The sequence below is a fragment of the Lonchura striata genome, chromosome 3 (genome assembly GCF_050655825.1).
Source record: "Lonchura striata isolate lonStrDom1 chromosome 3, ASM5065582v1, whole genome shotgun sequence".
Classification (NCBI taxonomy): domain Eukaryota; kingdom Metazoa; phylum Chordata; class Aves; order Passeriformes; family Estrildidae; genus Lonchura; species Lonchura striata.
The window spans coordinates 87,051,390-87,121,610 of NC_140705.1; the positions used below are offsets into that span (position 1 = coordinate 87,051,390).

At 49.0% G+C, this 70,221-nt stretch overlaps 1 protein-coding gene and 2 long non-coding RNA genes across 4 annotated transcripts; 1 reads left to right on the forward strand and 2 right to left on the reverse strand.

Moving 5' to 3' along the window:
* The first annotated feature begins 31,760 nt into the window (after positions 1 to 31,760).
* Positions 31,761 to 47,374, forward strand: LOC146767985 (uncharacterized). Its single transcript, XR_014953888.1, has 2 exons — positions 31,761 to 32,998; positions 35,487 to 47,374. It is a non-coding gene; the product is annotated as an uncharacterized LOC146767985 (long non-coding RNA).
* LOC110474306 (uncharacterized) lies at positions 44,396 to 48,781 on the reverse strand. The gene is made up of 2 exons (XR_014953887.1): positions 48,469 to 48,781; positions 44,396 to 48,031 (listed from the first exon to the last, which is right to left on the reverse strand). It is a non-coding gene; the product is annotated as an uncharacterized LOC110474306 (long non-coding RNA).
* A 2,211-nt stretch (positions 48,782 to 50,992) lies between these two features.
* On the reverse strand, positions 50,993 to 54,272 carry FOXA2 (forkhead box A2). Of its 2 annotated transcripts, XM_021537629.4 has the most exons (3): positions 54,185 to 54,272; positions 53,431 to 53,500; positions 50,993 to 52,951 (listed from the first exon to the last, which is right to left on the reverse strand). In XM_021537629.4, the coding sequence occupies exons 2-3, from the start codon at positions 53,497 to 53,499 to the stop codon at positions 51,710 to 51,712; spliced, it is 1,311 nt and encodes a 436-aa protein (XP_021393304.1). In that variant the 5' UTR covers position 53,500; positions 54,185 to 54,272; the 3' UTR covers positions 50,993 to 51,709. The 2 variants fall into 2 exon arrangements, with proteins under 2 accessions (XP_021393304.1, XP_077637911.1); XM_077781785.2 differs by lacking the exon at positions 54,185 to 54,272 and having other exon boundaries at positions 53,431 to 53,598.
* Positions 54,273 to 70,221: the final 15,949 nt, after the last annotated feature.

Genomic DNA, 70,221 nt, shown 5'->3' on the forward strand with positions numbered 1-70,221 from the left:
GAGTTGTTGTTAATCACAACAATTTGGAAAACCCTTTCCCAGTTTCAGAAAGAGTCACACCTTTATTTTTTCTTTAATACCCCAAAGAAATGTCTCCCCAAAGCGCACACTAAGCAGTTCAAAAACATGCCGTGGTTTTGTTCACGAACATCCCACCACTGCCACCAATTTAAAATTTAAAAAAATGTCATCAGGCCAGCGCCGTTCTGAGGCCACTGATAAAAACTGAATCCAGATTTGGAAAACAATCAGGACTGACCCCCTCATAATGACTTCTTCATCCTTCTTTTCTGTCTTTTCCAGCCCTCTTTCTTCCTTTTTTCTTTTCCTTTCTGTTACCAATAAACGGTTTCAGGTGCAACTTTTGCCTTGTTTGGCTCAATTTCGCTCCTAACCATCCTTTCTACAAGGTCCTGGCTGTTTCCTGCAGTGGAATGTAACAGCTGGGAATGGCAATTCTCTTGGCAATTCTCCCGTAATTCTCCTGAGAAAACACCTTTGGAATGACTTCTGCCTCTTCCCAATTCCCCCCGCTCATTCCCGGGAATCTGAAGCTGGTTGTGAGGCTGTCGTAGGGAAAATCCCAATCCAGGGGGATTTTCTGGCCCTCAGCTTCCTCGGCATAGAACAGACACAGGAATATGGGAAAACAGAAGAGGAGAAAGATGAAAGAGGGGGAAAAGGTGAAAATCTTTTCTGGATTAAGAATTCCTGCAAAGACTGAGTTTTAGCTGGGAATAACCTGGAAGCACCCTGTGACATTGGGATTTTGGGGTCATCCTGGGATAACACAAATCCCAAGGGATTCCCAGCTGGTGGTTGGGGAATTACAGGAATGGGAAGCTCTGGAAGTCCTTAACTCAGATTTTCCAGATTTTATTTCATGCAAATCCCACAAAAACCCTTCTCTCCATTTCTTTTCCCATCAGATTTCCCTTTCCTGCAAGGCTAGGATAAAACCAATCCAAATTTCCTCAAATCCAGGAGATTTATAAATAGTTTAAACTGTTGCCCGGAAATTCCCAGTTTTGAAGGAAATTCCAGGAATTTCCTCATTCCTTAGGGGGAAGGAGATTACATGGAAAGGAGCAATTCCCAGATCACCAAATTATTAAAAACAAAGCTTTAAAATATGACATTATCAACAATTAATAAATTAATGAAATATTAAAAATAAATAAATCGTTATTAACAATGGAGATCTCTGGAATTCCCACTGGGATTTGTCCTAACAGACCCAGAAAGGGAATTTTAAGTCCTACCTAGATGCAAAATTTTAATAATGTAGGAACAATAGGAATTAAATTAAAAATTAGAAATAAATTATTAATACAGCTCTTGATCTACATTAAATTGGGGCTTATTCCTCTGACTAGTTGAAATAATTAATTTAATTAATTTAATTTAATACATTAAATTAATTAGATCAATTAACCATTATAGGATTTTTCCATTCTTTTATCTATATTATAAAATAATAAATATCCAATATTCTAATAAATATACCTAATTAATATTCAAATACAATAAAATGGGATTAAATAAAAATAAATTTAAAATGTAATTTAAATTTATTTTTACTTTAATCTAGATTTAATAGAATTTATTGAAAATTAATTTCAAAGGTAATTTAAATTTAATTTTAAAATATTTCAAATTAAATGCAAAGGTAATTTAATTTTAATTTATTCCAATTTAGAATCATCAATATTCTTTAAAATACAATTCCTTATTCATTATTTATTTTTAATTAATATTTCCTTACTTTATTCAATTTTGCCATGTTTTAAAGGAATTTCAATATTAAATCCCTAATGAATTATTTATAATTAATTTTCCTTTTCTTATTTCATTTTCCCCATGTTTTAAAGCAATTATAATTCAAATCCTGTATAAATTATTTTGTCAAATAAATATTTTCTTCTCCTGATTTTTAAGGGTTTTTGAGAGAAAATCCTTAAAATTCCAAATCTTTCCTAATTTTCCTTAGTATTTTCTCTCTCCCTGACCACCTTCCCAGTGATTCCAAACCTTGGAATTCCTCTTCTTCAGTGATTCCAAGCCTAGGGATCCCTCTCTCTTTTCCATTCTCCCAAAGAAATCTTTTCTCTGGACCTGCTGTATTCTAAAGAAAAAAAGAATGGAAAAATATAAATAAAATCCTCTGCACATTCCCCTTTTCCTGTCAAATAAAGGCAAAAATGATCTTGGAGTTGTGTACCAGAATTATTGGAATATTACTCCTTTTACAAGAGCCTTTAAAATCCATCTTGAGGGTCGGGAGATTGGAACCAGTGCTCAGGAATTGTTTTGAGGGGAATTATTGGAATTTTTATTACAAGAAATCAAATCCAGGTGGGTCCCTCATCAGCTGCACTCTGGATTTTAATAAAAAGAAAACGTTCTGGCACATCCTGGACTTTTTTGGGGGATTTTTTTTTCATTTCTAGCCTCTCTTTGGTCAAGGATAGGATGCAACTTTATGGGGTTGTGCCAGGAATAGGCTTGGGAGTGTACTTCCCTATGGATTTGGGAGTGTGGAGTTCATCATCCTGGGATTTGTGAGCTGGGTGTCCAAAGGTAGTTTTGGAATCACCTGAAATTTTGTAGGAAAAGGCTATTCCAGGCTGGGAAAAAAATATTCTCCTCAGGGAAAGAATATTACAGTCCTCCAAGGTATATTCTCCTTAGGGAATGACTATTCGAGTCCTGCAAGGAATATTCTCTTCAAGGAATGGATATTCCAGACTGGGAAAGAATATTCTTCTTGGGGAATGGGTATTTGAGCCCGACAAGGAATATTCTCCTTGGGGGATGGATTTTCCAGGCCTAGAAGGAGCTGCCCTTCCCACATCCCCTTTCAGGGAGCGGGGAGATCCTGCCTGACATCCACTGACATTGGGAACATCTGGAGGGAATCAAATCTCCACAAAATCCCTGCAAACAATGGGAAAATCTGGGCAAAAAAATATCCTCCCTTCCAATCCTGGCTGTTTTGTGGGATGCAAACCTGTAAGAAATTTCATGTTTCTGGGAAACACCCTTCCCTCTGGATAAAAATTCCTCTTAAAAAAAAACCAACCAAACAAATAAAATACAAAAACAAAAACCCACTAAAGGCAAAACTATTAATTCCCAATAAAGTGGCTACAAAATTCCACAACCTGCCCCAAATTCAGGAATCCCAGCGTTTTTTACCTCACCAACAGGACCAGTTCATTTCCCACCCTCAGCCACTGTTTTCCTCTTGGAAACCTCATAATTCCTGGGATTTGTGGCCACTGTCCACCTTTATTCCCGGGCACAAATCCTGTGATGAAGCAGATCCAGAGGCACCCTGCCCTCTGAGTCGTCGGTCTGTCAGAAATTCGGGATTTCAAGAAAGCAGGAGAGGCTGGAGAGGCGGGGGAGGCAGCTGCGGCATTCCCAACTTCCACCGCTTTTCCAAAGGCAAAGGATGCCTTAGGCCGCCATCTAGTGACTTTTAGGGAGAGAGTACTTCCAGAGGGAATTATGGATGAGTTTGCTCATCCCAGATGTTAGGATTCCCAAAAAACACATCACTCCAAGCCGCCGAGGAAGCAGCTCCCGATCCATGGCCTCCCTCTGTCCCGCTTGCTCCTCCTAAATCCCAGTTTCCCACCGAGTCTGGGCTGGGGATGAGCTCGGGAAGCCGAGGGTCTCCCGGCTTTCCAGAGCCCTTGGAATGCCCCTCGTGCCACCCATCCCTGTCCCCTCAGCCACGAATAAAAATTTGGGAAAGAGTTTTCTTTTGGGAATCTCTTCCTTTTTTTTTTTTTTTTTTTTTTTTTTTTTTTTTTTTTTTAAGATCCTGGAATTCCATGCCTCTGAGCACGACAGGCACCACTTCCATGATTTTTGGATGGGAATAACATGGAAAGGAGCAGAGTGGGGAACGCTGGGATTTTTTTCGGGAGACTCCTCTTGATCCCAAGTCAGCGACACTCATTTACTCCAAGGCGCCGCTGGATTCTGCCGCTCCATAAAGCTGCCTTTATTAAAATACCGGGATTTTCCTGGATTTACTGGGGACAGGGACGCGCGTCCCCGGCACCCCATAATTCCCGGCACCCTCCGCTCCCGGTGACAGAGCTGAGGGAAAGCGAATTCCTGAGTGGAATTCGCCTCATTCCAATGCTTTATGGGGCGCGGGTGACACGAGGGGTGACACGGGGGTGGCTGCGGCCGCGGGAATTTCCCTTCCCGGGATAATTAAATCCCGGGATCTGCTGTAATGAGGCTCATTAGGATGCCCCATTTAAAGCCCCATTTAAGCTAGACTTAAAAAAAAAAAATCCTTAAAAAAGCAGGATCGGCTCAGGAGCCCCAATTAGAGGTGGCTGCTGATGGCTCTTCCCAAAAAGTGCAGGAATGCGTCTCCAAAGGCATCGGGAAAGCGGTGCCAGGGAAAACAGCGGGAATGGGGAAAAAACAGGCAAAGCTCCCAAATACGGGAATGAGGAGCGGTGGGAATACGGCAAAAGGGCTGAAAGTTGATCAGGGACATTACGGGGGCGGGGGGGGGGTGTGTTCAATTCCAATTTGTCCCCAAAACACTGGGAATGGGCTTTGCTTCCCAGCAGGATCAGGAGGAGCGGTGGGAATGCAGGGAAGGAGAGTGGGGGAGGGAGGGGGGTGTTAATTCCCTGGATTCTGGTTGGAAACTGAGTGGATCCCAGCTGGAAACTCCGTGGATCCCGACAGGATCTATCACTCCAAAAAGTATCCCATGCATCATGCACCTCTCCCCCCGCAAAAATGCTGGAAAATAGAGGAGCCAAAATAATATTCCACGGCAAATAAAGCAGTGGATTATTCGCACCTCGTCCCCGCCATTATTAAATCCAAGCCTCTGGAATTTCCCTCCACTCCTGTTGTCCGCACAAGGATGCAGCAGGAGAATGATCCAAGTTTTTGCCAGATATCAAGGTGGGATTGAGGAGCACCTGCTTTCCACTGGTTAATAATTCCAAGCTCCCGATCCTCCGTTTACTCTCCCTCCAATGATTCCTTGTTCTCCGTTGACAAAGATAAATGGTGGGATTAAAATATATTGGAGAAGTCCTGGCAAACAAGCGGGAAAAGAGGATGGAAGGATGGATATTATTTCCCTCAGGTAGCGCAGCCCAGACAAACTGGATTAGCGGGAATTTGCTGTGGGAATTAGATGCGATCAGGAGCCATTAGCGGCGACGGCGTTTATGGAAATTGCTTTTTCCAAAGGAAAATTCCGTCGGCTTTGGATACCTGGCCAAGGAAGGGTTGGTGCTTTGGATACCTGGCCAAGTAAGGGTTGGTTTGGGAGAAGAACGGGAAAATTAGGGATCGTCAATTGTGGTGGGATAGGGAATGAGGTAGAGGGAAATATTAGGGGGGGGACAAGGAAAAGAAATCACGGAATTATTTAAGAGAAGATTCTAGGATCGAGTCCCAATCTCCACCAGAGATCTCAGTCCCACAGCCAGGCATTCCCTGGACACCTCCAGGGACAGGAATCCATCCCATTCCAATGCCGGCCTCCCTTTCCGTAAAGAAATTCCTCCTGATGTCCAATCCTGGCCCATCTTGAGGCCGTTCCCTCTCATCCCATCCGTTATTCCTTGGAAGCAGGTCCCGATCCCACGTGGCTGCTCCCTCCTGGCAGGGAGCTGTGGGAAGTGCGAATGTCGTTCTGGAGTCTCCTTTTCTCCAGTCTGACCCCCTTTCCCAGCTCCCTCTTGGTATTCCAGCCCCTTCCCAGCTCCATTCCCTTGCCTGCCCGAATAATCGGAGTGGAACTGCTTCCTTATCCCTCCGTATTCAGATTATTCCCACCCTTCATGGACCCTTTGGAGCTCAAAGACGGGGAGTTCCGCAGGCACCGGGATGCTCCTGCTTTAACGACAATCCTTATCCCAATAAATCCTGCCGAAGAAGGGAATGGGGGAATCACTGGGAATCACTCTCGGAATCTCCTCACGTCCAGATTTTTTTTTTTTTTTTTTTTACAACTTCCTGGGTTGTTGTTTCAGGAATGGTTTTGGGACACCGGGATGGAGAAATGTGGAGAATTCCGAGGCTCAACACGCGTTTTTTAAGGAATCGGTGGTGGATGCTCTCGAAGGGTTTTCCCAGGGAATTCCGTCCCCTCATAAAATGAGAAAACTGTGGCAGTCAGGGCAGTGTTTTCCCACTGGAGTGCTTGGAGCAGGAGCGATGCCGCGTCCCAGAAGGAGGAAAATTATGGATCTGCCTCAGAATTACCGTGGAAGCGGACAAGATTTGGGACAGAGCCTGCTGGAAATCCTTGGATCCAGCGGGATCGATCCCAGCGCGACTACACCACCCCCTACCTCCCCCCACCCCCCCCTTCCCCCCGCCCCAGCATCCAGGCACGCTCGGTATCAGCATCCCGCCTTCCCTGAGGGCTTGGAAAACAATCCTGGAAGTAATCCCTTTTGATCTGCTGCTAATCCCAGATAATTGCTTGCAGGCTTAATGGGAAAACGGCGTTTTCTCGGGAAGGGCGGGGAAGGTAAATCGGGAAGAAGCTTGGATTGCGCTCCTGCTGGAGGTGCTTGTTGGAGCAGAGGGAGATCCATTGTTCCCGGGCAGGCGATGCCAGCAGGAATGACAGAGGCCGTGGTCCCAAATTAAAGCCGTCTGGAGCAGCCATACCGCACATGGACACGGCGCTGTCGGGAAAAAAGCCTTCCTGAAGCGCTCCAAGCTGGGGGAAATTAGCTCTTTTAGGGGAAACTGGGATAAGGGCTGCGCGGAATGCTGAGGGTTAGAGGGAGATGGGATACATTCCTGGAGATAAAAACGCATGGATGGCATTCCCCACGCACTGCCTCAGGCTCGGCGTGTTCAAGAAATGTCCTCCACTTCCAGGATCCACGGATTTGGGATAGAGCCAACCTCCTCAGACACCGTGACCCCCCCTGTATGGCCGGAATGCTCTATAAATCCCAAATCCAGAGAGCATTCCAAGCAGACTTCACACGTTAATGGGAAAGCTGCCTTTGGATGGGTCACAGTGCTCTCCCGGTGTTCCTCCGGAATCCTGGAATGCTGCTGACCGTGGCCATTCTTCCCGCTCCGCTTCCCAAATCCCAAACAATACCTTTCCCATTGTTCATTAACCAAACATTCCCACTTGGCAGCCGCCGGCGTTGAAATTTATGAGGAACAACGGGAGTTGTGGCCATTCCAAGGTGGCAAATACAGGACATTTAGAGGAATATCGGCTCTGCTAGGAAGAATTAGTTTGGGGTGGATTCTTTAGGAAGCCAAATTCCCAGTTAAGACTTGGAGGGGATCACAGAATTCCCAGATGGATTGGGTTGGAAAAGATCTTAAAGGGAATCTTATTCCAACCCCAACACCTTCCAGTATCCCATATTGCTCCAAACCCATTCAGTCTGGCCTTGAACATTCCAGGGATGGGTCAGCCACACTTTCATAGGAATAGATAGATGAGAGATCCTAAAAGAGTGGATTTTTCACATGGAAAGTCACCTTTGGATGTCAATCCCAAAATGCTCCCAGCTCTTCTGGAAAATCGGAGCATTCCTGCTGTGCGATCTTTTGCCCACTGGAGGGAGCATCCGGCAAACCTTTGGATACTCGGGACGTGGGCTAGAAAAGCGTTAGAATTTAAGGAAGGCTGAGGAAAAGACCTCGCTGGATCAAAGGAATATTAAATCTATTTAAAATGGGAGAGAAATGCGATTTATTTAACGCCGGGATGGGATTTCTTCCCTTTCCAAGAGTTTTCCAACCGGGAAAATATTCAACAGGGAAAATCCATGGCATTTTTTCCTTAATTTATTTATAACTTGGTCATTAAGAGTCAATTATTAATAAATTAAGAGTTAATTTAGTGTAAAACTTATCAGTTTAAACAAATAAATTCCATGGAGAGAAAAGGAAATCCACTGAAATCCTGAAGTTGCTGAGTGGGAATGGGAAAAATTCCAATATTTTGCTGAACCACACCTTAAAATCTGCTCCAGTTTTACCCATTGGGAAGAGAAAAGAGGGACAAGAGGAGCAGCATTCCCTAATTCGCACCCTGTCACTTTCCAGGAATTCCTCTGCCGCTCCAGTAGTTCCCTAATTTATGGATCATCCCTAAACGTCAATGCTTGGGCACAGGGGAGAAAGAGCAAAGAGTTTGGGAATAGTGACCAGGAACTTCCATAAAGAAAGACCCTCAATCCCTCTTTTTTATCACTTCTGTTGAGAGAGGAATATGGAATATTGAATTCTAAGGAAGTAGCAGTGATCCCCATCCATCCAGCAGCATTCCATGATTTTAGAGATGGAATTCCAGTTGCCTTTGTCCATCCCCTTCTTTGGAATTTTGTTCCTGGTTGTGGCCAAGCCAAGGGATAAAATTCCCTTCCACCTGTTGCAGCTATTATTAGAATTCCAAGGATTTGCTGTTTTCCTGAATAGCTGTGTTGCAACTCCCATCATTCCCTGTCTCAGGAAAATGTTTGAGTTCTAGAGAGGTTTTTCATTGTTGAAATAGCTAAGTTTGGGTGTGGGATTTATTTATTTGGATTATTTAAAGCCATTTTCCTCTGGAGACAGTGCTGCCACAGGATCTAACTCCACTGACACCATTCCAGGGAATTCACGGCACGGGGATCATGATCCCCAGGGCCGTACTTCCCTTTGGAAAGCAGGCCTGATGCCCTCTAAGCAGGGCTGATGCCATCTCCTCAGACCATGGATTCGACGGGAATGTGCAGCCTGGTTTCTGACAGGTTGTCTCCAGAATCCAGCCAGATCCTCTGGAATTGTCTGCAGGAACAAAAGGCTCCCATTCCCAAGCTCTGGAATTCCAGAAGGCAATGATGACAGAGGTTCAGGTTTCCAATTGGGTTGGAATAGCCCTGATTCAAAATTATCTGGGAATAAGGCAGGAATTCTAACACAGCCTGGTTTTATTTAGGATGGAGGATCTTGCCACAATATCCCTCAGTCTCCAGAGGTGCCTCTTCCTTGGGATTCACTGAGGATGGAGCTAAGAGGGAACATGCTGGTGGATAATGTGCACTGCATGAAATCTGTCTGGGATTCCAGGATTCCCTTCCAAATCCTCTCCCACTCCAACCCCTCTCTGAGCTCAGAGTTTTGGAGGTTTCCAAGAGATTTCCAAGGGGATCTTTCAGCATCTGGTTATTCCTTGATGGAATCCCCCAGGAAATTTGACTGGTTTGGAGACAGACAAGTCTGATGATGGATAAAGTTCCATTTTCCAAGGATGTGCCAGGAATTTTAGAACCATTGGATAATCATTGGCTGGGGCTTGGAGCAACCTGGATTAATGGAAGTGTCCCTGTCTGTGGAAGAGGATTGGAATGAGAGGGGCTTTAAGGTCTTTCCAAACCAAACCATTCCAGGATTTCATAGGATATTTCAAACTGGAAGGGATCTATAAGGATCACTGAGTCAGCTTCAAGGACAATGGTTTCCATTGGATTTGCCTTTTCCATGACCAATCCCACTGGCTGGTATGAGGGAACCCTTCCCCACCACCCCCCCTTTTCCAAGGCTTTTCCCCATGCAAGCCCAGCCATGCCCAGTGTTCCCAGTGTTTTTCCAAGTTCCACGAATATTGAACTCCAGCAAAAGGGAGAAGTCCCAGATGGGCTGGGATGGCTGTGTTTGCCAAGAGGAGAGGCTGAAAGCCTCTGGAATGCTGTGTCTGGATTTCTTGGAAACTCCTTGGGAGCTGGGAGGGGATAATGGCTCAGCAAACACGAAGAGTACTTGGCCAAAGAGATTCCCGGCTTGTCCTGGGAAACTGAAAGGACAGGGAAAGGTGAGGACCTGGCTCCATTCTTGTCTGGAGGGAGTGGGAACATTCCTGACGGAATGAGCTGCTCCTGGCGAGATCTCTGGGGTGAATCCTGCCTGCGTCTGGGGAATTTTGGAGCTCCCATCCCACTTGTACTGAGGTTTTACTGAGATGCCCTGCTTGGTTCTCCTGAATGGAGACTGGAAAAGGCACAGCTGGGCCTGGCACTACCACGCTCCATGCCCACGGCCCAGGGTGACAATTCCAATTCCTGGACTACGGAAGTCCGTCCGGCCCAGGGAATCCCCAGGCACACCATGCTTTGCCTAAAGGCACAATTCCAAAGGGCTTTCCAACTTTTCCTTTTCCTTTTCCTTTTCCTTTTCCTTTTCCTTTTCCTTTTCCTTTCCCTTTCCCTTTCCCTTTCCCTTTCCCTTTCCCTTTCCCTTTTGTTTCCCTCTCCTTTCATAACAGTAATAATAACAATAATAACAGTAATAGTAATAATAATAATAATGAATTCTTCTTATTATTATTATCATCATCATCATCATCTTCTCAAATGTTTCCCTGCAATGTTTCAGCTCAGCTGCAAGCAGAGAAAAAGAGACTGTAACAGTAATAATATTAACAGAATATTATTTATTTCTAAATAATAATTAGAAAGAAGAATGATTATTCTTAACAAAAAATATTATCATAATAAGAAGAATAATAATGACAGTAACAATGATGTTTCAGGTTGCAGGCTGATTAAAAAAAAAATAATTAATTAATGCTTCCCTGTGACTTTTCAGCCCAGGTTGTATGCAAGAAAAAAAATCGAATGAAAAATTTTGATAATATGAATATCAATAAAATATTTAAAGGAATAATAATAATGATAATAAAGATATTATTATGATAATAATAGTTTTATTAACAATAATAGTAACATTACAATTATTAAATATTATTAGTGATCATTTCTGTCTGTAACAACAACAACAACAATAATTTCCCTGCAGTTTTCCCACTCTGCTTCTCAGTCTCTGGGCAAGGTTTCCACCTGGGGACTGGGATTCTGGGTGGTGAATTATGGGTATGTGGTGGCATCCATGGGATTACACTGAGTTCCTCTGGTTTTGGATCCAGCCCGGGGAGCCAATGGAAGAATGGAATAAGGCCAGAGTTGCCTTTGGAATGTTCAGTCAGCTGGGATACTCTGCTCTCCTCTTGGAGAGGAGCTGAGCGCCAGAGGGGCCTTGAAAGAGCTGCAGGATGAGGTTTGATGGGATTATCCCTAAGAATCTGTGGACCTTTGTGCGCCTGGCCCGCACTTCCTGAGGATGGGATTCATCTGTAATTTACACCCCAATTAATTCCAAGTGCCCCTGGCTTTTAGCACTGGGATCTGTGGCACTCAACCAGCTCTCCTTGGCTTTGTCCTGCTTCCAGAGGATCCTGGCTCCATGTCCTGCTTCCCAAAATCCCAATCTTCCCATCAGCCTTTTCCAAGGTAGTTATTATTTTTCCATTATCCTCTTTTCCTGTTTCTTCATTAAATTAATTAGCATCATCATAATCAACTTACAATTAATTTTCCCTGTTCTTTCTTCAGGATATGCCTTGGATATTCCCAAACTCACTCTTCCCAAGACCTCTGGTACCTCAGGGTTATGACAACATAACCCTGCTGTTATTCCCTCTTTTTTTAATCCTAATGGGATTATCCCAAAGCCAATTTTTATAATTGCATCCCAAAGAATGAGCGCATTCCCTGGAGAGACGTTCAGTGACGGGAAGTATGGCATGGATTGTGTCCTTTTCCAATCAAATTCCAACTCTTGGAATTCCAGCAGGAAGGTATCCCTCAAAAAACTGAGCTGCTTACACAAGAAGCAAAAATCAGGATTCTTTGGGGTGAAAATCAGGATTTTACCAGAGAAAATCTGGATTTTTTTTTTTGCTAAAATCCCATTTTATCCATGGAAATGCATCAGCCAATTCCACGGCACTTCATTGCAGGATCATGGAGTAAGGAGAGCCGTGTTGTTTGCATTTTGGAAAATGAACCTGGATGCAGTTATTTATCTTCTCCCTTTAATTGTTTGAGCTGTTCCTAATGTCAACTCCAGTAATTTTAAATCAATAGAGGAGGAAAAACTTTCCAAGGGATCGGAAATCCCGAGTAAATTTACTTTGCAAATAGGCTCAGATAGGTGGGACTACACCGAGGATCCCCAAATGACACTTCCAGGCAAAAATGCTGGGAATGCTGTGGTGGAGGCTCCGGCATTCGCATTCGGGGAGAACAGAGCACCTGGCTGGCTGGAGGATTGGATTGGAGCTAGAAGCTTTAGGATTGGAATTATAGAAGGAATTCTTCCCTGCAAGGATAGGGATGTCTTGGAATGGAATTCCCAGAGAAGCTGTGGCTGGTCCATCCCTGAAAGTGTCCAAGGCCAGGTTAGATGGGATTTGGAGCAACCTGGGATAGTGGAAGGCATCCATAGCAAGGGGGTTTGGAATGGGTTGAGCTTTAAACTCCCTTCCAATCCAAGCCACTCCAGGATTTAATGGAGGATACAGTGGAACCTAAGAAGTGCCAGATCCCGCAAACCGGGAATCCCATTCCCAAGGAGACCGACGCAAGTTCCTCAGATGGATGGATGCATCCCTGATGATCCCAGACCCTCTGGCTCTTGGTTCTACATCGCTCTCCTTCATTAACTGCCTAAAAATAGGATTATTCTGTCGGGACCTGTTTTCCCAATCCATATCCTGTGTGCTTTGGATGGTTGACAATGACGGATTCCAGGTCTTTCATCCCTGTTGCTCTGCAGCCAAACTTCAACGGGACAACGTGTCCCAGCGTGTCTTCCTGCTACCGCCAGAGATCGGAATGCGCAGCCATGGTTTTGGGACTCCCAGGAAAACCTTCATGGGACAACATGTCCCAGCATGCCTTCCCAATGCCACCAGAGATGGGAATGCAGAGCTGTGGCTTTGGGACTCCCAGGAAAACTTTTTCAATGGATTCTGTCATCATCCCATTTATCCGCAGTGGGAAAGGCTGGCTCCCGCTTTGGAGCTTTCTGTGGAGGTTTAGAGCTGGGCTTAGCTAAACCTGGTCTGTGGATTAAGGAGGTGAATGTGGTGTTGACTCAGCCCTGTGGGAAGATGTTCCTTTGTTTTTCCAGGATTTCCAGGCAAAGCTCCGACAAAGGGAACGCTCTTGGTGGAAAGGTAACTGCGGTGATTAATGACAGGGATGTGATGCCCTCATCCCAGGTGGCCTGATCCCTTTGGAGTTCAGCAGCCTGGGAAGAGAAGCTGGAAAAGGGAAAAGCTGGGCAAAATTCATTCTGTGCCCAAGGAATTCCTGCACCTGGAATTTGGTGGGAAGTCCCACCTTGCCAGAATTTTGTAGCAACTCCATAAATCCTGACTGTCCCTTTCATAGCATACATCCAGTCCAAAAAAAAAAAATGGAATCAAAATGCTGGGATTGGTTTGGGTTTGTTGGCTGTGTATGGTGAGAGGCTTTTCTGGAGTTCAGTGCCGCAGTTTACGACTGTGGTTCCCAGTGATTTTTCCAAATGCTCAAGTGCAGCTCCTGGGGCAGGATAGAGCTTGTCTACTTTGGATACGGCATTTCCAAACCTGATCCTAAATCCTGTGGGATCACACAGTTTGGCTTTGGGTGATGGCCCTGTTTTCCTTGGATTTGGGATCCTTGACATCCAACATTCCTTTGGATTTTCCACAGTGGAAAAAAGGAGCTTGGTGGGAAATATCTCTGGATGCCAGCTTTGTCAGGAATAAGCAAATTCCATGTAAATGAGGGCCCTCATTATCCCTAAGTGTGAAACGGTCCCACACTCATCTGAAATTCCCTTGGGAAGCAGAGGGAATGAATCCATGGATGCTGCTCTCCGTGTGCTCTGGTTCCTTTAGATGGCACCATCCTCCTGCGCTGGATTCTGATTCAATCAGAATTCCCTGAAAAAGAGGAAAATTCCTTCATTATGGAGCAAGAATTGAGGTGGTGCCAGCAACTCCACAGATTCCATGAGGGAAAAGGTCAGGACTTCTAATGCTGCCAGCCCAGAGTGGCCATATTCCTCCTTTCTCCAGGTATGGGATGGTGAGGTGGAACATTGCTGTGCAGCATTCCGGAACCAGGTCTGGCTTTGGGAGACTGGCAGGATGGGTGGGATTCTGTCAGCTCCAGAGCCAAGACAAGAACTAGGAATTCGTTTCCCAGGTGGAATGAAACGGAGGTTGCGCCAGGGTGGCCTCTACAGATCCAAGATTTTCCTCGAACTTTGGGAAAACCACCTGGGAGCAAGAAGATTAAAGAAGGTTTGGACCATCCTGGATGCTGTTGGTCCATAGGGATCATCCCCACCCCAGCTGATGGGAATTCTCTCATCTGGAACACCTGCATTCCAAAAAACTAGAGAAACCATAATGTAATTATGTCCTTTTGGATTCAAAATTCCAGGAAAATGTGGCAGGCAGAGAAGCTGGGAATTCTAGGTGTTTCTCTCAGGAATTTGTTTATTCCTCTCTGTAACTTTAAATATAAATGCTGCATCCCAATGGATAAGACGGGAATTTTTCCATCCATCTCACTGGATTCCCTCAGTGAGGGAGGATCCGTTCCTCCCTTTCCACCAGGAAAAGTCCCCCTCTTCCTTGGCTGCCCTGAGACAAAGGAGCAGAAGGGAATTCTGCCTTTTAGAAGTGCAAATATTCCCTAGAAAATATGGGAACAGATCAATGATGGGGCAGGAGCCTTTTTTTATCCACTTTGGTTTATTTTTCCTGGATTTTTTTTGGACAGGCTATTTTTGATCTCTCTTCCCAAACTCGGCCCTGCTCTGGCACCCTGCTTCTGGATTGGAACTATCCCACCAGGATTTTGGCATATGCAGCATTCCCTCAACAGTCAATGCTTATGGATTAATGAAGGATCCTAAATCCTGGGAAATTGTGATGCCAAAACATTCACCGACAGGTTTGGGATGTGGATAAGGCAGGAATTGATCCCAAATAGGTGCTGTGATTTCTGTCTTTCCCTCTGCCTGTTGTTCCCTTTTCAGCCTTTGTCTGTGTTGAACCCACAGGATCAGTGCTAGGAATTGCCCCTGGGATCCTTCCACCTTTTCCCATATCCACCCTGAATCCACCTGCTCACATCCTGTTGATTCTGTGCCACAGAGGAAACTCAAAATTTCAGGGATCATCATGATTTTCCATGGATTTATTTACCTGGGAAAATAGGTTTGGCTTCCTTGTGCTTTGGGATGCCAGATATCGTCATTCCTAATTTTTTCGGGAAGTCGTGGCTCCTTTCCTTGTTAAATACCCCAAATCATTCCTTAAAGCAACATCAGGGAAAAATCTTCCTTCTTTTCCACACTTCTTTTCCCTTTGGATGGAGCAGGGAATAAAAATACTCAGTCTAGTTGAAAGAGCCTGGAAAGATTTGTGGGTGGGGGAAGAATTCCCGTAATCTATTCCATTTTCCTTCAGTAACAAGTTGTCCCCATTATCCATTCAATTTTCCCTTGTTTATCCCCATTAAGTTGTCCCCATTATCCATTCTATTTTCCACCATTATCGATTGCATTTTCCCCATAATCCATTGAATTTTCCCCATCAATCACCGAATTTCCCCCCATTATCCATTGAATTTTCCAATATTATCCACTGGAGTTTCCTCATTAACCACTGAATTTTCTCTCCACTATCTATTAAATTTCCCCCATTATCCATTGAAGTTCCCACCTTTAATAACTGAATTTCCCCCAGTATTCCCCTATCAAATTATCCATTGATTTTTCTGCATTATCTATTGAATTTCTCCCCTTAACCACCGAATTTCCCTCCAATATCCATTGACTATTCACCCAATATCCACTGGCTTTTCCCCCCATTATTTATCAATTGAATTTTCCCCAATTATCCATTGAATATCCCCATTAACCACTAACTTCCCTCATTAACCATGACATTTTCTCCCACTGAAGTTCCATATTCCTTCCCCAAAATCCCAAACCTCATGGAAGCAGCAGTGTAGAAATTCCCTATACAATCTCCAATTCCATTATTTCCAGGTGCCAGCCTGGAAAGAGCAGGAATACACTTCAGGAAAGGGAAAAAGCTCCATCCATGAGATTAAAAAATCCCTAAAAATCCAAGTGTTATGTTGTGTTCAAACGTCATTTTCCCACTTAAATTTGCACTTCCCACCCGTAGTTCGGCATCTCCCTGCAATCTGGAGCTGTGATTTAGGGAGCCGACTCCAAAGGGTGGAGCCATTCCTCGGGGACAATTTTATCCCAGTTTTCCCGCAGCGACCCCGCTGTCTCACCCCGCTCCCTGAATTACGCCGGCTTTTCCGACGCCTCCTGCCGAAGTCAATTGTATGTGGCCACCTCCATATTTCATTCCCGCTTTTCCAATGTCTGCACAAGGTCAGGTTGATATTCTCCGGGAATCATCAAGTGACACTCGAGATAAACAGAATGTTTACTCTCTCCATGTGAGCTGGAGCTGATATGGAAATTTATCCGGCGGCGGGAATCGCATTTGCATTCCCGCTCTTGGGCAAACATTCCTGGCTCCAAATCAAACAGCTTTGGGGGCTCGGCCCCCTCTTCCCACTGCCAGACCAGGGAGCAGGGAGCAGGGATTTGGATTCAAATGGGAAGACGGACACTACGGAGCAAGCCTCAGCCATAATTGGATCAACTTTGCATCCCAATGCCCTGGCCTTGGATGCTTGGCTGCCCGGAACGGCGGTTCTGGGTGCTCCCGGTGTTTTTCCAGTGCCTTTATCTGCTCCGAGCAGGCCACGTTCACCTCTCAGTCATTTTCCCTGCTGAACAAATAAATCCCACTTTTCCCCATTTTTTCCCCTTGTATTTGCATGGAAGAAGGGGAATTGATTGATAGCCTCTTCCAGCTAGAAAGTTTGGCATGGCATGGCATGGCATGGCATGGCATGGCATGGCATGGCATGGCATGGCATGGCATGGCATGGCATGGCATGTGATAAAATCACCAGGGCAAGGTGAATTCCCAGCTTTGGGATGGAATAAACTGGCAGGACAAGGTGGATTCCCAGGTTTGGGATGAATGTTGAGCTGTAGGGAGGCTCATTCCCAGGAATCTCCCAGCAATAAAGGACCTTGTGGGCAAGAATTTCTGCCAGGGTCCACAGATGCAGGGAATAATGGGAATCTTCCTGAAAATCCCCAGAAAAGGGAAGCTACCCAGCACCTGAGGAAGAGGGAACATAAACTATGGTTGGATTTATGGATCAAAGAAGGAACACAAATAATCATGGGATTTATGGATCAAGGTGAACTGAGATCCCACAACTTGTTGCACTTGTGCCTTTGTCTCACAGTTCCAGAGAGGGGAAGGGGCACCACTTTTCCAGCCTGATTCCAAAGGAAAACCGGGATTTTTGGGATGCTTGCTCAGCAGGCAAAGCCAGGCTGAGATTCCCGGGAGCAGGACTGAGATTCTCGGGAACAGAGCTCAGATTCTCGGGAGCATCAGGCTTCCCGAGAGCAAAGCTGAGATTCCCGGGAGGAGGGCTGAGCTTCCTGGGGATCAAGGCGGGGATTTGCTGAGCAAAGAAATGAAGGGGGGAAAGAACCGCAGCTTTCCTGGGAAACGAGAGGTTTGGAGCCCGGAATGGTGGAGCCAGGAATGCTTCAAAAAAACCTGCAAAACCCAGAGCAAAAAGGACAGGAAAAAAACCCTAAAATAAATTAAAGACAAAAAAGACGGATAAAAGCGGGGGGAAAAGCCAATTTTCCTTTTGCAGAGGCTCCCTTGGAGCCCCAGCGCCGGTAGCGCGGAGGCGGGAAGTATTCCTGCCATTCCTTGGAGCGCCGGGATGCCACACACATGGTGTTTGTTCACGGCGAGCAAACAGATTGTAAACTGGCTGATAATTTCGGTGCTGACAATGTCATTTACAGCTGTCAGCCCTTTGTGCGCCGTGTTTGCTTTATTCAAATATGAACCCGCCGCCCCTCCCTCCCCGCGCTTCCTTCTGCATTAAAATCCCATCAATTCCCTGCCAGCCCGCCTTATCTAAAATTCATTGGAGGCCAATCACTTGCATGAATGCTTTGGGGTTGCCATGGAGGCAAGAAGTCTAGTGGCGACTTCGGGGGATTAGGAAGTTTCGCTTGGAAAAGCCTTGGATTGTTGGAGAGGGGAAAATTTAAAACAAAACAAAACAAACAAACAAACAAAAAAAAAAAAAACCCGCGGAAAAATCGGTGATTTCCGAGCTGATTTCAAGCCTCGCTTAGCCACGAATTCCCGGGAAAATCCCGGCGTCTCTCGCTGCTTCCCAGCCTGCTTCCATAATAAATTCAAGGCCGGCTCCCGGTAGATTGATTTGGATCCAGCTGCTTCCCAGGGCGCTTCCCGCAGGTCGGGAAGCATCTCCCATTGTTAATGGAGGTCATGGCACCGCTGTTAAATAATTCACAGCGGCTTCTCCCCGCCTGTCCAGGGCAGCTGCAGATGTTGCCACCTGTATCCCAAACCTTTGGACATTCTGGGAATATCCCAATGGTTTGTTGCTCCAGCCAGGGTGAAGCAGGAAGGATCCAGCGGGATGAATTTTGTGGGGATTTGGGTTTAGAGTGGAGCTTCCCGGTATTGTTGCAGTTGGATTTTTGGGGCTGCTTTTCTGGGATAATTTGGGAGCCAGAGCCCCAAACCCCAAATTGCAGCCAAATCTTGGATTTATGGATTGGAGCAGAGAGGGAAATGAGGTGTTTATCCAGGGAAAAGTGGGGATAAGACCCCTCCAAAGTGACCCACAGGTGACAATTTAAGTCAACTTCTCCCATCCTGTGTAATTCTCCTTTTCTCTCCTGACTCATCCTCCATTTTTCCCCACACAGGGATTAAATCCCTGGAGTCAAACCTCAAAGGGAAAAAGTCCCAGACTGGTTTAGTGAGTCTGGATTCTTCCCCCCCACCCTCACCCCCACCTCCCCCCCAAAAAAGGGGCCTTTATTTACCTTGCGGGTCCTGAAATTCCTGAAGTGCTCTTGGAGCTCCACAGCCTGGAGCTTCCAGCACCGAAGGACAGGCTGCAGCAGGGATAAAATCCCCAGAAGGGCTGAACTGCCCAGAAGGAGGGCTGAGATTCCTGGGAGCAGAGGTGACACAATCCCAGAGCCATCCCAGCCATTCCTATAGTGAATGGATTCATGGCATCAGGGACTTTGATGGAGGTGGGAATGACAAGGATTGTCCCAGGCATTAGGTATTCCCTATGATCCCATCCCCTTCTCCCATGGGATGAGATTCCTCCTTGCAACCTGGTGGTGGGTCCAGACAGATTTTTGGGAAGGGATTCGCTCTTCCTGTAGCTTCCTCCACAAATTATATCCCAGTCTGGACTAATACTAAAGAGAGAGTGGAAATGCTATATCCACAGATCCAGGAGCTCTGTCTCCTCCTGGAAACCTCCCATTATCCCACTTGTCCACAAGAACAAACAGCAAACACACCAACCAAAACTTGTCCAGACGTTCCTCCTGGATCCAGGAAGGGATGGAAAGACTGGGGGTGCATTTATAATTCCTGATCCCATTCCAGGCCATGAATGTGCCCCGGATAATGCCAAAGGTCCTGAATGGGATTTCTCCTGGATCCAGCACCCAGCCCAGTGCTGAAGTGACTCCAAAGATCATCCAAGTTTTCCTCACCACATCCTGGGGCAGTTCCTGCTATTCCAGGTTGCTCCAAGCCCTATCCAAGCTCTCCTTGGGATGGAAAATCCACTTCCATCTTGGGAGCAAGGCAGTCCAGCCTTCCTGGGAATGACCCTGAAGCTCCTTTTCCCCTTTAATATTCCATATTAAACTGCTATCATTCCCCATTTTTGCCCCTTTTCCTCAGCTCCTCCACCTCAGGAAGCTTTGGGAATGACAGAGGTTGTTCCCTCGCAACCCTGGTGCATTCCAGGATTTGGAAATCCCCGGCCACAGAGCCTCTGATGGGTTTTGTTCCCTTGCTGCTCGGGCTCATCTTCCTTTCAAGTCGGGCTCTTTTTTAACAAATTACAAAAGGGAAAAAAAAAAAAAGAAAAGAAAAAGAAAAAGAAAAAAGTGGGAAGGAGCTTTTCCCTGTCATTTGTCTTGCTGGATATAAAAGCAGGAATAAAAGAGGGAGAGGAGACGAAAGTTTTCCTTTGTTTCAGGAATGTCTCATTTCAATTTGAAACCAAAATCAACCTGTATGTGCTGCTTTATAAATTCCAGCTGGGAAAAGGCCTTGGAATGGTGTCAGGGCTGAGGTGTTTTTCAAGTGTGGATTGCTGTGTTTTACCCCAGAATGGTGAAGTCCAGGGAATCCTGGAATTCTGCTGTTCCAGTAAAATGTAATGCTCAAACACCACCTCTTCGGAAAACTGGGCATTAAAATATTCTACAATGGTTTGGGTTGGAATTGAGCTCATCTAAGTTTCATTCCCAGGAGCACCTCCCACTATCCCAGGTTGCTCCAAGCCCCCTCCAACCTGGGTTTAAAACTTCCAGGGACATGGCAGCTATAGTTTTTCTGGGAAAACTCAGTGCCTGCCCAGCCTGCCAGGGAAGGATCCCTTCCCAACATCCTTGTGGCAGTGTGAAGCCATTCCTGCTTATCCCAGCACTCCCTGCTCTTGTCAAAAGTCCCTCTCCAGCCTAATTGCTATCAATGGGATTCAGGATCACTGGGAGATGCCGTGTGGTGTGGTCCAACAAGTCCCATAACCAAAGCTCAAATCAACTCCCAATGGAGCTCCCTCTTTTTTTCCCCATTATTATTCCCCTTCCCTTTCACCCTTCCTGCTTTCTTTCCCAAACAAAACCACAGCCGCCGGCTCAACCGCATGCCGGACAATGCCCCCGCACAATCCCACCCCACAATTCCAGGCCTCTCCTCGGATATTTACAACACATCCCACAGTTGTCATGTCAACCCCCAAGGCGAGGGCGGCCCTAAATCAAGCTGTCAAGGGGCCAGGAGAATCCCACTATGGAAAAGGACACCTCTGAGTGACACCCGGGGAGCATCTGGCATTTCGGGATGGCTGCCACTGCTCCTTCTTTTTGGGCTTGGAAGAGGAGCAGGGCAAGGCAGGAATATCAATGGGACAGTGGGGATGGCTCCCATTTTTCCTTTTGTTGCAGTGTCAGGTGGTGATTTTCCTTCAGGAATTCTGGGGCTGGAAGGACTGGATCCAACTGTCTTGGAGGTTTTTTCCAGCTTATAAAATCCTGGGATTCCAGGTTCATCACAACCTCTTCCTTCTCTCTACATAGGAGGCAAGCTCTTCTCCGTCCTCATCATGCCCTAAGGAATTTTCCTCCCTTGCACCACAATTTCCAGGATGTCCAGGATCAGAGAGGGATCCTTCATCAGGAACCGGAACTGTAGGATACAGAGCAATGGTTCAAACAGAAAAAGGGAGAAACTATATGGGATGTTGGGAAGAAATCAGTCCTTGAGTGGGTGGCACAGTTTTTCCAGAGAAGCTGTAGCTGGCCCATCCCTGGAATTGTTCCAATTGGACAGGGCAACCTGGATTTATAGAAGGTGTGTAGGGGGGGGTGGGGTGGGAATGGATGATCTCCCAAGCCAAACTATTCCATGATATAGGAAGAGCTTGGAATTTGATTAAACACCTCAGGCCAACCAAAACCTTCTGCATTCCTGTTGTATGAGAAGGGCTGTGTTTTCCAAACCTGGAAATCCATTTATCCTTCCAGCAAGCCAAGCCTCAAGGTTGGAAAACCAGGGCAAAATGATTCCTGAGAGATTACAGCCCAAGACTTTAGGAAAGACTTTAGTCCTGACTACTTTAGACCAGGGTTTAGCTCTCACTTAAACCCAGACTTTGCACCCCAACTGCTCCATTAATTCTGAATTATCAACACTGCGGGATAACTGGGAATAGTGAGTTGCTGCTCCACCGGGGTTACAGCCCCGCGGATGCTCCTCCCGGGCGGAGCAGCCTGGGTGGCACTGCCACCATCAGCGAGGTGACAACGGCGCGGGGGGCACAGACGGGGAGGTGCCAGGCAATTAGCGAGCACAGCAGCATTCCCGGGAAAGCTTACAGGCAGGAAATCGCTTCCCAGTCCTCGGAGGCGCGGCTTGCCCGGTGGCCAGATGGCTCCCGAGGCTATTCCAGCCGGGAGTGACAATTTTCTAGGGATGCAAACGACACCGCGGCGGTGGCAGCGCGGTTGTTCCCGGCTAATTGCCGGGCTATCCATCATTATTATATTCCAAGAGGACATGGATTTGCGGCATTCCAGGGATCGATGATTAGGTTTAAAATAAAAAATTACGGGCGCTGCACGAGGGTGAAAAATCCCGGGATTTTTGCATCCCAGCGCGGAGTTGGCAAACAAGCTCCAAAGGGCGGGCGGGGAGCGCTTCCCTTTGTGTCCCGGCCGAGGGCACGGCAGGATCACAGAGCCCATCCCGGCGCTGTTTGCTTTGGGAACAATCGGGAATGGCGGGACAAGAATGGCACCCCCTGACCATGACTAATTGAATCCCGGCGGGAGCGGGGCCCGGACAAAGCGCCGCTCCCGCCGCTCCAGCCGGGAGCAGCCGACAGTGATTGATGCCGCCGTGATCCCGAACAAGACTCCTGAAAGCCCTGACCCGCTGGATTTATCCAGAGGCTTCTTTCCCCCTTGGACAAAGTGCCCTTGGCTGCAGCCTCCAGGTCTGGCTGGGATCTCTGTCACCACCTCTGGGATCCCAGTTTCTCTGCCGGGATCCCTCTATTCCCATTAGAACATTCCCATCCCTGCTGCGACCCCGCTGTCCCTGCCAGACACTCATCATCCCATTCTGGACTTCACCATTCCCATCGAGACCCCTCTATCCCTTCTAAGACCCCACCATTCCCTCCACGATCCCTCTATCCTTTCCAGGACTCCCCGCTGAATCCCTGCCATCCCCGAAGGTGCTGCCCTGATTCCCAATGTGATTCCAAATAAATCTCCATAACTGGCACATATTGACCTGCAGTTCCTGGATTTTTCTATTCATTCCCTTAAAAGTCCTTCAAGAGGCTGCTTTGCACCTTTGGAAAGGTTGGAGCAGCCTACGGGAGCATCAGGATAGGAAAAGGCAGGAATTTTTCTTTAGTATCTTCTTATCTCTCTCTGTCTATCACAGAGGATTTTATTTTGGAAATCCAGAGGCAAAGCTGGATGGGAAAACCCATCCATGGCTTTTAGGATCAGCCAGTATACTAAATTCCCAGCTCAGCACCCTGGAGCAATGATATTCCAAAAAAAGACACTTGGGAAAAGTGCAGGAGAGGAGTTCCACATCCCTGGGCTGGGATGTGGATTTACACCCTCTGCTCCAAGAAATCCTCACTTTTCCATCAGGAATTCCCACAGCAACCACAAATCCCATGTCCTGAGGGTTGGAATGGGCATCACAGCAGCAGCTCCAATCCCAAGATCCTGAAAGGATGAAAAATGAGGATCTGAGCTGTGGGCTCCCACCCCGGGCTTTTTTCCAGCTGCCCCCAGCACATATTCCAAGTTGGCTCCTTCTCCATGCCCTCCAGGCAAACATCCAGGCTCTGGGATACTTCCTTTGGTCAAGACAAGGCTAGAAAGTCCATTATATCTTTTCTTTTGGAATACGATGGAGTGAAATGTCAGGGATTTATTTGCTCCTTCTGGAGTCAGGATTTTGGGATCCAGGTGCCAGCAGGGCCAGCTCCAACTCTGGAGTGGGAGTCAGCAAAAGTGGGATTGAGCAATGGAAAATCAAAGGGAATTTAGCCTTTGGACCCAACAGGACGATGAATTTTGTGGCAAAATCTTTTCCTGAGCTTTGCTTCGAAGCTTTTCCTGAGTTTTTCCTGCCATGCTCTTGTCCTGGAGGTGTTTCTGGAGCACCTCCATGTCCGGTCCCACAGGCCCAAATCCTGGGAGAAAAAAGCTTCATTTCCCTTCTGGAAAAGGAAGTCACTAACTGGAATGCAGAAAGGAAGTTCAGGTGGTTGCTGGAGCTGCTGCAGGAACATCCCAGGGATTGAGCTTCCCAGTGGGAACAGCCCAGTGCTGTGAACCTGATCCCCTGGGAGAGCCAGGGATGCAGCAGAGAATCCCCATCCCATTTGGACTTAACCAAGACTGGAATAACTGGAATAATTCCTCTTTCACTCCACTCTCTGGGGAAGCCTCTGCATTCCAGGCTGTGGTGAGCATCCCAGGGCTGGAACATCCCAGTCTGGGAGCATCTAAGTCCCTGCTCTCTCAGTGGACTGTTGTATGCAGCACAACATCTCTATCCCAAGCCAATCCCCACTGTCTGCTGGGAATAACTCCATTTCATCCACCCTTCCTGGGAAGCCGCCACATTCCAGGCTGTGATGAGAATCCCAGGGCAGGAGATCCAAGCCCAGGAGCATTCCAGGGCTGGAACATCCGAATCCAGGAGTATCCCAGTCCCTGATGCCTCAGTGAAATCAGGGAAGCAGCAGAAGCATCCTCATTCTCAGCTTTCCCCTAGTCCCTGGGAAGCCTCTGCATTCCAGATTGGGATGAGAATGCCAGCACTGGAGCATTCAAAACCAGAAGTATCCCAGGGCTGCACATCCCAGAGTTGGAGCATCCCTGTCCAGGAGCATCAGAGGGCTGGAACACCCCAGTGCAGGCCTATCCCAGCCCTTCAGTAAAATCCGGGATGCAGCAGAGCATGCTCATCTTCAGCTTTTCCCCCTCCCTGGGAAGCCTTCACATTCCAGGCTGTGTCAGCCGCTCCAGAGGCTCCTGGTGCCTGGCACAGCATTCCCAGTGCATGATCCTGCAGGATCTGTACACTTGGCCAGACTGTGTAAACTCTGACATGTGCCTGTCAATCTCTGCCATATTTGCCGACGGCTTTATCCCAGCCTGATTAGTTTCCCGAACAAATTGGAGCGAAGGAAAACATCACCTCCAGTCTGGAAAAGCCAACATTCTGGGGAGTTTTCGGATCTCTCTATTTACATGGACACGGGGTGTTTTCCTAAGGCTCTGGAAGTGATGGTAATTGAACAATGCCAGCGTGTGAGGAGAGGTGGTGAGTGGGAAAGGTTTTCCAAACAACGCCGCTGGATTTGGCCGTGGCCTTGGCGGGAATGTTTGTGGAGCGTGCGCCCGGCGCAGTGTCAATATTCCTGAATTTCGAGGTGGCAGGAGCGGGACTTTGTTTGGAAAATGGCTCCCTGATATCATCAGCAAGTTTACAAATGGCCCGTGGCCAAATAGAGCCAGAGCTTAAGGAAGAGCCCGCCCAGGACTCAGGGAATGTTTGCTGTTTGCCCAGGGATCCCAAAGAACTTCCATAAATATTGCCCTTATCCCAAATCTTGGGAGGCAGCCCTGGCATGACGCAGCAACCCCACCACTCCCGCTTTTCCAGGGAATCCCCGGGTGCAGCAGACTTCTGATGAAGCTGTCTCAGCTGGAAGCTTCCTCTGCATTCCTATTACCCAAATACTACCAGGAGGAAATGGCAGCCCAAAATTCCAGCCCAAATTCCCATTATCCAAACATTGCTGAGAGGAAACTGCATCCCAAAATTTCACCCAAACATTGCTGGGAAGAAACTGCATCCTAAAACTCTATCCCAAATTCCCATGAACCGCTAGAGGGCCCAGGAATTTTACCAGAGGGTTTTCCCTCCTGAAATGAACTCTAATTCCCCCTTTTTTTCATATGGGAAGGAGGAGCAAGGTGGGAAGGGAACTCTGGGGGTTAACAAACTAACCCCAGCTCCGGAATTATTGATGGAAGAGGGAATGAGGCACGGTGACATTTAAAGGAGGAATTTGTGCTCCACAAATCCAAGCATGACTGACAGAGCTGGAGGCTCTGGAATCAATACAAATAACCCCAACCTTAATTCCTTGATCCTGGGGAAAACAGCACATTCCAAGTGCTCCCAGAAACTTGGGATCAGCCTGCTGGATGCTATTGACTGCTTGGGAGCAAGGACAATTAGGATATTCCTTAGAGATGGGGATTTTCCTGATGTTTCCCTGGCGTTTCCACAGCAGCACTGTTCTTCCCATTCCCAAAATGCCAGGCTCATTATCCAATATAAAGGGACATTTCCCAGGATCATCTCCCTTAAGGAATGCATTCCTGGTGCCTGGGGGAAATAAGGGGAAGGACAGGTTGGATATCCCCCTGGATGTGGGAGGATCCAACCCTTAAACCATGGAAAAACACATCCCAGGCTGAGGTATTGCATAAATGTTGGGAGACGGATGATATGGGATTCTGGAGTAACTCCATCCTGTGTCCCCATGGATATATGGATCAAGGTGGGAGGAGGAGAATTATTCCTAAAACGTCATTCCCAGCACTGGGAATGTCCACCAGCACCACAAATCCCAGCAATCTCCATCAGTGCCACCATCCCTTTAATGTATATCCATTGGAATTTTGTTTGGAGTTCTTGGGAGAAGCATGGCTGATGTTACCTTTGGAAATCTAAGATTGTGAGAATTTTCCAACCCCTCACTCCTGATGGTTTTCCTTCCTGGCTTTGGGCACTCATTCCCTTTAGGAACATCCAAGGTGCCAGCAGGGTCTCCCTGGAATCCCTGGGATCATGGCTTTGGAATTCCTATCCCACCCGGAACCAATAGGAAACACACCTTAATTCCCTGTTTCCACAAAACCACAGGCATCTGACATCCCCCAAACTCCCAAATCCATGTTTGGATGGATTCAACGAGCGGGAGGACCCGGAGCACCTCGGGAGCTTATCCAGCTTTTTCCTGGTGTAAATACAGTATTTCTCCAGGAATTATGGCCACTGGAATTCGCCCGGCCTTGTCCTTGCTCCCATAAAAAACTGAGAGCTGGTGGAAATTATGGGATCAAATCAAGGCTTCCTTTGATTCTGACCCTACAGCCATGAGAGTCCCAGAGGGCCCTGCTTTTTTCCTTCCCACTTTCCCTAATTTATGGCTCATTCCATCTTTTCCAATCAAGCCGGCTGGGGGCAGCTGCTCCCTATCCCAGGAGCTGCCATAAACCATGGACAACATTCCTGCTTCCTGGTTGCTGTGTAGAGAAAGTCCTTTATGGAACGGGATGGGGATCCAGAGGGTATTGGGAGGAGTGGGATTGGCTCAATGGATGGAATTTCATTCCCTCTTTTTCCAAGGCCTCCCTGAAGGGCTTGGGCAGAGCAGGAATGGCAGTGGGGTTGGAATACCCGGAGGGTTTTCTATCCCAAGAGAAAAAAAACACTCCAGGGTTAAACCCAGCGTTTTGTTCAGTGGGAAAAACACCCTTGGGAAGGTGGGAATGGTGACAGGTGCAATCCAGGAATACAGCACCATGTCCCAAAATTCCTAGATTTCTTCCTATTCCAGGGAAAAAAAATCCACCTTTTCCCCCTTTGCCCCCCTTTTCTGGGATGGGGGAGGTTCAGAGAATCCCACAGAGCTGCCTCCTGAATTTTCTTCGGAAGAAACAACCCCCTGGCAACCGCTCTTCCCAAAACTTCCCTCCAAAAATCCTTGAGAATGACCCTGAACTTCTCTTGCTTTGCAAAACCCATCCTAAAAAGCCAGGGCTCTACTTGGATATTTCCAGCTGGGCCTAAATACTCAAAAACAGAATTCCTGGGGATTTGTGAGAAGCAATTTTCAGGGATATTTACATGCTGAGCTGGCTAGGATCCAGGCAGAATTCCCAGATCCCACAGAAACTCCACATGCTTTTAAAATCCTGTTTCCCACTCACTTTTTGGAGTCAAATCTGGTGCCTGGAAGGAATTTTGGAAATCTTGGATTTTTTTTCCCGTGAAAACTTAAAAAGGGGATTTTTTTGTTTAATTTGGAGTTAATGGGGGTGGAATTTTTAGTTAATTTTTGTGGATTTGGGATTTTAAAAAATTATTTTAAAATATTTGGGATTTTAAAAAATTATTTTAAAATATTTTCTGGATGAAAAATTGTGGGATATTTGGAAAAACTGGGATATTGTGAATGATGTTTTGAAAGAAGTCTGAAAATCAGGAGCATTCCCAACATTCCAGAACATCTTCACTGGCTCCATTTTGCTTTTCCTTTACTCCCAGATACCCAAAAATTCATAGTTCCCAGGAATCTCCAAGCAGATTCCTTGTTCTCTTCCCACTGGGATGTGACCTGGAGCCCGGTATCCTGGGAGGGGGAAATTTGGGATCCAGGTGTTGGAGAAGGGACACAACCCCAGATAAAATTCCTTCCAGAATCCAAACCCAGGAGGGTCAAAAGTTCATCCAAGCCCCAGCAACTCCTGGGAGTTTTTTTCCTGCTTGGAAAAGGGTGAAGGAAAGGGAGAAAAAAGAAAAGCAGGAGAAATCCAATAAATGCCAGGGTGGGAAGGGAGAGGGGCCGGCGGTGGGAAAAGCAAACAAGGCAGGAAAAAGGGAACAGGCTGCATGGAAATGCCCAGGATGGAAGGTTGGGAGCAGATGGGAGAGGGGCTGGGAAGTGGGAATATAAGGGGCTGGAAGTAGGAATATGAGGGCGGGAAGTGGGAATATGAGGGGGTAGGAGTAGGAATGTGAGGGCATGGGATGAGGTTGATATTCCATGTGCATCCCACCTCAGTTTCCCTACTTTTCCCCCACTCCTATCTTTTTTTTTTTAGGAAAAAAATCCCCCTGGGTACAGCCCAAAGCCTCTGCGTGGCAGGAGTCATCCTGGTCCCACAGAAAAAATGGGATCAAACCTACAATACCCCTGGAATTTCCCCCTGGATATGGCTGGAGCCAGAATCCACTTCCCTTGGTGTCCACCATGGGAGGACCCCAAGGAAAACCCTCTGGAGTCACTGGGAATGCACGGAGGCAGAGGTGGAATTAAAAACTACATCAGGAGCTGTTTCCTAACAGAATTCCAGCCACTCACCTCCGTGCCACCCATCCCAGCAGCCCAAGGATAACTGGGAAAAGCTCCGTCCTTCCTCCTGGAGCCCTTTCCATGCCTCCAACACCAGCTGCTCCTAGGTTTTCTGGGAAGCATTCCTGGGATGAGCAGAGCCCTGCCCTGCTCCAGGAATTCCACAGTGTCCATTGTGCAATTCCAAGGCTTTATGTCTCCCCCATGGAGCCTTCCCAGCGCCCTTGGAGCTTGATTATCCGAGGAAATGGAGCCTTTATGGACTCCAGCTGGGAAGTGGGACATTAATGAGCCCTCCTTGGCACAGCTCCATATGTTTTCTGCCTTCTCCCGAGATCCTGGTTTTTTATGGTGACATTTATTTCATGGAAATGAGTCTGGGAATGAAGATCCATGGCCCTTCCTGGAGATTTGCACGAATCACTTCTCACTGCCACAGATAAATTTGGAAGGGAGAATGAAAACACAGCTGAATATTCCCTCTTCTCACCTTGCCAGGAATCCAATAAAATCAGGGATTTAAAAATTTTTGTGGAGTTGTTTGCAACTTTTCTCATTAAAACACCACAACTTTTCCAAATCCAAATTCCTGATTCCAAGAAAATTTGCTGCTCAAATGCTGGCATCTCCAAATGCAATTTTCCTTGGAAATCACCTCCTTGCAGGAATTTCACCTCCAACAATAAATACTGAGGTGCTAATTCCTTGTTTTTATCTGAAAGGACCTTTCCTTGCATCCCATTGGGCTTGGAATACAATGGACAACCCAGGGGCAAATCTAGGTGGACAAAGGGAATTTGGAGATAAAGGGAAAAGGGAGCCAAGAATGGATGAACTCCGGGGAGGAGAAAACCTGGAGCTGATGTGAATTCCCAGGCTTTTCAGAGCCATTCCAGAGGTGCAGCCAGTGGGATTTTGGGAGTTTCCAAGGGGGAAATCCATTGGGAATGGGGGTATTGGATCTGTCCAGGTTTGGGATCCCTTTGTGGGCTCTGGGAGATATTTGGGATATTTTTGTCTCTTCCACCTAGAAAAACCTTGGAAAAAGCTAAAGGATCAACCTTGGGATGAGCCCGGCACAGCAGCTCCTTCCCAAACCCTGAATTCCCTATCCCATTTTTCTACCAGTGACCTCAGTTAAACCAGCGTGAGTTCCTGAATTCCAAGCCTTTCCAGGCCTGTTGACTTCCCAGAAAAACAGGAAGTGGAGAAAGACAGGAACTGGCTGCTCCCTCTGCTGCCCAAAAGGCAGGAGAGGGGTGTGTGTGGGGGGGTGGGAATTCCATCCAGCTCTAATTTACCCTGGATTTGAACATATTCCAGGTCACTGATCACATACCCAGTCGGGATCTGGGGAATAAAGGAATTCTTTCCATCTTTCCATCCCTTCATTTGCTTTCTCCCTAATAAATCTTTATCCTGATTCCAACAAGATCACTAAGATCACTTCCCTTTTTTTCTGTATTTTGTTTTTGTTTTTGTTTTGTTTGTTTGTTGTTTTTAGGAAAAAATAAACCTGGATACATCCCAAACTCTCTGCTTTTTGATGCTGGGCTTGGGAATCCATCTTTGCTAGGAATCATCCCTATCCCACAGGTGAAATGGGATCAAACTCCCAAAACCCCTGGAATTTCCCTGTGGATGGTGGGATAAAGGTCCCTTGGTGTCTTGGAGAGTCTGGAATCCCTGGGAAAGCAGAAAGGGAGAGGGGATACTTCCAAGCAGAAAAAGCTGGATCTGCTCCATCTCTCCCAATTCCAAGGGATGTCCCTGTCCTAGAGCAGCCCAGGATATCCCAGATCCAAATTTTCCATCTTTTTCCTCCCTGGAAACCAAAAGCAGTGGATCAATGGGAAATATTCAGTCAAGGAGTAAATCCAGGTTGGATGGGGTTTGGGAATGGTAGAAATTGTCCCTATCCATGGCAGGGAGTGGGAATGGGATCATCTCTTCCCAAACTATGCTGGAAATTTATATAGGAAAAAATTTCAAACTAGGAAAAGAATGGGAGACTAAGATCTTTTATTTGGAAAGGAGGCAAAGGAAGGGTTAAATGCTACCTGCTACAGATCAGTCCAGGGATTTGGCTTTTCCAAAAACAGAAACAGGGGGATATTCCAGGATGGAAATCCACACTGGATAATGGGAAGTGCTTGGGATTTCCCCCCGCTCTGTTGTGAGACCTAAATTAATTCCCAAGGCATTCTGGCCTCAGTCCCAAACACTGCAATCCCTAAAATGCCGAGATTCAATAGAAACAACATTGCCAAACTGAGGACTATTTCCCTCTTCAAGAAACGCCCCCAGCAGTTTTCCCAACCCATTTCTGAAATTTTGTCCCCATTTTTTCACTGGGAAAAAAGTTCCAAAGACATCCCAACAGTTTTCCCACTTTCCCAGCCTCCATCCCATTTTCCTTCATGTTTAATTTGCCTCATTTTGATGATTTGCATCCCAATTTCCTGGTTTTGTCCTTCCCTTCCTGAGTGTTTGTTCCCACTGATCCAAGGGCATCACTCGCTTCCATCTTTCCCAATTTAATGATATTTATCCATCATCACCTGGGAGAGGAATTGGCTGGAGCTCAATTTGGCAAAATAAATTGGGATCACTTCCAGGATAATCCCATGGAACACATGGAATTTAATGTTCCCTTTTAATGTCCCCATCTGCAGCCGTTGTCCTTGGGATAAAGTCTGGAGGCTGCTTCCCAATCCTCCTTGTGGAATTCTGCTCTCTGTCCCAACTCTCCTCTTGCTCCATTCACCAGGACAGGTTGGTTGTTTTTCCTGGATTTTCCAGATGATCCAGCAGCTGGATCAGAGTGATTTTTCCTTAAATCCACTTTGTGCTGAAGTCATCGAGGCAATGGATCATGGATTGGGATGCAGAAAGCTCGTGGATCATTCCCCTTCAGCTATCCCAGGCTGTTACAAGCCCTATCCAACCTGGATTTGAATATTTCCAGGGATGGGGCAGCCACAGCTTTTCTGGGAAAACTGTGCCAGGGCCTCCCCACCCTCACAGCAAGGAATTAATTCCCAATGTCCCATCTATCCTTGGCAGTGAGAAGTCATTCCCTTTATCCCATCCCTCCATACCTTATCCCAAAACCACATCCTCTTTGCACCAAAGACTAGCCCCATACAAAAAAAACCCTTGGACGGTGCAGACTGGACTCCTCCTCCCTTTGGGGGAGTTATCCCGATTTTTGAGGGGCAAATCCACATTTTCTCCACAGGGATAAATCTGCGGGACCCAAGCCGTTCCTGCAGCGGAATCCACAGAATTATTCCAGCCTGGATCACCCGGCGCTGCAAGGCTGCAAATCCCTCCCTTAGAAAAGCGGGATGCTCCCCTCCTCCTTCCAGCCGGGAGAAGAGGCAGAATTTCCCATTCTCCATCCCAGCTCTGCTGTTCATTCCCAAGGCTGCTCCCTGGATTTTTGCGCCCCTTCTCCCATCTCAAAGTTCCTTTCTGGGATTCGTTCCCAATTTTCTGCTGTTTGGTCGCTACGGTGGTTGGGAGCCGGAATAGATATTGGAACGGGGAATAAAAACCCGGCAATTCCTTATGGAAGCAAAGAAAGCCACTAGAGGGACCTTCGGGCTGAGCCACAGCGAGGTCACACCCGGATTCGGGGGGGAGACATCCTCAAATTCTCCTTTTTCCTCCCCTCCCGCTGCTCCAGAGTTATCCCACAACATCCCACGTGCGTTTGCTTGGGATTTCCCAATAAACTCTCTTAAAAAAAAAAACAGGAGTGCGTTTATTTCCCTGTTTAATAACTTCCCTCATCTTTTTCCACGTGAAAGCCTTTGGGGGAGTTTTCCCTTTTTCCTACTCCTTTTCTTCTCTCTCGCTGGCCACTGAAAGCCTTAAAAAAAAATAAATAAAAGAAAATAAAAGAAAAAAAATTAAAAAAAAAGCAGGGAAAATCTCCCGGCAGGAAAAACGGGAGGCAAACATAGGAGTTAATTTCGGCTGGAATAGCTGCGGCTGTTTGTGGTTGTCCCTGACTCCGGAGCACCTGTGTTTGCTCACGAGCTTTTCCCAATCTGCCACAAAATGCCCGGGATTGTCACATGGGCCTGGAGCTTCCCGGCGCCTTGGGAATGAAAAAGCCGCAGCTTTTAGCGGAGTTAATCATTAATGCGCCGGCCTTTGTCCTGTTCCTGAGGCTGACAGGCCTTTGATATCCCAGATTTGCCAGCGGCGCCTGGAGCCAGGTACTGAGGAGCAGCCTGCCTGGAGCTGCCCTTTCCCTTGGGATTCGCTTCCTGGGGTGTCCTATGCACCCCTGTGCCCGTCCAGAAGTTTTTCTGCAGTGCATCCAACCCTCTGCTCTGATCTCATTCTTCTTTTGGGATAAAAATCCTTTGGGCTATCCCCCCCGAGCTTTTGGATTCTTAGGTCCTGGGGGGCACTGGGACAGGAATGCAGCTGCTCCCACTCCTCTCCTGCTTCATCATCCCTTCCCAAATTTCCGTCTCCCACTGCTTTTCCCAGGGCCCGGTTGTTCCAAGGGCACAGGGAGGTAAATCTCCAAAATGGCTCCACATCATTGGAATTCTCCCTTAAAATCATTTTGGAGCAAAATCCTCCTTAATGAAGGCCCTGTTTTTCCGAGGGTTGTGGGAAGAGGGAGAAGGAAAGGGGAGAGGCTCTCCCTGGGCACCAATAATGGCTCAGTTTCCTTGGAATTCTCCAATAAAATTAGTTTTCCACCAGCTTGGAGCAGAATCCACTCTAAAGGAAGGCCCTGTTTTTCCAGAGGCTATGAGAAGGAGGGCACGGAGAGGGAAAGCTCTCCCTGGGCACTGAACACCTCTCCACTTCCTTGGAATTCTCCCATAAAATCATTTTGGAGCAGAAGCACCCCCAAAGGACAGGAGGATTCCCATAAAACTGTTGGGAATGTGATTTGTGCTCCTGGAGCTCTGAGGCACAGTCAAACTCCAAGGTTCCTGAACTTTTCCTTGACTCCATCAAATCCTGACAGCTCCTCCACAGAGCTGCCAGGACAGGGATGGAGGTGCAGCTGTGCCAGAGACTTCCCAAGGCTCTGTTCCCACATTTATGGCATCCAGAGATAGAAATCCAGCTGGATCCCCCACTTATAGCACCCAGGGATGGAAATCCAGCTGGATTTTTCCCATATTTCCAGCTGGATAATTTCCATCCCAACTCCCAGTGCACGTGGAAATCCTAAGTCCCAAATTTAAGGACAAATTAAATAATTCCTCAATTTTTTGGCCACCCTGTTGCTGCCTCTGGAAGCTGCAGGGGAAAACTCTGTGGGTCCATGGATTGACACTGCTCCCTCTGGAATGCCTGGGAGAGAACTCTTGGAAAATTATCCAGGGGTTGCAGCCTCTGGGAAGAGTTTTGAGGCCACTTTTGCCCAGGCAGTTCTGCCCCTGGATCCCTCCTGATCCTGGCACACCCCAAAACCACAAAGGAATGTGGGGCTGGCTCCCAATTTTTCAGATCCAAGTAGAAACTCCCTTCAATGTCCAGGATTTGCCCGGGTGACTCATGGAGATAAAGCTCCCAAGGTCACTGAAGGAGCCAGGAAACCTGAAATTCTCCCCCACCGGCTCCCTGCTCAACTGGGATGTGCCTGGATAAGTTCCAAGCAATCCCTGGAGCTGCAGCATCCCCCCAGGAACCTCAGGCTGGAATATCCTGGGTTCAAGGATCAGGCCCTGAATTGGGAGCAAATCCAAAGCAGATTTCCTAAAATCCAGTGAAACATTGGAGCTCCAAGACCATGCAGAGGTTTGATCCCCTCACCTGTTGGAACACACAGGGAGGCTCCGCTCTTTTGCAACTCCGACCAAAAATTCCACTTAAACCACTCCAGAGCCAGAGAGGCAGGATTCCAGACCTTGGAGAACATGGATCCACCCCCAGACCAGACTTCCAAGAGCTCTCCAGGCCTAGGAAATGCCTCCGTGCTCACGTCATGGCTGGAATGCTCTGGGAGCCGAAGCTCGTGCACCTCCAGCTCCAATCCCTCAGGATTACTGGCTCCTTGAAACCTTGGACAAGCAGCCAGGGAAATACAGGGGTTGGGGAGCCAGGATATGGGAAGCAGAGCCCAAATTCCAAAGCCCACTGCTACTCCTTCCCACCTCAGAGCAAGACCCCTACTCCCTCAGGATTCCAGCTGGGAAAGGAGGCCAGATCCCTTTGGAGGTTGGGGCTCTCTGGGATTGGCCACCAGGAAGGTGGGAAGCAGGATCTTGCCTCCTTTCTGCCAAATTCCAGCACTGTAGAGGTGGGAAGAGGCCTCAGGAGGTGGGAAGGAGCCTCTGGATTTATCCCCAAAGCCTCCAGCGAATGGGGTGTGAAGCCCTTGCTTCACTCAGTCCTTATGGAATTATGGGAATATTCCAGCTGGAAAAGACCTTGGAGATCATCAAATCCAACCTTTGTCCATTTCCCACCTGATCTGAGCACTGAGTGACTGTTCCAGCTGTTTCTTGGACACTTTGAGGGATGGGGACTCCACCAGTGTCCCACTCCAAGCCTTTCCATAAAAAAATTCCTGCTATCCAACTGAATTTCCCCTGAGGCTGTTCCCTCTTACATTATCATTTGTTTCCTGACAAAATATCCCAATTTCCACCTGGCTGCACCCTCCTTCCAAGTAAAGGGTTCAGCTTTCCAATTATATTTCCCAGAAGGAAGATTTTTCTTTGCTTTCCACAGGCTCTAGCTGGGAGCTGGATGTGTCTCTGCCCTGGGGGATATCAATGAATTCAACACACTGAACCTGAAGCTGGAGTGTGCTGGAAGCAGGAACAGGGCTGCCTGGGATTATGGATAAATGAACATGGGATCAGCTTCCTGGGAGGAAAACTCCAGGGTGCTAAAAGACTCTTTGATCCAGCAGGGAGAAGATAAATGGGATAAATGGGATAAATAAACAGGACCTGCTGGAAGCACACCCACACTGGGAACACAAATGATTAATTATGGCCTTTTCCAGACGCAAAACTCCAATTCTGGTCCTTAAAAAACTCTGGAGGCTCCGAGGGAAAAGCACATTTTAACACCGGCCTCAGAAACTGCTCTTGGAGTGAACAATCCAAACTCATTCCCAAATCCTTGTTTAAATATTTTCCCTGCTCCTTCCCCTCCACAGCCCGTTTGTGGTGTGCATCCCACACCGGAGCCAGGGAGGAAACGTTCCTGGAAAAATCACAAAGCCACTTTCAGCCGCAGAAATCCCCATCCCGAATCCAAACAGGGAAGCCTCTGTCCCTTGCCAGCCTAGGCTGGGTTTCCGCCCGGAATTAGGCAGGGAAAGGGAAGGGGCTGCTTTTCCAGCTGTGGGGTGGAAATTCTGTTTTTTCCGAGGGGCTCTCTCCAAGTTCTGCACTGACGGGACAGTCAGGACTCCCTGGATGGATGACCACGGAAGGGAATGCTCCAGGGAGAGGGCTGTGGGCACGGAAAATGGGTTTCCACGGAAAAGCCTGGTCACTCCTATAACAGCTCCGTCTGGGATGACTGGAAAAGCTCATTCCTGGAGCTAGAATCAGACAGATACAGGGTTATTCTAGGCCAGTTATTCCAGGGAAGAGGGGTGAGGATCTTCAACATGCCCCTTGGATCATATCCAGCCTGCTGGGAATGTCCTGGGAAGCACCCACAGGATAACCCCTCGGCAGCAGGGGATCAATTAGCCCCTTCCTAGTGTTCGCGGTGACCCAGAGCCACTCCGATGTTAATGGGATAATGAGTCTTCTGTGGGGAAATATGGAATTCCAGGGGATTCTCTGGAGGGCTGGGATAGCCAGGATGTGGCTGCACATCCCATCCCGCACATTCCAGGCATCTCCATTCCATTAATGTGATGGAAAAAACACCCTTGCCCCATGGAGGAGAGGCTAGAAGGAGCCACTGGCAGCTCCAGGATTATTTTGCACTATTACTCAGGAGCTGGGCATTCCCAAGGTTCTCTGTACAACTGGGAGGGAGCAGAGGGTGAGTGGCACAGAACCTGATTTTTTCCCCAAATAAAGCTCCTGCCTGTTCTCATCCTAGAAACTTTGGTGGCAGCTGTCCCTGAATTCCACAGATCCAGAGCTCGTTCCCACTTTCCTTGTGTCTCCTCACCATCATCCCACTGGATCCCACAAGGACAGGCTGGACTTGCTCCCAAGAAACCAAGGAAGTCACGGATCATCCTGATGTGTAGCACCAACATATTCATGGAAGATCCCTTTCAGATGGGATATCCAGAGGCTCAGAGGATGCGGAGCTGGTGCAACCTGGAGGTGATGCTTGGGACAAAGGCATGGAAGTAACCAAGGCATGGAAGTGACCAAGGCATGGATGTAGTTGGATTATGAATGGGCCCAAGGCATGGATGTGACCACAGTATGGATCTGGTTGGCTTATGGATGTGACCAAGGTGTGGATGTGACCAAGGCACGGATGTGGCTGGATTAGGGATGTGACCAAGTCATGGATGTTGTTGGAGGCATGGATGTGACCAAGACATGGATATGGTTGGAGTCATGGAAAGCAGGTCCATCCAGGGTGTTTAAGCACCAGGAGACTCCAAGATTTTGTTCAAAAACCAAGGGAACAGCTCAGAGCCCCTCCATTGTGGAAAGCTGGGAGCTGGGGACTCCGGCTTTGCTCCCTTCCTGCAGGATCAACCAGCTCCCTTCTCCTGCTGGGCAAACACGGCCGGATGAGATAAGGGCTGTGTGCACAGCTCTCCACCAGCAATTCTGAGCCCGACCTCCCTTCCCGACATCCACCTGCTCCCGGCTCCCTCCCTGTGTCTCGGCTGCACTGCTCTCAGCCCCTTCACCCTTCCTGTTCCCACTGGGAATATTCCATGCTGCTCCTGCTTCCCCATTGTGCTGGGGACATGGTGCTGGGCACGCAGCATCAAACGGTGGGATACCACCCCCAAACAAAACTTTGGGAAAATGAGCTGGAAGTAGTTAGGATTTTGGAGATGGGATGATGGGATGAATCCCACCAATGTGGATCCAGCAAATTGGGAATGGTACAACCAGGTTTAACATTAATACCGGGATTCCTGGGAGATTAATCCCGGAGATAAGTGGACAACCATGAGACTGGAGGACCCCGTGGCTCAAACAAAGGGATCTGGGAGTGGGAGCAGGGAAAGACAGATGGGTTGTTAAACACTGCCAGCATACCTGGCTGGAGCTATTCCCAGGTCACCGGAAACAGCAGCCAGGATTTGGGGTGGTGCATCCAACCAATTCCAGCCAACTTCTACCCTCTTCCTTATCTCCGGATCACACAGGGGTGATCTAGGGATTCCAAAGGCGCTCCAGGACACAGAAAATATTTTCCAAATCCACCCTACCCAGTGGGGGCTGCCATGCCATGGGGCTCCCGGTTTTCCTAGCAGAAAGGATTTGGGAGAGCAGCAGTGTTTCCGCATGGGTTTCCCCTTCCAGATATTTTCCACGGGGTCTGCAGAGTGCCCACTTGGGCAATTTGGAATTTGCTCCAGCCTCTAAATCAGGGGATTTTTACCCTCCCCAGGTGCTGCCCCTCTAGCCATGGGATCCATCCAGCCTGCAGGATTAATTCTCCCTAAAAACCGGGAAAACCGTGGAATTAAAATTGGCTCAGCCAACAACATCCCCAAGCAACCTCTCCCCTGTTTTCCTATCAGGTGAGAGATGTGCCTGGGGAGAAAATCAGGATAGATCCCATCAACTTCTCCACCTCTCTATCAGCTTCTCTGCTCTACTTCAAATCCCTTCCTTGCTCTCCGTCAACTCCTTTCCCTGCTCCTCCATCAAATCCCTTCCCAGCGTCTCCCAGAGGAGAGGAGCCACTAAAGAATGTGATGTCAGGGCCACTCAGGTGCTCCCCTCCATCCATTATCCCACTCCAAAGGTCTCACCTATCTAAGAGCCCCATCCATCCCCATTTTCAGGCAGCCAGGGCGGCCCCTCCCCTCCCAGCCCCTGGAGCCCTCTGCTTTCCATCAGATTTTCCAAGACAATGGGTGTCTGGAAGCTCCTTAACTCCTCAGGAAGGGGGGGTTTGTGGACACAGCCCCTGTGCTGTGCTGGGGGATGGCTCCCAGGAAAATCTTGCTCCTGGGACACCCCTTCCTTCCCAGAAAAACAGGATCACCTCACCCCAGGCTTTCACCTGCACTTTTGAGGGAGTTTTCCCAGTGTTTTCCCCTGAATTGGACACTCCTAAAATCTCAGGGCTATCCAGGGGGGTAATTAATGGGATGTATGATTCTGCTTGACATCCCAAACTGTAATTTGGGATTAGGAATATGAAATCCTCTGCTGGGGCAGCAGGTGGAATTCTGGAAACTTGGTATGAGGCCAGGAGTGGGAGATACCTTGTGGGAATCATCTCTTCTAGGTGGGACCTTCCTGGGCTAAAACTAATCCCATCACCTCTTGTGTCTGGCAGTTTCCAACAGGAATTGCCTCTGCACACCCTGTGCCTCAGTTGTCCAAGAAATTTGAGATACCAGGAATTCCATGCAAGCTGTCCAAAAATTCCAAGGAAAGGATTTATTATATTTGTAAATATTTTTATTAATATTAGTGTTGATAGTCCACTGATATTTTTGTTATTTTTATTATTATTCCCACCATTCCCAAAATTATTTTGGGGTTGGAAATAAACATTCTCAGCACAAAGAAAACATGGATTTGGGCTGGATTTTATCCCACCTCAGGTGGGATTTGACTCCCAAATCAACCATGGATTTTGGAAGTGCAAAGAGGGGATGAGGGGCCCAGGTCTGTTAAGCTGAACCTGGAAAACTTTGGGATGGCTCTGGAATGGTGCTGAAATGATCCCTCATTCCAAGGCCTTATCTCGTGGCAGAGAACCAGTGCTGGCACCACTGCCAGGAGCACTTTATTCCCTTGGAAAGGAAGGCAGCAGAATTCCAGTGCCAAAGCCATTGTTCCTGGAACAGGAATGAGTCCTGCCAGGTTACAGAGCTCCCATTGTTATTCCAGAGCTCAGGATCACCCAGCTTTGAAGTAGCTGAGGTGGGAACGCTCCTTCCTCTCTGCTTTGCTGCTTTTATTCCCTGATTTTTTCCCCCAGTTCCATGATTTAACTTTGATGGCGATTGGAAAAAGAGGAGCTTTAGGGTCACTTCCAACGTGAATCATTCCATGATTCAGGCTGGAGGCAATGCGGTGGGAAGCCGAGAGAACCCCCGCAGGACCAGGAATGTTCTCTCTGGCTCTGGGGTTCGGATGTTGGGATGAGCTGGACACAGGTGGGAAGAACCAAATGCTAATGGGTTCCAGAGGATCTAAGTGCTATTGGATCCGGAGCAGCAGGATCAGAAGGCTGGGAATCTCCACAGGACATGGGAATGTTGGATCATCTCCAGGTGCTTCCTGGCCACCTCTTCCTACATGATCCCACCCCTTAGACCATGCATCCTGCAGGAAGGAGCCGCTCCCTCCAGCAGCTCCTTCTCCTGGCTTTGTATCCAATTTAACCGCTGGATTTGAAATGCCAGTGGAGTTAAGAGGAGCTGATTAAAAAGCGAGAACCTCATCCCAGTTTTTAAACACAGAGTTGCTTGGCCGTATTTACATTAGTGTCAACTTTAATTTAAATCCCGCATAACGATATTTGCTTCCCTAAATTTATTCCCCAGGAATGCCACACAAATTACCCAGTACCACTGGCACCTTCTCTTTGTCTCCAGCAGAGTGGCTCAGGAATGAGCTCCTGGAAGTGTCATTCCACCTCTTTAACGTCTCATTAATTAACCCATCCTGCTTTTGGGATGAGGCTGGAGCTGGTGGAGCACTGGAAAGGAATTCCAGATGGATCTGCCTTCAAAATGGGAATAGGGATAGGCTTGGTGAGCCTCATCCCTTCCAGCTTGGGATATTCCATGGTAATCCATAGGCTGGAGGAGCCCAGCCCTCTTCCTGAGGGATTTTGGGATGCAGTATTAGAGTATCAGGGAATATCCAAGTGATCTGGAATTTCAGAGATATGTGGGATGAGCTGTGGGCAGCCCAGGAACCACAGGAACCTCTGGCCTTCCAATCCGACAACCCTGCAGGAAAACGTGGGAGAAGCAGGAAAAAAACACAAATAATCCCAGTGATTCCATGGATTTTTGGGACAGCAACAAAGCTCTGGGATTGCCGAATCCACAACCTTTTCTTTTTTCAATCCTAAAATACTTTCAGGATTATTTCCAACAGCCCTGGGGCTGTTTCCAGCTCCCAGAACCAAGAGGACAAAAAGTGGGAATGGCAAAGGATGGATCATCCCTGCTGGCCGTGCTCCCACTTCATTTAGAATTCCAGCATTTCCCTGCCCTCAGCAAGATGAGAGATGCTGGACTAGAAGAGGGATAAATTTCCCTGGATTTTCAGGGAACGAAGGCCTGCATGCTGTGGTAGCCAGCAGGGATATTCGCAGTGTTTCTCATCTATCATCCCAGATAGATCTCCTAGGAAGGACTATTTAGGATTTTCCCATTCCAGGCTCATTGTGCCCTAAATAAATATGGATTTCTGCATTTGGCAGCTCTGCATCTCCATCCCAGGCTGGAAATATCCCTTGGAATGTGGCATTCCTGCAGCTTGCTTGGAATGAGGACAGAACTCCTTGCCCAAAAGGGCTTCCTTGCCCTACCAGGTTTTCCTTTATCTAAGAGGATTTTCCCTTTATCCAAGAGGTTTTTATTGCCCAAAGTACTTCCTTTCCCTAAAATGTTTCCTTGCCCCAAGAGGTTTCCAAGAGTGTTTTTCTTGGTTTTTCCAAGAGTGTTTTCTGTCCCTTATCCAAGAGTGTTTTCTTTTCCCTTGCTCCAAGAGTTTTCCTTGCCCCCAAAGGGTTTTCCTGCCCCTAAAACCTTTCCTTGTCCCAAAAGGGTTTCCTGGCCATTCCCAACGACACCAACTGAAGGGTGTGGAAATGTCAGCAGAGGCAACTTTTGCTGGATCCATGGAATCAGGGAAGGGCTGTGCTTTTACCTGGCTGGAGGAAGGGGCTCCACAACAAAAGGGGTTCAGGATCCATGGAAAAGCCATGGACCAGAGCCCGGATCTTGGCTCGGGAATGCCAGCGGAGGCAGCTTTTCCTGGATCAGCAGGATAAGGGAATCAGGGAATCAGGGAAGGGCTGCAGCTGTGCCCTTATCTGGCCGGAGGCCGGGGCTCCACAACAAAAGGGATTGGGTAGCTGGGTGATCCATGGAAAATCCATGGGCCCGGCATTGTGGACGCCCTTCTGCTGAGCAAATAGTTCAAACTGTTCATTCCCATCTCCCATTCTCTCCCTGGAACATTGTTTGTGTCCTTGCATTTCATTCCGCAGGAAGATTGCTCCCTGGGCCTGTGAGCAAACAGTCCGGAAAAGAGCCAGCTATCCTGGCTTTTCCCTGGAGAACTGGCATTTTTATTCCAGCTCCAAGCTGTCAAAGAGCTGGAGAGTTTATGTCCGGATCCTGAATTAATTGCTTTAAGCTGGAGCAGCCTCCAAATGGCCAGGAGATGTTTATTAATAACGGTTCTCCCAGTTTTTTTCCAGAATTTTTTTTTGTTCCGAGCTGTACTCTCCCATCCTATGCCCTCCATTAAGTGCCTGGCCCAAGGAAATGCCTCTTACAGGGAATTAAGGAATGGGTTCAGAGGTTTTGGTGGCAGGGAAGCTCCGGTAGGACTTTGGGCACACCAGGAAGGAGACGGAGATGGATCAGTGGGAGAAGGAGCGGGATCATGTTTAATCCAAATATCCTTGGTAATTAATGAGGAAATTGATGCTGGAAAAAATTCCAGGTAGGAATTAAATGGATTTGCGTTAGACATAAAATGTTTGAAAGCTTTAAAATCCTGCTTTAAGGAATGAAGGAATAAAGCAATTCCAATGCCTCTGGAAAATCAGGAGCCGGGAGCGCCTTTGTGTAAATTTTCCACTTGACTTTTCATTATCTACCTGCCCCAAATTCATCTGTATGGATGGGATCAACATGGAATGGGAGAGATAAAAGCCAGAATAAATGTGCTTTGCATATCCCACCGATAAATCCCCCTCCCCTTTCCCCGGAGCCGCTTTTCCAGGCAGCTGCATTTTCGGGAATAAATTATTTTGCCGAGGAGAGGGAAGCAGAGTGGGGCTGCTCAAGTGTTTGCTTGGAATATTGATCCTGTCAAAGGAACTGCAGTTAATGAGTAACCGGGAAAAATATGCTGGGTCTGCCTGAGCTCCCTGCCAGAGTATGGATATGGCTCCTGGCCCCCTTTGGATCTGGGAGCAGAGCCTGGGACAGTGGCCTGTGTCCCACAGTGCACATTTGGAGACTCTGAATTCTAGAGTGTTTGGATTCTCAAGACTTTCTTTATCCCAAATCCTGCCATATCTCAAATCTTGCTGAATCCCACACCATGCTGAATCTCAAACCTGCAGTATCCGAAATCCTGCCTTATCCCAAACCCTGCCATATCCCAATCCCTGCCATATCCCAAACCTCACTCTATCCCAAATCCTGCTGCTTCTCTAATCCGCTGTATCCCAAACCCTCTGACACCCTAAACCCTGCTACATCCTAAATCCTACCCCATTCCAAATGTTGGTGCATTCCAAACCCTTCCCAAACCCCACTGATTCACAAACCTTTCCTTATTCCAGCCCCCTTGCTCATTCCTGCATATGATCCCATGGGATCAGCCTCTTGAACATCCAGGTGGTTATCCCTCTCCTCATCCCAGCAGGAGCTATTCCTGATCCCAAATATCCCAAATTTCAGCTGGATGAAGAATATTTCTGCCTTAAAACCAGCTGAAATTCCTGCCTTATCCATGGGATGATCCAGAGCTTGGAGCAAGCTCCCCTGTCCTGTCCATTTCTCCCTTCTCACATATCTCCTTTTCCATGAATCCCAACACCTTGGAGAGCTGGATAATGCTCCTTTTTTCTTCCCTTGTGAGGAGAACTCCTGGTGGGATTTGTTTTCCCGTTAGGAACAGAATAGGGAAAAGGTTAAGAGGCACTTCAGGAGATCCACCCCATTCCAGGGCTTTTATTCCTGCGTAAAGCCCGATCCCATTTGAGCAGCTCTCGTCATCCCAAGTGATGAATTCCTTCTCCTCCTCCTCCTGCTCCTCGTTTTCCTTCTTCTCACATCCTTGTGCCGGGAAAAGCAGCCCTGCTCCAGCACCTGCTTCCTGCTGGATTTATTCCTTGGAGGATCTTTCCTCATAGGAATTTCTCCTGGTCACGCAGTGATTTTTTTGCCTTTCCTTATGGAAAAGGCCCTTCCCAGTCTTTTTCCTTTTCCCCCTAAAAATCCACATTGGAAATTTATGGGGAAGAGGGTGTGGAAGCAGAGGAAACAAAGGGAAAAGCAGGGATGAAACAGTGACTTCCCAAACTGGAGATTTCCTCTGGATGCTTCCAAAAAAACAAGTCTGCCATCAGCTCAACATCTGCAGGGATTTTATGGGTTTGGGAATGATGGCTCTGATCAGACCCAAGGGGACAGAGACTCCTGGAAAAGCCCCTTTGGAAGCAATTCCCACCTTCTGTCTCCTTTTTCCACCCAGAGCTGCTGGATTTGTTCCCCGCCCCATTCCCAGGAATGATTCCAAAATGGATTTATGCATCCAAATTTTAATCCCTTCCCTGTTTTCCTTCCATTGTGGATCCCGGAGCTCCAAGGTGGGGCATTTCAGGAAAGCCTTGGAAGGGGTTTAATGCCCGCTCACTTTTATGGGATTTTCCTGACGGAATTTTTCCTCCTCTCCAAAGCCTTTCCTGTGCTCAACTTCAGGAAACCCCCTCATGCATCCCTGAAATTCCTGGGAAACTCAGCATTCCCGAGGTGCTGTTGTGATTTTACTGCTGTTTCCATGAGGGCCAGCAGGATCCATATCCCAGCCAGGATCCATATCCAGGCCATGTCTCCATTCCTGTCGGGAATTACTGGAGCGTGACCCAGGTATCGCTGCCGAGGACAGACACAAAGAGGCAATCGGAGATGGGAATCTTGGCCTTTAAGAAGGATGAGGACATGGATGAATCCCGATTTATCCCAACTCCTGCTGCCACGGACTCCATATCCATTAGCTGAATAAATAAAGGAGCGGGTAGGGAGAATGGGAGCAGGGAGTACAGAGCAGGCATAAGCAAAGCATTCCAAGGGCTCCCAGATCTCTCAGTATTGCTGCCTTGGGAAGCGGGGCAAGAATCACATCCCCACCTTTCCATTCCATCTGTTTTCCAACAGAGATAAGAGCATTCATTGTAATGCTGGTGGGAGGAAAACCCTGCGGGAAAGTGCTCCTTCCCAAGGAAAAGCTCCTTGCCCGGCCTTCCCTGGGATCCAGATGCAGAAATCAGTGCAGTGTCAGGAATTCCAGCTTGGTGGGAGCCAAAGCGCAGCATCATCCCAGATGATCCCTGCCTTTCCCACATTTTCTGTGGTCCAGGGGAATCAGAGAGAGTGGAGTGGGAATAGGTGGGATGTGAGAAGGGGGAGCTGCTGGAATGGGGTGAGAAAAGGGGAGAGTGGGGAAAGAATAAAAGAGGAAAGGGATGGGGTGAAAAGGAGAAAGGGAGGGAAAGAGGGAAAAGGGGAAGGAAAAAAGAAAGAGGAAAGGTGGATGAAAAAAGAAAGAGAAAAGGTGGATGAAAAAAAGGGGAAAGGGAAAACTAATGGAAGGAAATGGGAGGAAAAAACAGAAGGGGGAAAAATTGAAAGTGAAAGAAAGGAAAAGGGGAAAGAAAGAAAGAGTAAGGAAAAAGGAAAGGAAAGGAAAGGAAAGGAAAGGAAAGGAAAGGAAAGGAAAGGAAAGGAAAGGAAAGGAAAGGAAAGGAAAGGAAAGGAAAGGAAAGGAAAGGAAAGGAAAGGAAAGGAAAGGAAAGGAAAGGAAAGGAAAGGAAAGGAAAGGAAAGGAAAGGAAAGGAAAGGAAAGGAAAGGAAAGGAAAGGAAAGGAAAGGAAAGGAAAGGAAAGGAAAGGAAAGGAAAGGAAAGGAAAGGAAAGGAAAGGAAAGGAAAGGAAAGGAAAGGAAAGGAAAGGAAAGGAAAATCCAGCTGGAGCAATCTGCTCCCCCTGCAGCCGCCTCCACCTCATTCCCGGATTTTAAACACTTTTTCTTTCCTTTTTATTCCCCCTAAATTTTTCCTTTCTTTTCCCTGAAATTCCACTTCTAGCTGTCCCTGCAAATAGAGCAGCCCGGAGGAGCTTCCATCCCTCCATCCATCCCTGCATCCCTTCCCGCATCCCTCCATCCGTCTTTTCCCAAAGAAATCCCGGTCCCGGGCTCGGGGCAGCTTTTCCCGTTCTCCCTGTCCTGTCCTTCGGGATCCATCCCTGTCTCTCCGTCCTGTCTCTCTGGGATCCATCCCTGCGGAGGGCAGAAAACCCCTGTCCCTCCATCTGTAGCCGATTCTGGGATTTTCCCAGTGTTACGCATCCTCTGGACACCCTGGGACGGGAGTGCTCCTTTCAGCATATTTCAGGGAAAAATAACCAATTGTGGAGATATTTTTTTCTACTTTTTCTCCTTTAAACCCCATTTTTTTTTCTGTGTATATTTTTTTGCTTCCTTTCCTTTTTCTACTTTTTTCCTTTTTGAATTTTCCTTTTGTTTTTCTCTCTTTTTTTTTATCCTTTCCCCCTTATTTTCCTTTTCCTTATGTCTCTTTTCCCTATTTTTTTCTCTTTTCTTTTTCCTATTTTCTTTTCATTTTCTTTTTGTTTTTTTTTTCCTTTTCCGTTTTTGTAGTATTTTGTTTTATTTTATTCCCTTTTATTGCTTTTTGTTCCCTTTTATTTAATTAATTAATTATTTTTCTTTTATTCCAAGAAACCAAACAGCTCCCAAATCCAGCTCTCCCACCTTTCCTCGGCTCCAACAGGGTCGACATAGAAACAACATTAAAAAAAAAATTTTTTAAAACCCAAAAAATCCCCGCCTGCTCCTTTTGCTCTTTCCGCATCCAGCGGCTCCACAATCCCGTGTTTAACGTTCCCAGAAATCCGGAGCCGGCGGATTCCCCTTTACCTTTTAATATTTCCTCTCCAACTCCCGGGCACTGGGAATAAACTTCCAGTCTTTTTCTCCCCCTCCTTCCCTTTTCCAGCCTCTTTCCTACCTGGGTTTTGTGGGCTTTTGGATTAACCGAAGCGGATTCTCCAAAAATAGTCTAGGATTAGGACAATTTCTGGGAGAAATAGTGGGAATTGCCTTGAGCCTGAGAGGAATTACAGCTCGGAAAAGAAGGCTCCATCAGTTTCCCGGGAGACGGGATAAGCCTTACTTGGGTGTTTCAGTTCTTTTTAGCCCCATTAATAATTAGTCCCATCCTCAGCCCCGAGTTGTCCTAGTTTTTTTTGGTTTTTGGGGGCTTTTTTTTTTTTTTGTCCTTAGGATTATCCAGAAATGCGCTGGATACTGCGGGCAGGGAAGGCAGGGCCGGCTCTTCCAGCGTTACTCTGAGGGAAAGGGTTGGGGGAGAATTTGGGATCCCACCGGGGCTTCCCCGTCCTCTTTGTGCTTTGATGCCCTTGGAGCCGTCCCTGAATGTCATTAAGGGCCGGGATAATTAAAAGGGAAAAAAAAAAAAAAAGAGAAAAGTCGCTTTTCCTGGAGGGAGAAGTCATGGAAAAATGAAAGAAAACTATGGATAACGGAGAGAAGAGAAGAGGTTGGAACGGGACTGATTTGGGAGCTCAGGCCCTGCCCGGTCCCCCTCGGCATTCCCCAGCCGCATCCCAGAAAATAACCCGAACCCGGCATTTGACGGGAATTGACGGGAAAACGGAGCAGGGACACAGCGATCCCGGCTGTGATTGCGGGGAGCTGGGAATGCTCGAGACAAGAGGGAAAAGCAGCCGGGAGCGGCAGGGCAGGAGCGGGAAAGCGGCGGGATGGGCGCTGCTCCCGCGGGGGGGACGGGCGGGCACGGAGCGCTAATTGGAGCTGTCAGCGCTAATTAGCGAGAGCTCATTAGCGATGTCACCTGTCGCGGTGAGGGGACACGGACGGGGACGGAGACACGGAGAAGGACATGGGGACACGGCCACCCCCTCCGAGCTGTGACCCACACCTCCGTCCCCGAACCTGGAGAAGGGCCACTGAAATTCCCGGTTTTCCCAGTAAACACATCCGCGGGAATCTTTGGATCCCTTATTTTTTGGCCCACGAGGATGTTGGAATGCAGGAGCCGCGGGAATGTCACCGCGAACGGCGCTTCCGGGGACAAACCCTCTCCCGGAACGAAAATCTAGGAGGAAAAATAGGGGAAAGGCAGAAAATCCGCTAAAATTAAAATGGAACTAGCAAATTTCAGGGAAGCTCGGGAGTTTGGGAAGGAGAGGGAAGAGGGAGGGAGCTGGACCCTCACGTCCCGTCCCTGTCCCATGGTTTGGGGCTAAACCGGGCAGAATCGGAGCCTCGAGGTGTCTCCCACACCCCAAAACTCCTCCTGTGCTCCAAGATTGGGAGACGGGATCCCAAAAAACTCGCGGGCTTGGCGTATCCCTGAATCCACCCTGAATCCATCCCCCACTGCGGCCTCCGCGGCGCTGCCCTCGGCCCCGGCGGCTCTGGGGCGAGCTGAGGGGGAGAAGGCTGAGGAAGAAGGGCTGGGAATAAAGCGGGAAGCGGGAAGGAAGGGGAAGGACAGGAAAAGCAGGAGAAGGAGCGGCGGGTGTCCCCTACCTGCGCCCCGGCCTCCGGCCCGGCTGTGCGGGAGCTGGGAGCATCCCGGCATTTATTGGAACTCCAACTGTGCCACTGTTGACTTTAGCACAAAGCAAAGATTTCGCCGGGCACCCGTTTAAAAATGAATATTTTACCAAGATATCGATCAGCTTTATAAAATTCACTTCCAGCGCCGCGGCTCCGAACGGCGCGGGGGGGGCGCCAGGAAAGGGGCCGCAATATAAGATCTGTGTAAATTTGCTGAACTCTGACGTGGTGGGGAAAGTTTACCCTCCTGGAATTTGGAGCTCCGGCCACCACCCCACCCCCCGTCACCCCCCCACCTCCCCGACCCCCCCCCTCCGGTCCTCCTTTTTTTTTTTTTTTTTTTTTTTTTTTTTTTTTTGTTTACTGATTTTGTTTATTCACAGCTCACGGTTGCTTAACCAGGCAGGAGCAGAATGCGGTCGCTGCGAGGTTGGGATTGTGTGGAGAAAGGGGAAAATGCCAAGGGGAGGAGGGAAAGGGAAGAAATAGCTCCCAGCCGGAGGATTTTGGGGTTATTTTCTTTTTTTTGGGGGGGGTCGTTTATGACTTAAATCATGAGGAAGGGGAATGGAAAATGAGAATAAAAAAAAGAGGGCAGAAATGTGGGGAGGGAAGAGGGAGAGGAAATAGGGAGAAGAAATGAAAGTGGGGAGGAAAAAGGAGCGAGACGAAATAAAAGGAGGTGGGGCAGGAGGAAAAATAGGGAGAAGAAATTAAATTGGGGAAGAAAGAGGGAGGGAAAAAAGAGTGAGAAGAAAGACTAGAAGGGAGGAAAGGAGGGACGAAAAGGGAGGTAGAAAAAAGGACGGAGAAGAAATGAAAGTGGGGAGGAAAGAGGGAGGGAAAACAGAAGGGAAAAAAAGGAAGGGAAGAAAGGAAGGGGAAGAAATGAAAGGAAGGAGAAAAAAATGGAAGAAGGGAGGAAAAGAGGGAGAAAAAGGAGAGAGAAAAATGAAAATGGAGAGGAAGGAGGGAGAAAAAAGGAGCGAGAAGAAAGAAAAGGAAGGAAAGAAAGGAGAGACAAAAATAGAGGGAGAAAAGGTGAAGGGAGAATAAAAAGGGGAGAAGAATAAAAGGAGAAAATAAGAGGGGGGATAAAAGGCGGAGGAAAATAAAAGGAAGGAAGGGGTGGGGAAAGAGCGAGGAAAGTAAAAGGAGGAGAAGAAATAAAGGAGTATATAGACGGCGAGAGAATGAAAAAGAGGAGAGGAAGATGAAAGGGCAGAGGAAAAAATGAAAGGGGAAAAAGTAAAACGGAAGAAAAATCCAAGGGGAGAGGAAAAAAAAAAAAACAGGGGAAACGGCGAAAAAACCAAAGGGGGAGAAAAAAGCGAAAAAGGGGAGAAGAAATAAAGGGAGGGAAGGAAGAGAAATGGGCGGAGAAGGAAGAAAATAGAAGGGGAAATGAAGAAAAAAGAGGCGAAACTCCGCGGAGGGAGCGAGATGCGAGCGGAGCCGAGCGGGGCCGGACCCGAGGCCGGGAGCGGGGGCGGGGGAGATGTCCTTGTCCCCAAAGCGGCGACACCCCCGCGCCCGTGCCCGCTGGCCGCGGGAGCCTTTTATGTGCTAATGCCACCCATTGCACGCCCCGCTTGCCGTCGTGTGTGTCCTTGGAGAGATCCCGACACATTTCAGCCCCAGTTGTTTTTTTTTTTTAGGAAGATTCTTTTTTTCCCCTTCTCCTCTTTCCCCCTACTCGCCTCCCGCCACCCCCCACCCCCGCCCCGCTCCTCCCCGCTCGTTCCCTTTCTCCCCTTTTCTCTCGCCGCGGACAATGCGGAATTTTAAGAAGGATTTGGATGTTAGTTGGGAAAGCAACATCGCGGCGTGGCCGGCGCCGCGTGGGAAAAACAACAAGTGGTTGGGAAGAGGGCGAAAAAGGGAATGGAAGGAGAGGATGCGGGAGGTGTTGAAAATAAAAAGCTCTGCCCTTTTTCCACCGCCCGCCGAAAATCTGGGATGCTGTCCCGGCAAAGGCAGGGATGCGCTGCCCCTGCGAGTCCTAAATCCCTCCCGGTTAACGCAGCTGGGATGATTTTTCCAGGATCGCAGGGCTTTGGGAGAGATGTCCCGGATTCCCACCTTGAGCGGGAGGAGCGGATTTTCCCTGGCCGCGGTGTCGGGGTGGGATGGGTGGGAATAGTGCGATCCTGGCAGGGATCCCGCGGGCATGGAGATGTCCCGGCGGGGATAGCGGGATCCTGGAAGGAATAGTGTGATCCTGCGGGGATGGGGGTATCCTAGAATGGATGGAGGGGTTCCGGAAGGGATGAAAGGATGGCGGCAGAGACATCGGAGATTCCAGCGGGGGCTGGAGGGATTCCGGCGGGGGGATCGGAGGGATCCCAGCCGGGTATGAAGCGATCCCAGCCGGGTTTGGAGCGGCAGCAGCCGGGAGATCCCGGGTATGCCGGCAGGGACAGCGGCGATGCCAGCCGGGAGCGGCGGGGGTCCCGTCGGGCGGCGGCGGCGGAACAGAGATTCAGGGGGAAAAGCACCGCCAATACGACTTTAATGGAGTTCTGCGGCAGCTGCGGCCGCTCGCTACCAGAATACACAGTTCGAAGACATAAATAAAGCATACAGAAACGATAAATTAATCAGATCCGAGTAGTTTACTCTCCCGGGAACTTAAAGCATTTGCTTCAATTGCAACAATCTATCCTGCCTTTTCTTAATTTTTTTTTTTTAGTATTTTTTTCTTTTTTTTTTTTCTTTCCCCCGTTTCCCTCCCGCCGTGTTTGTTTTTTTTTTTTGTCTGTTTTTTTTTTTTTTTTTTTTTTTTTTACAACGTTTCAAGACTTTTGGTTCTCAGTTTCCGAACTAGGAATATTCACAAGGAAGGAGGGGTTGGTTCTGCCTCGGTTGAGGGTTATTTTTTTCCCCCCCTCACTCTCACACAAAAAAATAGATATATTTAGACCTCGTGGCGACGACAACAACGAAAAAATCAAAACAAGCCCTGGAGAATCCCCCCATGCCCACCCCGCCAAACCAAACCACCCCACATGGAGCCCTCCCCCGGGTGGATTTGGGAAGGGGCCACATGGCTGCAGGTTCCCAAATGGATGCAAACATCTGGAGCCAAAAGGGAACAACAACAAAAAAAAAAAATATATATATATACCAGATATGTACCGTACTCAGAGTCCATTGCGAGGGGTATTGGGGGGGAGAAGGTTTTCCCCTTTTTTCAGGAGCGTTTTCCTGCTTAGGAGGAGTTCATGATGGGCCGGGAATACACGCCTTGGTAGTAGGAAGTCTCTCCGGCCAAAGGCGAGGCCTCCAGGGCGCTTTTGTTCGTTACGGGTGCCATGGCCAGGCCCGCGGGCACGGGCGAGGCGTAGCCCGAGTAGTGCATCACCTGCTCGTAGGCCTTCAGGTCCATTTTGTGCGGGTGGTGGTGCTGGTGGTGTGGGTGGTGGTGCTGCTGCTCTGAGGAGGACATCAGATTGTTGATGGAGAATGGGTGGTTGAAGGCGTAGTGGTGCTCAGGCTTGAGGTGGCCTTCGTGGGCCAGCCCGGCGTGTGGCGGGGCCAGCAGGTGCTGGCCTGGAGAGGCCGAAGGCTCGCCGGGACTCAGCCCTTTGAGGTCGGCCAGGGTGCGCTTGTGGTCCTGGCACGGCGAGGAGCTGGTGGGGGACTCGGCACTGGCAGAGCCATCGGAGCCTGCCGAGGAGCTGCCCTCGCCCAGGGGCTGGCTGGGGGCTTGGCCTGAGCCTTTCTTGCTGCCACTGCCGCCAGTGCCATCCTTGGCCGCCAGCTGCTTCTCGCACTTGAAGCGCTTCTGGCGGCGCAGGTAGCAGCCGTTCTCGAACATGTTCCCCGAGTCCGGGTGCAGCGTCCAGAAGGAACCCTTGCCTGGCTTGTCCGGTGAGCGCGGCACCTTGAGGAAGCAGTCGTTGAAAGACAGCGAGTGGCGGATGCTGTTCTGCCAGCGCTGCTGATTCTGGCGGTAGAAGGGGAACAGGTCCATGATCCACTGGTAGATCTCGCTGAGGGTTAGCATCTTGTTGGGGGACTGCTGGATGGCCATGGTGATGAGGGAGATGTAGGAGTAGGGCGGCTTGGCGTGAGTGTAGCTGCGCCGGTAGGTCTTGGGGTCGCGTGAGCGGTTCAGGTTGGACTGGCCATAGATGGGGCTCATGGAGTTCATGTTGGAGTAGGGCGCCAGGGCGTTCATGGAGCCCGCCTGGCTGCCCATGGGGCTCATGCTGGGGCTCAGGTGGGCACCCATGCCCGGCACGCCGGCCGAGCCCATGGCCGGCATGGCCCCTGCGCCCGGGGACATGCCTGTCAGCGAGGGGCTCATGCCCGTGTTGGCGTAGGACATGTTCATGGAGGTGGCCGCCGCCGTCATGTTGGCCGTGCTGCTCATGGCCGACATGGTCATGTAGGTGTTCATGCTGTTCATGCCCAGACCCGCGTTCATGTTGCTCACCGAGGAGTAGCCCTGCGGGGACAAGCGACACAGGGCACGGGGATGGCGCGGGGGGGAGCCCCAGCCCAGCCAAGCTCAGCCCAGCCCAGCCCAGCCCGGACGCGCCACAGCCGCGGGGCTCCGCGGAGGGCACGGGAGGAAAGAGTTAAATCCCGGCGCGGGGCGGTGGTGGGGCAGGCGGGGGGGGGTTGTTTTTCTTCTTAATGAAACCCAAATATATTTTGGTATTTATATTAGAAAAATCGCGGTGGCAGCAGGAGCGGCGGAGCCGTCCCGCGAAGCGGAGTTGCAGGAAGGGAAAGGGAAAGGGACATCTCTGACCGGAGAGAGAAAAATACCTAGGGGGGTGGAAAGAAAAACAGAGAAGAGTCGCCTGCATCCCCACCCGCACCTCGGGATCCCCGCCCGCAGCAGGGAGCCGGTGCCAAAGTTAATCGCGTCCGGGGGCCGGGACACCGAGGGGTTTTGGGGGGTTCCGGCTCCGTCCATACCTCGGGCTCCCCGTAGTAGTTGCTCCAGTCCGTGTGCTCATGGCCTTCCATTTTCACCGCTCCCAGCATACTGGAAGTGGAGTGCATGGCAGTTTAAAATTTAACAGCCACAACAAACGACGGCAGAGAGCGACCCAAAAAAAAAAAAAAAAAAAAAAAAAAAAAAAAAAGGCAGCAAAAAAAAAAAGGCAAAAAAAATTACTCCCCAACCCTCCCTCCCCTCCGCCGGAGCCTCTGGAGGAGGAGGAAGAGGAGGGAGGGAGGAAGGGGGGGATGTAGCGGCGCTGGGGCTGGGGTGGGTTTGTTCCGCCGCCGCTCCTTGGGTGGGTTTTCGCAGCGCTCCGCGGCGAAGAGGCGCCCGGAGGCGATGGAGGAGCCGGAGGAGGAGGAGGAGGAGGGAGGAGGGAGGAAGAAGAGGAGGAGGAGGAAGAGGAGGACAAGTGCTGCAGTGACGTGGGTGCCCCAGTGATATAGCACGGAGCGGCCGGGCGAGCCTCCAATCCCCAGGTCCTCGGCTGCCCATTTGAATAATCAGCTCACACCTAGGCGGGAGCGGCTCCTCCGCGGCCCCGCGCACCTCTGCGCGCCTCTGCCACCGCCTCGCGCCGGGGGACACCACTGCCACCCCTTCCCGCTCCCAGGGGCACCGTTCCCAGCCCGCTGCCCGGACAGCCCCGACGGCATTGCTGCTGGGAGCAGTCCCGCTGCGGCGGCCGGGCATCCCCCTCGGGTCCCTGCTCCCCTCCCCGCGCACCTTCGCTCCCCGCGGCCAACGGGCCCCGCGGCTCTGTCTCCCCGGCAGGTCGGGACACGGCTCTTCCCGGCAGGAAAATCGGGACTAAACGGAGCAGGGAGAGCAGGGAAAGGGGCGGGCAGCGCCGGCGGGGCCGCGGGGCCGGCCCTGTGCGGGTCCCGGTGCGCTCCGTCGGGGCAGCGCCGCTGCCGGAGCGCCTGGGAGCGGGGGAGAGCAGGAAAGGAGGAAAAGAGGGAAAGAGGAAGGAAGGACAGACGGGTGACCAAAACCACCCTCCCGCGGGTCTAAATTCCCCCCTACCCCCCATCGCGGTCCTGACGGCGCGGGGGAGACCCAAGACGACAGGGAGGCATGGGAGGGCTTCTCCCCATTCCCACCACCCCTTCCCAGTGCCCGCCTGGCTCCACCGGGAACATCCCCGCAGCTCCTGGGGAGTGTTCCATGAATTCCCACCTAGATCTGCCCACCGTCATAAAAAAAAAAAAAAAAAAAAAAAAAAAAAACCCACCAAAAACCAAAAAAACACCACCAAAACCCCAAACCAACCGCAAGCCTGATTTATTTGTTTTTTTATTATTATTTATTTATCTATTTATTTAATTGTTTATTCATCTATTTATTTATTTATTTATTTATTGAGCTTGCGCTCCCCAGAGGGGCTCCCCTGCCCCACGTCGCCGAAAGTTTTTAACCCCCCCCCAGCAAACCCCTTCAGGATTTTTTCCCTGTGTTCCCAAATCCCTCTGGATCCATGGCCAAAGGAAAACACCCCTGCTTCCTTGTTTCCATCGCAATAGCCGCGGCGATAGTCGCAGCCCACCTCCCTCCCATCACCCTCCACCCCTTCCAGGCATTTTCTGCCGGGATTTGGGCGATTTGGGGGAACGGCTCCGCGGGAGATGCCCCGCCGAGAGGAAGGACACCCCGAGCGCGGTGGCGGGGCGCCCTCTGTCGCCTGCTGTGGGTGCGGGGGGGGACGGAGAACGACACCCCGAGGTGGGGGGACACCCAGGGACACCCTGTGGGGTCAGTCCCGGGGTCACCCCCTCGCACCCCCTGCCCGCACCCCGAGACCACCCGTCCCGGCTGGGAGGGGAGGTGCTGGTCCACCCCAAGTGCTGAATCTCCACTTCCTGCGTTTCCAAGGAGGTTTCTGCTCATCCAAAGGCTCAGGAAGGGGGAAATCTGGGAGGATGGGATGAAATGTGGGATGTGGCTGCTGGGCATGCTCAAGGATCCTGCTCTCTGCTCCTGGCTAGATCCAGAATGAGACCCCACTGGTTTTCCACCCCCTTTTCCCTCAGACCTCGAGGTTTGTTCTGATGGATTCCAGAAAGGCTGGGATGAGCCTTTCCCCGGGCAATTCCCACACTCAGGCCTGGGCCCTGCAGATGTTGGGGCAGATGTTGGCACAGATGTGAGCATGTCTGGCACCTCCATGTGAGGGGTGGCCAGAGGTGATACCATCCCAAGCTCAGCAGCTCCTGCCTTTCCCAATTTCCTGCTCTTTCCCCTTTACCAGGTGCCGCTTCCCTGCTTTGGCTCCATAGGACTTGGAATTTTGTCCCCATCAAAGGTGAGGATTTTCATCCAGGTGTGGACTGGGACCTGCCCCAGTTCCTTGGATTTTTGATCCTTCAGGACATTCCCACCGTCCCAGACACTTAAATCCCATTTTTCCCTTTGTCTGTCCCACAATTCTCCCATCCTGCTCCATCCATGGAGCACATCCTGCCAGGAATGGTGATGCTCATTCCATTCCACGTGCCCACAGGAACAACCACAGCCATCACATCCCACTCCTGCTCCTCAGACAAAGCTGTTGTCTCAGGAACACGAGGACATGGAGCAATTCCAATATTTGTATTCAGCAACGCGGGCCTGGAAAAGCATCTGGATGTGGGATTGACTCTGGAGGCTCTGCTCCCACATCCAACCACCTCCCGCTCCCTTCTCACCTTCCACACAGATAAAATTAATCTCTCCTAAATAAAATAAGCAGGAAATTTGATATTTTCCCATAAAAAGAACATTTTTAGGAATACTAGGACTGCTAAAAAAGAAATTTTTTCTGTGGTGTCTTATTTAAACATTCCTGGTTGGAAAGAGCGAGTTCCCAGCTATCTCCATATGATTTCTTCTCTTTAATATTTAACTAATATTTATTTTAAATTTAATTTTGAAATTATGCTCTTATTTGCATTGGGAGCCAAGGCTTGGGAGGGGACTCCCACTTCCCATGGGACAGCTGGAGTCTGGATGGGCTTTTTCTGCATCCATCCCTTGCAGTAATGCCAGTGTCTTCGCTCCAAGCTGGATAATTATCCCTCTTCTCCTGATAATTATCATCATTAATCTAGGATAATAAACTCTCCCAGTTGCGCTGCTCCTCCAAAAGAAAGGCGGGATTGGGTTTTTCCCTTGAAATCAGGAAATTGGGAGACAGAGGCTCCTGAAGAGCTGCCCTTCAGGAGGATTCTTGGAGACAAAAGGCAACTTGTCAGATTTATTGAGGCCATTCCCTGATAAGAGATGGAAATTATGGATGAATCAGTGCCTGGAAGTACTTCAGGAAGAGGTGGGAGATGGGATTGAGGCGGGAAGAGGGAAGGGTGGAGCAGCATAGGAAAGCTCCATTGCTACTGTGCTGCCTCTCGCTGGGTTATTTCCAATTTTTCCTGTAGAATCCATCTTTGTAAGGTCAAGAGCTCTGCTGGGTTGAAAGCATTCCCAGGAGCTTCTGTTCCAACAAGCAGGACAAACCACAGGAAGATGGATGAGGATGAGGATGAGGATGAGGATGATTCACATTCCTGAAGTTGGGAATTAAGCTGAGTATTCCCACAAAATTCTCCAGGAAGAGCCAACAGCACACCCCGGGTCACATCCAGCATCAATTTGGGAACACGCACCAGGATCCCGCTCCCAAGCTCCCACAAATTCCATACATTGGGAAAAGCTACTTGAAGGATTCGGATGAAGACCACCGAAATTCCCTCTTTTTCCCCACGCACAGAGCCTCAGCTCTAGAACAGGTGCCGGTATTCCACCGGGAATTCCTACAATTACACCGGCCAATATTGACTCAACTATTTGAGGAACTCTTCAACCGAGTCCCTCCTAATTAGATTCCACATTAAATGGGGCTGCTTAATTCCAGGAAAGATTTTCCAAGGCCTTAGCAAGACTAACAAAGGAAAAGCCAGGAGTGTGCAAAAATATTGTCTCTTTAATATCCCAAGAATATCCACCCTTTTAACTCTGGAAAGATATCCTTCAATCCAAGGGGCAGGCAACTTGGCTTCATCCACAAGACAGTCAGAATATATCCCTTTTTCTGGAATTTTCACTCCCTGTTTTAACATTCCTTCCTGCTCCGTAATTATCTGATGTCGATGAAGGGAAGGAGCTGCTGGAATAAAATAAAACCAGGGAAAAGCCCAATGGGTATAAAGCCCCATTATTAGGAATGGAGCACGGGCAGTTATCCTGATGGGAATTAATAACTTCCCAGGAAAGCATTCCTAATGATCCCTGGGGCCAATGCCAGCATGAGGTGGGGATCCTGGGAGGGTGGTTTTGGGATCACAGCGGGAATGGGCAAAACCCCCTTGGAAGAGCCCAGCAGCCTCTGGAAAAGCTTCAGAGCAAAATCAACAGAGGGCATCTGCCGGCTGTTTGCCGTGGGCCACGTGATGCCCATTCCCGGCTTTCCAGCAGCACGTTTTGCCAGATAAACAAGATGTGCAGGCATCTGGGATGACGGCCGGAGGAGCTGGCTGGCTGCGGAAAACCAGGAGTTAGCGGATTCATCCCCAGCTCCCATGGCACAGGGAGAAGGATGAGAGGAGGGAGATGCCCAGGTCGAGAAAGAAAGGAAAGAAAGCCTTCCTCACATCCCAGGAAAATCCTGCCATGGATATTTTCTCCCAGCAGGCAGGGGAATTTTCACCTGACTGAAATGTCCAGGGTTTGGGTTCTTCCTGGGAAATATTTTTTATGTTTAATGATCAGTTGCTGAAAACTGAAATGTCCTTGGGTTCCCAAGAAGAAAACAAACAGGAAGAAAATGGAACCTGGAGCCTCCTCCCAAAACCCAGGGCTTTAATAGCTCCCTGTTATTTCCTAACAAAACCCCCGTGCTGCTGGAGAGCTTCCAGCCTGGCTGAGGTGCTTTGATTCCCACTGGAAATTTGCTGCTCAGGGCAGGGGGATGAATGACCCCAAGGACGGTCCAGCACATCATCCAAGGAGTGAAATTAAGGGACCCAATTCCCAAATTCCTTACACAACCTGTAAAACCAGAGATGTGTCCAGTCCAAGCAGTCCCAGCCATTCACAATTGACGGGATTTGGAATGGGTGCAAGAGCAGGGCGACAGGAGCATGTCCCAGCTTTCTCAGCGCTCCGGGAGGCTGCTTTTCCATGGAGATCCATCGGAGACAGCCTCTCCGAGGATTCTGATGGACATTTATAGCCCTCTGAGTCATTCCCGGCCTTGTTTAAACCAGTTAGACCTGGCCAAGACCTTGAAAATAGCTCCATTTATCCCAAGCGGCTCCACTCCTGCGTTCCGGGTATAAATAGCTGACAGAGCTGCTCCGAGCTCGTCAATGCAGGCACTGCTCATTCTATGTCACCCATCATGTCCCCTCCTGGCAGTCTGCTGCCAGGGTACCCCATTTTCCTGGGAATGAGGTGTCCCTGGCAGAGCTTGCAGCAAAACAGCCAGAGTGGAGATTTCTGCTTCCAAAAAAACCACGGGAGCTTGGGATCAGGCCCTGTCTGGGAGTCTGCGGTTCCATGACCACTAATAGCAGGCCAGGATCACCCCATAAATCTGTTCAGGGTCAGCACAATCCCGGTTCTGTGCCTTGGGATGAGGCACCAGCGGTGCCACGGTGACAGCAGGACACTTGGATCCCCCCCACCCTCAGCCCGGCCTGCCTGGATCACAGTGAGAATTTCAGAGCCACCCCATTCCAGCACCACCCTGCAGGTCACTGCCACCTGCAAGGATCTTTTCTTTCAGTTCCACTCTTTTCCAAGGAAAAAAATTCCATTGCAACTCAGACTTTAAAATCCAGGGAACCTTTGAGCGTGGGATCAGCTTGATTTTGCCAGACAAATGGAAATCCTTTGTTTCTGCTAAAAAAATAAAAAATATTTTCTGCGCCACCTCAGGTTGAGGAGGAGCCTTTGACACCTGCTCCCAGCCCTGATAAATGTGGAAAACAGGGAATTTCAGGTTGTCTGTCCTGAGTGGGGTGATGGTACAGCTCATCTCAGCCAGGTTGCCTCCCACAGCCAGAATCCAGAATATTTACAAGACTTTTTCCCCCTAGAAACAGTGATTCCCTCCCAAATCTGAGTAAAACTCAGAATTCCTGTGTCCTTGGGACCTTGTCCTCTGTGCAGATGGCCCATGGCAGGCAGATGAATCCATAGCCTTTGGATGTTAAATCCAGTGGGTTTGGACTACTAAATCCAGGGATTTTGGCCTTCGAAATCCAGTAGTTTTGGTTACTAAATCCAGTGCCTTTAGACTGGTCAATCCAATGCCTTTGTCTACTGAATCCATTGCCTTTGGTCAACAAAATCCAGTTTTTTGTACTGCAAAATCCAGTGCCTTTGGATCGGTAAATCCATTGATTTTGGACTGCTAAATTCAGTGATTTTTCTACTTTTTAAATCCAGTTTTGACTGTTAAATCCAGTGGGTTTGGCCTGCTTAATCCTGTGTCTTTGGGCTCCTAAATCAAATTTTTTGGGCTACTAAATCCAGTGATTTTGGCCTGTTAAATCCAGTGCCTTTGACTACTAAATCCAATATTTCTGGGGCTACTAAATCCCATGTTTTTGGCCTGCTAAATCCAATGTTCTTAGCTTGTTAAATCCAGTGCTTTTGACCTCTTCAATCCAATGTTTTTGGGGCTACTGAATGCAGTGGTTTTGGCCAGCTAAATCCAGTGGTTTTGGACTCTTAAATCCAACGTTTCTGGGGCTACCAAACCCAGCACCTTTGGTCTGCTAAATCCAGTGCATTTCCAGGGAAGAGCTGTTCTGCAGAGGGATGGAAAAGCTCTGTGATGGCAGCAGCTCCGGCTCTCTCCAAACGTTTCTCCCCTCTCACTCTGATTTTTTTTTTTCCCTCAGAGGAAACAGTGCCCAAATCAACACCCGCCCCAGGAACAGTTTTCCACGGATCGGACAGCACTTTCTGTCGGAAAAACTTCCAATCAGCTGCATTCTCAGGCTGGGCTTATTTTTCACAGTTTTCTGAGTGCGTTTTGTTTTGGTGCCAGAGTAAAGAGCTGTAGGGACAGACTCCAGCCCAACCTGCAGCAGCAGCATCCTCACTGGATTTTGGGAAGGAGAGTGGGCTCTGACCTACATTCTCAACTTGGAAAAAGACAGGTTATCCCTTAACATCCCAAAATTATTCTCCTGGGATATGAAGCTGTGATTTGGAAGCTGAAGGAAAACCACCCTCTCCCCCAAAAGCAGCCTCCGGCTGTTTTGCAGCTCCAGCTGTTTTGCAGCTTCCCAGTCCCTTTTCCAGAGGGTGGAACAACCTTAACCAGAGCTTTTTAAAGCTCTCCCACCTTTGCCTCCTCTCTTCCTCCAGCTCAGTGTCCCGACGGCTGCAGAACAAGACGGCTACAGAGGCCGCTGGAAGCTGGTGGCGCAGAATACACTGGGAGGCCTTTTTTTTCCTTGGAAAATATTTCCCTGCCGCAGGCTGCGGTGACAGCAAACATTCCTGCCGGGGCTGGCGCGGGGAGGCATCACCCTGCGGGATGGCTGGGGCTCCCGGGGCGGCTCCAGCCCTTCCCAGGGTGAGAGCCCACTGCCCTTCCCGAGGGATCCGGGCCTGGCCGCACAAAGGCTTTTTATGCTTCGGGCACCGGGGCTTGTTTTTCCAAGGGAGAAAAGAGGAGCTAGCTTGGCCCCCCGGGAATATCCAGGGGAGCCCTGGCCACTCCATGTGCCCCCGGCTCACCGGGAAAAAGGGAGGATTGTTAAAAAAACCACCTCGAATCCGGAGCAGGGAAGTCAGGGCTGTGGTTGTGAATCAACAGAGCTGCTGCTATTTCCAGCTTTTTAAGAGCAGGGAGAGAGCCCCCCCACCTCTCCCCGGGCCAGGTGTGCGCCCAGGGATTTCAGGAGCCGCCGGAATGGTGGCACGTGGCACGCACGTGGATTTGTTCTTTTCGTGAGCTTTCATGGGCCATTCCAGTCCTATGGAAGAAAAGTCATGGGGCAGGACGCCCTGGAATATCCATAAGATTTTTTTTTTTTTTAATTTTTTTTTTTTTGGTCATGGATCATGGAATTCCAAAATGCTCTGGGTTAGAAGGGAGCTTAAAGCTCATCCCATTCCATCCTGCCATGGACAGGAACACCTTCCACTATCCCAGGTTGTTCCAACCTGGCCTTGGACTTTTCTGGGGATAGAGCAGCCACAGCTCCTCTGGGAAAACTGTTCCAGGGCCTCATCACCCCCCCAGGGAAGGATTTTTCCCTCATATCCAACCTGAATCCACCGTCCTCCAGCTTTTCCCCTTGTCCTCTCACTCCATGCCCAAAGTCCCAAATGATAATGGAAAGGAGATATCTGGAAATCCCAGGAACTCTGCTGGTACCAATACAAAGGGCTCAGCTGGACCACAGCAGGAGCTCCTGGTTTTCCTTCTCTTTTGCAGCAAGGAAAAGCCATTCCCTGGGGCCATGCAATGATTCCTGTCCCACCCAGCCCTCATGCCACCAGGAAGCAGGGAGGGCTGAGGGCTCCCCTTATCTGCAGGAGTAGCCTCCCTGTCTCCATTCCCAACCTTTCCAGACCCATTTTTCACCTGATTCAATCTCCACAGAGGAGACAGGGCTTCCTGAGGTCTCTCACCGGGAATGAAATCCACTCTGGAGAGGACCTAGGAGCACTACACCGTTCATCAATCCAGGCTCCACTTGGGAACGGCGGGGCTGCTCCTTATCTCCAGAGATAGTGGCTGGGGACGTGCTGGGAGTGTCCTCATCCACCGGGATTCACCTGACGGAGCACCGGGATTCTGGTTTAAATGTAGGGGTTTATCCCAGCTTTCACTGGGAGGGTTCAGGCATATCCCAGCTTTCGGGGTGAGGGTGCCAGAGCATCCCAATTCCCACAGCGAGCATCCCAATTTCCACAATGAGCATCCCAACTTTCACTGGAGCACACAACTTTCACTCCTGCCCCTTTTTCCCCTCCACTTCCATCACAAAAGACCCCCTAACAGGATAACATCCCTGGCCCCTGAGGCATCTCTGCATCCCGAACTTCCACTTCACTCCTTGCCCTTTTAGGTTAGGGGCGAAGGGTTTTCCCACTGGCTTTCCCATCTGGCTGAGAAATCGAGATGCAGCCGTGCTCCCCATGAGTGCCAATCCCAATCCCTGCTCCCATTAACACCTCATCAGCTCCCGGGGATCCCGACAAACACAGCACAGCTACCCGAGGAAATACTGCGGGCCTTGTGATGCAGAGCCCCCGGAGCGGGAAGAGGATGAGGAACGAGATATTTCCTGGCCCTTGGATGCGCATCTGCTCTCAGGGCCAGCACCTCGGTGGGCAAACAGCACCTGGGAGCGCAGGGAAGCCAGGATGTGGATTCAGGAAGCATCCCTGCATCCCGCTGCTCCATGGAAATGCTAATGGCTCCCCATTATCCCGGCTTCCCGCTGCTCCAGCGGCGGGATGCTCCCGCTGCTGGATTAGGAGCAGCGCGGGGGCCTCGGCTGGCACCCGGCCCCCGGCCTTGGGAAGGGAGGGAAGGAGGGATCCAGGATTTATTCCCGCTGTCAGAAACAAGGCGGTGACAAACAGCCGCCGCTGGCACCTCCTTTGTTGGGAATGCTGCAAGGAGCATCCGGAGGCTGCGGCAGAGATAAAGCAGCCTGGCAGCTCCAGGGAGGTCAGGGCTGGGAATTCAGGATGCTCATCCATCCCTGCTCACCGGGAATGGGACAAAATTCAGGAGGAAACATCCACTGGAGCAGCGGGAATGGGGAAAGACATCCCCAGCTCATCTCGCTGCTGCTGGATCCGTCCTGAAGGATTCGATCCCTGCAATCCGCTCCCACTTTCCTGTGCCATCACCTGCAGGGTCTCCCAGAAAATTCTGATCCACAGGGATCCTCGACTACCACTTCTGGACATCCCAGAATCCCACCCTGAGCCTGAAGGCACTTTCCAAACATTTCTTAACAGGATTTGCCTATGGAAAACCTTTGGTGATCCAAAAAGGCGATTTTTGGCAAAGAAAGTCTATGCCAAGGGCATGGAGCATAGGACACACTTCCCATGCCAGGCTCCAAAACATCCCTATGGAATTTCATACCTCACTGTGCCAGAGCCTGTTCTATTTGGAAAATTTTGGGAAAGGGGAATCAAACCTCAGGCCGGCCAGAGTAGGATGCTCAGAATCCCTCAGGATTGATCCCTGATGGAACTTCGGATGGTAGCCAGCTGTATAATTCCCATTATTCCTATTATTCCCATAATTCCCTAGGGATGTGGGCATTGCTTCATGGAAAGGCAAAATGTCTAGCTCGCACACAGGATTTAGCCAGAGGGAGACGTGGAATCTCCAAAGGGAAAATCAACTCATTTGGAAGAAAACTGGGAGGGATCTCGGTTATCTCCCAGTACATTCCGTCTGAGTGATGAAATCAGGGATAATCCTGAGCTCTGGGCAGATAATGCCTTCCCAATCCCTCAGAATCAGCTCCCACTGCTGAATTCTTCATGCTGGAATTTCAACAAAACTCACAGAGCTTCCTTGTCCAAAAGCAAGTGTTTATTTGGGAAGAGCTGGTTTGGGAGCTCAGTGTATTCCATGGGATGGCAAGGATGGGAATACCGGCAGGATCAGCCCCATCCCCTCCCTCCTCCCAGAAGGAATTGTATCCTTCCAGGTGCTGATGCCATCAGGGAGCTCTGCTGCTCCCTGTGGCTCCAAGGACTAGGCAAATCCCAAGGCGCATCCCAAGGGTTTCCCTGCCATCCCATTCTATCCCGGTCTCCTCCTGCAGCGCTTCCACATGGGAAGAGCAGCTCTGCCTGTGGGCTGGAGCCTCCAGGGTTGGAAAACCCACATTCCATCTATCCCAAATCCTTTAGGATTCCAAGTCATGGATGAGCAGAGCCCAAACTCCATCTCAAGCTGGGCCCTTCTATAAGGATAATTTTTCAGGAGCTTCCCGGGCTTCAGTTTAAATTATCTAAAAATATTCCTCAGACACAGAATCTGATGTTTCAGGAATAAACAAATGTGAAGCATAATTTTTAAAGGAAAATCATGGAATACCAGCACAGTAAAGGCTGGAAGCATCCAACCATTCCCTCACCACTAAATCATATTGCCAAGATTTAAATCCCTCCAGGAACTGGGATACCTGGGCAGCTCTGCCAGGGTTTTCCAACCTTTCCCGTGAGGAATTTTTCCTTAAAATTCATGGAAAATAGCAGGTTGTGCCCCATTCCTCCCTTAGATATGGCCACACCTCCAGCACTCCCCCACTGCCCCCAGTTTTGCCTCCCAAGGATTTATCCCAGAAAAAGAGATTCATTCCCTTTCCAGCATTCCCATTTTCCCAGAATTACACAGACACCTCGGCAGGCGGGAGCTGCCGGCGGTCGTGTTTGACTGAAATAATTTTATTTGAACACAATTCCCTGTTTCAACATTTTTAAGGAGCAGGGGGTTATTTAAGATGGATTCAGTTTTAATCAGTTTAATGGGATTTTCTGGTTTTTCACGGAAGCACTTCCAAATGGTCCTGATTAACTTTTCCAAATCAATACACTTAAGGGAAAAGCATACAATTATCCTGGCAAATGAGCTCCTCCATGGATCCTGCCAGAACTCCGCCTTGGATCTGGCCCTGGATTCCCTTCCCCGACTTGTATTCCAGGAGGAAAAGGGAGGTTCAGCCCCAGTTCCCTTTTCTCATCTCATATTCCCTAAGGAAAAGGTGCAGCACAGGTGAGACTCAAAGCCTGGATGTCTTCCCTGAGGAAAAGGAGCACCACAAGCACTGGAATTCCAGACGAAAACCTCTGGTTCTTGCCTTACCTTTCACATCCCAATTTTTAATCCCAATATGTTAAACACTCCTAAAATGCCCAAACTCCTCGAAAAGCTGTGTTTGGATCACACTGGTGCTGGCACTGGGATAACCTCAAACTATCCCATAAGATTCCATATTCCTGTTATCCCAATCCAACCACAGATGTGGGATCCCATCCCATCCACAGGCCAAGGATCACATCCTGCTTTACATTTATTCCTGCAGGATCCAATATCCCCTGGCTTTTGGCAATGTGCAGCATTTTTCCGAACTTCCTGAGGTGCAGAATTCTTTGGGAAATGTCAGAGTTCCTGGCAGATTAAGCAGGAGCCAGAGCAAACAGGAATGACATTACTGTAATTCCTGCTGTGCCAGGTCATTTTCCTGCAATATCACGGTTCCCATCCCAAATCCTGTTCCGTGCATCACCCTTCCCATTCCCTACTCCTAGGGTTTTGTTTATTCATCCCACTGATAAAAGCAAAGAGGAGGGAAAGAGAATTTTCTTCCTTTTTCCTTCCTTTTCCCTTCCTTTCTTCCTTGCACTTGAGTGAATTCAAGCACCCCTGAAATTCCAGGTTTTTTTAATATCTCTTTAGGTAGGCATTCTCAAATTTTCCAGCAGATCCTGCATTGTTATAAGAATCCACAGCAGCAATTCCCAGCACATTCCCAGCCATGGGATACAAGGATTTGAACGTAGAATTGATATATGGAAAAGTCCGACCCCTTGGCAGAGCTGGGATCATACAATCCCTAAAATCCATCCCTTCCTAGTGCTCCAGGAACAGGAAACAACCCCTACTAAGAAAAAATGGATTTGCTGCTTTTTTAGGGACTTCTGGCTCCCTCCAGGATATTCTCAGGGATTCTGGGAAGGGATTGGGACATTCTCTTGGGAATGCTGCTCCAGCCCAGTTTGCACTGAAAGAATTCCAGGGAATTATTTCCCACCCCGCTGGTGCAGGGGTAGAGCCGAGTGGGAGAAGCTGTATTTAAGGGAAAATCACTCAATCACTCCTGGAAAAGCAGAAAAGCTGTGGAAGGAGACAATTGGGAGCTGCTGTCAGGAAAAGGAATAGTTTTTCCATGCTTTCCAGTGTTTTTTTCAGCTGCTTGCAGATGAGTTTGAGGTGGCAGTGGTGCCAGAATTTGGGGAGCTCAGGAGGGGTTTCCTCATGGGATGAGCAGTTGGGATTCCTGGGAAAAGCCTCTCCTCCACTCAGGAGCAATCCAGGCTGCAGGAATGGCTGGAAAAGGGGAGAATCCATGGATTTGAGTGGGAAAAGAAATCAATAACTGAATCAAAAGAAGGAACAGCTTCCCAGTGAGGGTGTATCCAAGATTTTCAGGTGTTCCAGTCCATCCCAGTGTCCAAATCCCAACTCTGGGAGCACAGGAAGCTTCCAAGCTCCCTGATTTCCTCCCTCTAGAGCTGCTCCAGCTTTTCTATTTCTGGACTCCATTCATCCCCAGCCGGCTTTCCATAAAATTCCTGATGCCTCCAGCCTGGAAGCTGGAAAAACCTCCAGGAGCCCATAGGAAGCAGCAAAGCCTCTGGATCCAGCACTCCAAAATTATTATGGAATGAGGGAGTGGGAAGGTGATGTCAGCCTGGATTTAGGGTGGATAATTCATCCCTCTGTCCTGGGTCCACCAAAAATTCACCACAACTACAGAGGGAGAAACTTGGGAATATTCAGGGATTTCATATGGAACTTCCACTGTTTTCCCTCTATTTTGTATTCCCAGTTCTTCCCCTTCCCATCAGTTTTGGAATATAGAGCTCCTGGCAAGGAGAACCACACCTTACACCCAACCCAAATTCCCATGGAATCTGCTTCCCAGTGCTGCTTTGGAGTTTCCAAGTTCGAAATCCAAGCTCATCCATTGCTGTCAAATCCAGCAGGATTCAGGCAAATTTCAGGTGCTGTTTCAATATGAATCAGGATTTTTCATCCCTCCAAACCTGGGAGAATTTTTTTGAGCAGATTTATGGAAAAGAGCCAGAGGGAATTGCCTCATCATCCCTAAATTCCTTGGGAGTTGTTGATCCTTGAGGTTGGGATCAGATTGGAGCAGGGACAAGGGTAATTCATGGAATGGAAAGAGCCCCTGGAGCTTCCCTGCATTCCTTGGTCATAGTCCCATCCCAAAGTGGGGCCAGATCCACTCCTTATTCCTCTCCACAATCCTGGGATCCCTGAGCTTTGGGACACCACCACTGTTGTCCCCCATCCCTTCATCCCGATGCCCCATTCCAGTGGGAATTTTTTGGAGGAGCAGACACAGGAGCATTGAGCAGGGCCTGGAATGTGGCAGCGGCTGCCAGAGCCCAGCAGCTCCCGGGAAAAGCGCCAGGCCGGCAATAAGGAACTCCACTGTGGATCCCAGACTGGATAAACACAACTCAGCTCCCACCTGGCATCGGGAGTGGGGCTCTGACCTCCGGCTCCACTTCCCGCCGGGATAACGCCACCTCCTCTCCCACTGGGAAAAGGCAATGGAGGCCTTTACACATTTTCCAGGTTTTCCATGGAGAAAACAGCAGGAAAACACCCTGAGGAGCAGCCATGGATCCACAAAAGTGACATCCAGGATCCAAACATCATCAAAATTCCAGGCTTCCTGAATTTTTGGGGGATATTCACTTTATCAATTCCTAAAGTGGATAATTATTTTTTCCCTTATCATTCATCCCAGGATTCTCTCAAAATTTTTCTCCAATATAGCCATAAACTGCACAGGAATTTTTGGAAATTCCTTTACTTCCCAAAAAACCAAAACCAAAATAATAATAAAAAAATAAACAAAACAAAAAAAAACTTATTTATTTTTTCCTCTAGGAAGGAGCAGAAAGCTCCTAATAAAGAGAGGAAAAAGCTTGGGAAGTTTCAAAGTTTTTTTCCTGGGAGACAAGGTCAGATTTTGTCCAAGAACCTGTTCCCAATCCAGGTTTTTCCACAATTCCCAAAAACATTGAGGTAAGGAGGTTAAGGAGGGGGAAAGGAGGGTTAAGGAGGGAAAAAAAGATTCAAAATTGTTTTTTCTGGAATTTGGGAAGGATTCTGTTCCCACAGTTCTTGTTATTCCTGGGAATGCCTTGGACATTTTAATCAGCTTTTAAAAATTCCAAAGCATAGGGCTCGAACATTTCCAAGCATCCCAAATCCCATGATTTGGCGGCTCCCAGGAGAGGGCAGCAAATCTCCACGTTTCGGGCTTTCCTCGGGAAACTCGGGAAGGAGTTGGGGGGGGAGGGGGGGGCGGCGTTAGTGGGGAGGAGGAGGCGGAGAAATTTGGAAGCAGCCCATGGAAGTGGGGCTGGAACATCATGTCTTTTAGGATCCTTTCCAAATATTCTGGGATTGTGTGGAATTCATGGATTCCGAATTGTTGGAGGCTCAGAGAATATCCAAGGCATGGAAAAGGGATTCCATAGGGTATTTACCTGGAAAAGGGGAGAGGGACCCTTTAAATGGGAATTCCTCCAGGAAAATTCCATCCCATTCAGGGGTTCATTAATTTCCAGCATCCACAGGCTCTTCTCCACTTTTCCCACTTTTTCCAAGCCCCTGGCATGGATTTGGGATCCAGCCTCAGTGAGGGAGCGGGACAGGGATCCCTGAACAGGGATAATAGGAATAAAGAGGAAAATTAACTGGATTTCAGGATAAGGAGAGCTGATCAATATCCTTGGACACCGGGAAAAGCACATTCCACTAAATCCCAGTATGGTTGCCCTGGAATTCCTTGACTTAGAGGCTCCCTACAAACCCTGGATCTTAAAATCCCAGAACTGCTGATCCCGAAATTCACACATTCCTTGGGATGCACAGAGCAAATTCCGCTTTTCCCTCGGCATCAGAGCAGGCTCCAAGGGTAGTATCGGGGCAACTCCTGAGGGTGGGATTGAGGAGAATCCTAGGATTTTTAGGAGTTGGGCTCTTTGCAGGTCCCTTCTTACTGGGCATATCCCAGGATTTCATGGATGCTCCTGAAATAGGAAGAAAGCTGAGACTTCCTAATCAGGGCATCCTTATCCCACAGCGAGACTCCAACAACCTGGAATTCTCCCCCTGGAGCCAAGGTTATTCCTGCTCCTCCCAACCCAGAGTTTTCCATGAAATTCTGGGAATGCTATGTGGCTCAAATCCATGGCGGAGTTTCCTCCTTTACAGTAAAGGAGCATTTAAAGGTTTCCTGTTGCTCTGGGAGGTGAAGGGGCCCCATGGAATCTATGGCTTCTTCCATTGTTTAATTCCATATTTTCCAGTCTCTGGCTGCAATGGGAATGCCCAGAGCTCCTGGGCTGGCACCCGGGAATTTCTGTGTCAGCACAGTGGGAATCCATTGCTTTTTACCCCACTGGAACAGCCCATGGAATTGGGAATGGAGATGGGGTGCCAGTATTCCCTGGATCCTGGATATTCCCAGCGAGATCAGTGCCAGCTGCACCATTAACCACGGTCATAGATTTAAGCAGCAAAGAGAAAATCCACCTGTTTTCCCAGGATTTCCAAGCCCATTCCCAGGGCTACCATATGGATCTTTATCCCTATTCCCATCCTGGCAGTAGGGCTCCAAATGACCTCATTCGGCCAGCTCCAAATTCCCAAAAATTCCCAATGCTATGATTTTGGGATGACTGAGGCAAGTTTGCTCCATAATTTCCTGGCCAGGGTTGGGATAAATCAGATAAGGAGGGTCTGAGGGAGAAGGGAATGTTGGAAAAAAGGAGGATCTGGAGGAATTTCATTCCCTACAAGTCTGTCTCAGGAATTAAGTGGGAACCGGGCCATACTCCCAGGGAACAAAAGATGGGATAAAAGGGAATGGCCTCAGGGGAGGTTTAGGTTGGATATCAGGAAAATTTCTCTCCCAGGGCAGTAGTGGACTCCTTATTGCAGGAGGAATTTAAATTCACCT

What these genes read in the sequence shown, in the direction of transcription:
- FOXA2 (XM_077781785.2), bottom strand. Translation starts at nt 53,517, where the DNA reads ATGCACTCCACTTCCAGTATGCTGGGAGCGGTGAAAATGGAAGGCCAT. An exon ending in ACTACTACGGGGAGCCCGAG is followed by an intron (nt 52,952 to 53,430) that starts GTATGGACGGAG and finishes TTGTCCCCGCAG; the next exon opens with GGCTACTCCTCGGTGAGCAA.